The sequence below is a fragment of the Pundamilia nyererei genome, unplaced genomic scaffold (assembly GCF_000239375.1).
Source record: "Pundamilia nyererei isolate P.nyererei 1_Seehausen unplaced genomic scaffold, PunNye1.0 scaffold00010, whole genome shotgun sequence".
Taxonomy (NCBI): Eukaryota; Metazoa; Chordata; class Actinopteri; order Cichliformes; family Cichlidae; genus Pundamilia; species Pundamilia nyererei.
This window is the reverse complement of record NW_005187411.1, coordinates 4,093,197-4,162,093: the sequence shown is the minus strand read 5'-3', so window position 1 is coordinate 4,162,093 and position 68,897 is coordinate 4,093,197. Positions and strand designations below refer to the sequence as shown.

General features: G+C 40.4%; 7 protein-coding genes across 12 annotated transcripts in view; 3 read left to right on the top strand and 4 right to left on the bottom strand.

Moving 5' to 3' along the window:
* Positions 1-10,142, bottom strand: part of LOC102195736 (sorting nexin-14) — a 19,374-nt gene extending 9,232 nt beyond the window's left edge. For 2 of the 5 annotated variants that reach the window (XM_005723888.2, XM_005723889.2), the window contains exons 1-22: positions 9,714-10,142; positions 9,361-9,531; positions 9,135-9,255; positions 8,866-8,939; positions 8,416-8,494; positions 8,274-8,317; positions 8,101-8,188; positions 7,934-8,018; positions 7,697-7,853; positions 7,482-7,557; positions 7,220-7,264; positions 6,287-6,367; positions 5,946-6,060; positions 5,600-5,755; positions 5,356-5,480; positions 4,688-4,746; positions 4,235-4,261; positions 3,323-3,469; positions 2,533-2,665; positions 1,377-1,563; positions 1,160-1,243; positions 778-878 (exon numbers count right to left, since the gene is read on the bottom strand). In XM_005723888.2, the coding sequence (XP_005723945.1) occupies positions 778-878; positions 1,160-1,243; positions 1,377-1,563; positions 2,533-2,665; positions 3,323-3,469; positions 4,235-4,261; positions 4,688-4,746; positions 5,356-5,480; positions 5,600-5,755; positions 5,946-6,060; positions 6,287-6,367; positions 7,220-7,264; positions 7,482-7,557; positions 7,697-7,853; positions 7,934-8,018; positions 8,101-8,188; positions 8,274-8,317; positions 8,416-8,494; positions 8,866-8,939; positions 9,135-9,255; positions 9,361-9,497 (2,121 nt within the window). In that variant the 5' untranslated portion in view covers positions 9,498-9,531; positions 9,714-10,142. The remainder of the gene's footprint in view (positions 1-777; positions 879-1,159; positions 1,244-1,376; positions 1,564-2,532; positions 2,666-3,322; positions 3,470-4,234; positions 4,262-4,687; positions 4,747-5,355; positions 5,481-5,599; positions 5,756-5,945; positions 6,061-6,286; positions 6,368-7,219; positions 7,265-7,481; positions 7,558-7,696; positions 7,854-7,933; positions 8,019-8,100; positions 8,189-8,273; positions 8,318-8,415; positions 8,495-8,865; positions 8,940-9,134; positions 9,256-9,360; positions 9,532-9,713) is intronic. The other 3 variants (XM_005723891.2, XM_005723890.2, XM_005723892.2) reach the window with 3 other exon arrangements.
* Positions 10,143-12,631: 2,489 nt separating this feature from the next.
* Positions 12,632-19,870, bottom strand: LOC102196965 (heterogeneous nuclear ribonucleoprotein Q). 2 transcript variants are annotated; one of them, XM_005723894.1, is made up of 12 exons: positions 19,735-19,870; positions 17,799-17,955; positions 16,724-16,842; positions 16,350-16,457; positions 16,077-16,190; positions 15,619-15,795; positions 15,232-15,367; positions 14,645-14,850; positions 14,356-14,505; positions 14,132-14,253; positions 13,668-13,990; positions 12,632-13,206 (listed from the first exon to the last, which is right to left on the bottom strand). In XM_005723894.1, exons 2-12 carry the CDS (start codon positions 17,941-17,943, stop codon positions 13,178-13,180), a joined length of 1,629 nt encoding a protein of 542 aa, XP_005723951.1. In that variant the 5' UTR covers positions 17,944-17,955; positions 19,735-19,870; the 3' UTR covers positions 12,632-13,177. The 2 variants fall into 2 exon arrangements, with proteins under 2 accessions (XP_005723951.1, XP_005723952.1); XM_005723895.1 differs by having other exon boundaries at positions 12,632-13,203.
* Positions 19,871-25,752: 5,882 nt separating this feature from the next.
* cga (glycoprotein hormones, alpha polypeptide) lies at positions 25,753-26,904 on the top strand. The gene is made up of 4 exons (XM_005723886.1): positions 25,753-25,789; positions 25,879-25,990; positions 26,227-26,411; positions 26,830-26,904. Exons 1-4 carry the CDS (start codon positions 25,787-25,789, stop codon positions 26,902-26,904), a joined length of 375 nt encoding a protein of 124 aa, XP_005723943.1. The 5' UTR covers positions 25,753-25,786.
* Positions 26,905-28,664: 1,760 nt separating this feature from the next.
* znf292a (zinc finger protein 292a) lies at positions 28,665-42,222 on the top strand. The gene is made up of 8 exons (XM_005723885.1): positions 28,665-28,829; positions 30,568-30,722; positions 33,901-33,979; positions 34,305-34,440; positions 34,602-34,804; positions 35,121-35,257; positions 35,551-35,692; positions 35,798-42,222. The coding sequence occupies exons 1-8, from the start codon at positions 28,680-28,682 to the stop codon at positions 41,948-41,950; spliced, it is 7,155 nt and encodes a 2,384-aa protein (XP_005723942.1). The 5' UTR covers positions 28,665-28,679; the 3' UTR covers positions 41,951-42,222.
* A 1,236-nt stretch (positions 42,223-43,458) lies between these two features.
* Positions 43,459-49,583, top strand: orc3 (origin recognition complex, subunit 3). The gene is made up of 20 exons (XM_005723882.2): positions 43,459-43,608; positions 43,715-43,769; positions 43,862-43,959; positions 44,346-44,484; positions 44,638-44,742; positions 44,832-44,995; positions 45,091-45,230; positions 45,359-45,518; positions 45,979-46,092; positions 46,202-46,335; positions 46,524-46,587; positions 46,682-46,798; positions 46,935-47,014; positions 47,354-47,487; positions 47,988-48,079; positions 48,188-48,285; positions 48,370-48,511; positions 48,646-48,762; positions 49,004-49,083; positions 49,387-49,583. The coding sequence occupies exons 1-20, from the start codon at positions 43,585-43,587 to the stop codon at positions 49,490-49,492; spliced, it is 2,163 nt and encodes a 720-aa protein (XP_005723939.1). The 5' UTR covers positions 43,459-43,584; the 3' UTR covers positions 49,493-49,583.
* Positions 49,584-50,373: 790 nt separating this feature from the next.
* LOC102194289 (akirin-2-like) lies at positions 50,374-52,599 on the bottom strand. Its single transcript, XM_005723883.1, has 6 exons — positions 52,362-52,599; positions 51,856-52,029; positions 51,575-51,718; positions 51,336-51,485; positions 51,141-51,212; positions 50,374-50,993 (listed from the first exon to the last, which is right to left on the bottom strand). Exons 2-6 carry the CDS (start codon positions 52,025-52,027, stop codon positions 50,983-50,985), a joined length of 549 nt encoding a protein of 182 aa, XP_005723940.1. The 5' UTR covers positions 52,028-52,029; positions 52,362-52,599; the 3' UTR covers positions 50,374-50,982.
* Positions 52,600-55,071: 2,472 nt separating this feature from the next.
* Positions 55,072-58,094, bottom strand: LOC102194583 (cannabinoid receptor type 1B-like). The gene is made up of 2 exons (XM_005723884.1): positions 57,832-58,094; positions 55,072-57,307 (listed from the first exon to the last, which is right to left on the bottom strand). The coding sequence occupies exon 2, from the start codon at positions 57,237-57,239 to the stop codon at positions 55,809-55,811; it is 1,431 nt and encodes a 476-aa protein (XP_005723941.1). The 5' UTR covers positions 57,240-57,307; positions 57,832-58,094; the 3' UTR covers positions 55,072-55,808.
* Between the last annotated feature and the right edge of the window lie 10,803 nt (positions 58,095-68,897).

The following is a 68,897-nucleotide window of genomic DNA, read 5'->3' as shown; positions in this document are numbered from 1 at the left end:
TTTGAAGACGTTTTCACAGTACAAACCATGATTCAGCAACTTTTAGAATCACCTCTAGCAGCAATAAGTTGAAGTAAACATTTTCTGTTTTTTTTTTTATTTATTTGAGGTTCGTTTTAAAATTACACTTGATGCCCCCAGGTTATATTCATCAATTTTACTATAATATATTTACTCCAAGCATATTCTTTTAATTAATACTAGAAAGTCATCAGGTTCCAATATATATTTTGCAGAAAATGCATAAACTAAATGCATAGTGCTAAATGTCAGGTTTTGCTATTAAAATTAACAATAGGATGCACATTTTTGTATATTATGTTTATGATTATTAGGGTTGGGTACATGTAGACATAAATATATACGTACACTACAATCATAATAGCACGATTATATAAAGAAATTATATAGCAAAATGTTAAAAGTGTAGCTACACAGTAATTACATAAAGCATGAAACTTTTAAAAGTGATTATTGTAGCTGATCAAAACCTGTTATATTGCCTAGGTACAGTATATATTACACCTATCTAAATGCTACCTCATTAAAAAAGCATTTGCATTTCAACATCAGAGATGGTCACACTTGCATGATCCTTTCATCAAGTGCATTTGATTGGACTATTATTAGCATCATAATTTCTATGGAAGCAGTAAGGCTGTACTCAATGTTTCACAGCACTTCATGGAGTCCTTTGAAAACTTTCTTTTTCACATGACTGAGTATCGTGCCTAGTGCAATTCAGAAGAAAAGGCCAAGAGAAGCGCAGATATCTACCTGAAGATATTCCTGAAATTCCTCCCTCTTCGATGTCAGAAATTCGTAATTCTTGGGACCAATTATTCTCTTTGAGGGCAGCTGCGCATCTGGAAATGAGCCTGCAAATGGTGTAAGATTTCACAAAGACGAGTGTTAAAAATATGTGTCTCTCTTTAACTGGAACATAACAGCCGTGTAGTTTCCAAGTCCCCAAATAAGGCGACAGGCCCATTAAATGTTCTTCGCTTCTAAAATGTAAGTTTACTAGGAAGTAATAATCTGGGATTTTTCTGTGGAGTCGACGACGTCATTTTCATGGGAAAATTCCTTCCTGATGGCCTTGAATGAAAAACAGAGCAGTGCACAGGTGCTCTAAATTAGCATTATGTAGAAAACCTACCATGAAACTCGGTGAGCTTTGACTCTAGGACATAGAACTCCAAATATCTCCTGTACACAGACCAGTGCTCAGTCTCATGTCCGACTGCAGAGAGTAAAACAACAGGGTTTAATTAATGACCCCAAACCAAAACAGCTCGTCACAGTAGTTAATGGTTACCTAATAGTATTACAGATTATTTACAAGTATGTTTTAATGAAGGTCCGCACAGCCTCACCTGCCTTCCGGTCATTGCGCTCTACATCAATACAAAACACTGGGATGCGCTCCCTCTTTACGTCGTCATCGTAGAAATCAATGTACGGGATTGTGATGTTCCAGGCTGAGAGGTTTCGCGGGGTGCTCGGGGTGGAGGCCGCCTCCATAGGGGGGTCATCTTCCAGCACCATCATGGCTTCCTCCACCTTGAATAGAAGGAAGTGAGAGTGGTTGAGGTCAAGGCTTTGCAGAGTACACGATAGATGAACAACACGACCACTTTTATGCTGCAAAACACACAAAGGTAGAGGCCTAACTTTAATTTCTTGGACTTCTTTTGTTCTTTGTGTATGGTTTTTTTTTTACCTTAACCATATAATCTACTCCTATCAAAATTACTATTAAATTGAACAGCAAATGCGAAGATCAGGGACAACTAAACAAAAAAAAGGTGACTGAGACCTGACCACAAGTAAGGGAAGTGCAACGTATACACAGGATATCCCTTTACAATAAATGCCGAACAAGGAATTAACAGAGTGAAGACAGTAAAGTGCTGTAACAGACTGTGTTTGAAGTCACATCAATATAAATTTACAAAAGCTCTTAAACTAGCGGATTTTCATTCATCTGACACTCTTTTTTTTTTTATTTCTTTCATTTAAGGTGGATATTTAGTCATTTTCGCAGGTCATCTTTGTGGTTTCACAGGGAAACTCTTGCTCTTTAAAATCAACACTATCTACTGTAAAACAGGCAAATTCATGGACTCCACCTCAGAAAACGCCAGAACCCAAACGTTGGATTTAAATATTGGAAAAATAGACAGATATTTTATTATGCCTGAAGAAATCAGCAAAAAACAAGCTTTGTCAAACTCGGCAGAGTCTGCAAATTGCACTGAAAACCTTGAAGATTTGCCCATAAGGTAGAATTAATAGACTCTGTGGCTTTGTTTTCTTTACTCACCAGCGCCCCCATGTGGGAATCACTTCAGGAGACCCTCAATATGACTTGAAGACTCTGTTTGCAGTTACTTCTAATAAATTTGACACGCTGCTTTAAATTTGACATGCAGTTTAACCCTAAAAAGCAACTATCACCACGTGAGCATTATTTTATACACTATCATCATCTTATAATGAATGTTTAGGACACTTTTAGATGTGCCTTACCATATCATCCTCCCCCTCTACCAGCCCATAGGATGGCAGCATGGCTCCTTCCATCGTTGTGCTCTTGAACACTCCTTTGATCTTACTGCCAATGCGGCTAATCCCAAAGGACTCGCCCCTCTTAGACGTACTCCTGCAGTTCAAACAAGGAGGCTATTAAACACGGAGCAAAGGAGGAGATGCGCTTGGCTTCAGCAAAGCGCATGCAGCTTCAGAGAGGTGACAGAGCAGGGACTGTAGGGAAGAAGAAGCAGCTTACTGTATCTGTATCATGGGAGGTAAAAGCTAATCTAGCCAAACCAATGAGAACGTTTAACTTCACAGTCAACAATAATCAACACAATAAAATGCCTGCGTTATTGGTAAAGCGCTGCAGAGCCACAAAAAACACACACACACACACACAAAACAAAGCACTGAGCAGTGATGAACAGATGTGAAGCTTGGAGGGGATATTTTCAGGGTGTAAAAAATGCTGATGATGATCAGTTACCTGACAACCGATAAAAAGCACACAACATCACAGTTGCTCTGTGTGAGTGCCGGTTTGCTCACGTAAAATAAAAATCACCACATGACGCACAGAGATACGCCTACTACACAAGAAGCCGAGCACAGAAAAAGTGGCTGCGGTGTCAAAAACAAGACGAAACGACAAATTAAAACAGGATCCCGTGCATAGACCCCACCATGCAGGCGTCCGGCTGGGACTGGGGTCACATGGGTGTGAAACTGGATAGCATGACATCACACTGAGCGACCTGTGACAGACAGATGGACCCTGACTTACTTGGGTGATGAGTGGCGGTGGGATAGCGAGCCATATGGGAAGTTTGTGAACGTGGACTGGGCATGGAGGGAGTTACAAGATGCAGGTGAAGAGCTGCCAGAGGCGGTGAACAGTGAGGACGGGGACTCGGGGCTCCAGTCCCAGGAGCTATAAGCAGAACAGGGTCACATCCCCACGGGCAAGAGGAGGGAGCGGATCGTGGATCATACCAGGGCAGGCAGTATGGTGGTCACAAAATCAGAGTGGACATACGGTCACAGACACAGGCACGATGGTGGAAATACACAGATGGGCGTAATGGGCAGACAAACGGGCAGAGGTGGAGAAGGTTTCTTAATCGCAGGTATGGAGGGAGGTTAGCCTCGAAACTGGTCACGTGTGATTGTGGGCTGCGAAAGCAATTATATGCTATCCCAGCTATCATTTTGAGTGGCGTAATTTATGCTGCTTTGGAAACTGCCTTTATAACAAGTTTGCTTTCAGGTGTTGGAAATGAAACAGAAAATGAGTTTTCCTTCATTTTAATTCTCTCATTTTGGATATAATGCTTTTATTAGCTTTATCTGCTCATAGGCTTACTGGTGACACATGCTATGATTAGCTCATAAAGGTCAGTTTACTCAGTGTTCTCTCTTTTTGCAGCTACAGCACACTCACCAAATAAAACATGTATTTAGGGGTGAAATGAGATGAGTGCTAAAAGATTATATATCATTATCGCAGTATCAGCTAGTGCTTATGAAACTGAAGCCCTCCTTGACGGCTCGGGCCCAGGCAGGGCACAGTGATTCTGTTAAAAAAAAAAAGGCAGCACATCTTTAATCTTAAGTATGAAGTGTCTTTTGGAATCTTGCGTGCAGCACTACTCAGCCAGCCACTGTTCTGATCAGCACACTGACGACTTGTACTCACCGAATGTCATCCAAACTGACGCTATTTCTGGAACAATATGCACAAGGAGTTAGTGGCTGGGCCGCGTGGCCACGTACACACCACACCCCGCGATAGAAAACATGACAGTCGATCCATGGCTTCAGCTCAGTTACAGCTATACTGCAGTGGTCTAATATAACTTGCATTACAAGAAAATGGGTTGCTTCTATACAGCTTAGTTACAGTTATGTTTATGTGTGACGGAGCTGGCTCATAGCATATCCAGGGACAGGGATTTATGTACGTTTAATAGGGAAACCAGGAAAACTGGACGTGGAAGAAAACACAGAAATTTACTGTGTGTCTAAAATCTTAGTTAACAGTGAATTTGTGTTTGCGCTGTTTTCTGTTTCTATATTTTCTGAAAGTCCACCTGTGCATCATTATGCTAAACTTTTATGCTGTTACACACAAACATAAAGTGAAACCTACCTGCTCATTTTGGAATTTCTGGCAGGGGACTCGGCCCCTCTGAGAAGCTGCCGAAAGTACTGTGGAAAAAAGGTCACGGGAATCAAACAACACATATGGAAAATCTGGTACAGTATGCAAGCTAAACTCAAGGAACATGCCATATCTATTGACCTCTTAATGCCTAAACCATAATAACCACTGATGCCCAGTTTATTTGGGAGCAAGAACAGGGGTGGCAACTAAGTAGAAAATAACCTCGCATTGTTATCCAGAAACTATTCACACAGGGCTATGGCCTGCTCTGAACAATGGCTGAGCTCTGGTCCACCCAGCTGAATTCAATGAAATTGCTTCTGAGGGGTGAAATTCAGCTTGGCAGTTTGGCATAATGCCAGCGCCGGCTCATTGGCCGGTTGCGTGTCTGATATTGATGACAGGGCCAATAGCGGTTGGTAGCTGGGGGATGGAAAAATGGGTCTGAGTCAACAAATTCCAGTTGAGTTTGAGTTTAAGCATTTTACAGATATAGTTTTGGTACATCTGAGACAATAAAAATACTAAATTTAAGGAATGATCATTCAGTATCAACTTAAAGACCCATAATTTAGACAGGAAAATGCTTAAATCTGGAAATCAAGCTGGGTGACAATAGGCTTAGTGGTTTCTATTGAGGTGTGGGCGCTAACCTCATCGCTGTGGCAGAACATGGGGGTGAAAACATTCTCCAGAAGAGAGAGGACGTGCTCGTAGGCTTCAAACAAGCACCTCATGGTCTGCAGTTTCACCACCTCCCCATAAGGACCCTCAGCAACTAGGACGTTCAACAAAAACACACAAGCGAGTTAGCATACTACACAGCATGCATACTCATTAAGGCACACCTAGGATGTTTAAGACACTTTAACTTCAATAATGACTCCTGTCACATACTGTTGCGTATTTCTTCCACTATAAAGGGGTCAAAGCGGATTTTGTCAACACTCTCGTCCAAGCAATAGGTCTCGTAGATCTTCTTCACTTCCTTATGGAGCATCATCTTCTCTGAATCCAACAGCTCAGGGCACAGAATCCTGTCGTTGAACTCCTCTGAGAAGTTAAGAGAGTCAGACATCAATACGTCACAGTGATAGGTTAACTCTGCCACCCATGAGTGGTAATTTTTCCTGATAATTTCAGATGGGGTGATGAAAAGCTGTTGACTGACAGAACTGAGTAATTAAGGTAACAACAACGATTAACAACTACTAACAATTTAGAGAAAAAACTGAATACTTGCCAACTGCGAGACAGAATTGGAGGACATGGACAGCGCCTTCTTGCTTTAGGAAGTTCATAAAGCGAAAGAGAAGGTCTTGCTGTTCTCGAATTTCCTTCAACTCCAGCTTTAGCACCTGATACAAAGGCAGGACAAAAATGGATTAATATACTCTATAAAGCATTGCCTGCTATATTCCTCCTGCTTCTATTAGGCTTACGCTGTCCCATATACCAACTACACATTGTCACTAGGTTTTTGCTTAATGCCAGATGGCTTTTGTTTCAAAGACGGCTTGCAGTTGAATTTTTGTAGGTTTTTAATGAATTACTTCACTCTCCTAGATGAAAGCAAACACTTACTGAGGGCTTTTTGCTGCGAGTATCAGAGTACTTTTGTAGAAAAGGAACCAGTGTTGAAGTGGGCTCTGTGGCTTCTTCAGGCTGGAGTGAACAAGTCGGGAAAAATTAAATACACGTTTAAAATTCACAGAAGATACACTCACCCTTCATTCTGTTAGGTATGCCTATGCCAGTTCGGAAGAAGAATCAGAACGGAGAAGAAAGGAGATTTAAGTGGATTTCTATGTGGCATGGTTGCTAGTGCTAATACAGGCTGGGCTGAGTATTTCAGAAACTGCTGATCTACTGGGATTTACTCCACACATCCATCTCAAGAAAATGGTCTGAAAAAGAGAAAATATCCCATGAGCAGCAGTTCTCTACATGAAAATGCCTTGTGGATGTCACAGGTCAGAAGACAGTGGCCAGACTTCTGGCTGCTTTGAGCAGACAGGATAGGAGGGCGACAGTAACTCAAATAACCACTCATCATAACCAGGGTATCCAAAACAGCATCTCTGAATGCACAACATGTTGAACACTGAATCAGATGGGCTACAGCAACAGAGGACCACACAAAGATTCACCAAAATTGGACAACAGGAGATACAAAAGACATTATCTGGTCTGAGTCTGAATTTCTGCTGCGACACTTAAAGGGAAGGGTCAGAATTTAATGTAAAGAGCATGAAAGCATGGATGCATCCTGCCTTATACCAATAACTCAGACAGGTGGTGCTGGTGTAATGGTGTGGGGATATTTTCTTGACACACACTGAGTACTGCTGCTGACCATGTCCATCTTTAATAACCCAGCCAACAAATCTGCTTTATGCCACAGAAATTTGAGTTCAGAAAGCAAAAGATCGACCTGACTTGTTACTAGAAAGGTGAACCAAACAGAGTGACTGGTGAGTGTAAATGACAGCCAGTTACAGTCCAGTATATACTTACAGGTGAGTTGTCAATGAATATCAAAATTAAATGATTCGCTGTGTCCTGAATTTAAAAAAAAACACACAAAAAAGCAGTCAGTAAGTTTCAAACTCAAGTGTAGCGTTGTAAGTAATGTTTTGATTTGTCTTTTATTTGCATTCTCATAATACTGCACATTAGCACTGGTTAAAGGACTATAAAAGAAATATCCTGTTAGACTGGCAAAGACAAAGACACGTTCAAGGGAAAAAACAGCTTTGGATTTCTATTCTACACTCACAGGATCAGCCAAGTAGTCCATCGAAGGAAGGAAGACAGAACCAGCCAAAACCTCTCTTATCAGGAGTGTAAGAGATCTGAGAGAATGACGAGATACAGAAGCAGGAAGTAAGAGAATGAAGCAATAAAGAATCATGCTGTGCATTCCTGTTGTGACTTCATTGGGTAAATTTATGGTTGCAGTGCATGGGCTTTACTTCCAGAGCAGTCAGTTACCTGCAGTCTGTGGCCTTGGGTGGCAGGATGTAAGGGAACAGTATCTCAGTCAGCTTCCTGAGGTAGAGAAGTTCATCTCTGCGACTGCGAAGAGCCACGTGGAGATCAGGACCATATTCCTCCAGGGCAGCTTGTTGAAGATACTCTATGTTTTTTACTGAAAAGAAACCAAAAAAACATTTTTTATGATAAAAGAAATAAAAAACAAACTGCTCTGTGTGATTATATCTGCCATACCCTTCTGCCTTGCTTTGCTAATAATCTCAATGTGCTTCATGGAAACTTTAAGGAGCTTTTTTGTGATGAGAGATGCCACATCCACCTAAGAGAGAGAGACAAGTTTATTTAAAAATGATGAAGACCAGTTTAAAAAGTTTTTTGTCTTTATAGAGTCTAAGTTTCACCTTCTGAGTCCGACGAACCAGCACGGCTGCAAAGAAACGCAAGGTCACTCTCAGCTCGTCAACAAACGCCTCGTCGTCTGTGATGTCTCTGAAAGGAAAAAGAAATCTGTCCCCTCACTTCACAGGACACAACACAGTTTGAACCTCGAAGGAAGGATACAAGAAACTCTTACCTATACCAAGGATATACAAAATTTTCCAGAACAAGCTCTAGAATCTAAAATAAAAACAATAGATTTTATTGTGCCATAATTTGATCGATTAATTTAATGTTTATTTAAGAATAATGACGTGTTTAACGAATATGTCTATTACCTCTGAGAGTGAGGCATCCACTTTAGAAGGAATTTTCAGGTCAAGCCATGGCTGATAGTTTTCCAGTAACAGAGTCGGTCTATAAATATGAACGAAATTTTTTTTTAAAAAGGAATGAAATAGAAAAAATTCAGTATCATCAGCAGAGGAAGACAGAAGAATCCAGTCTGGCCACTAGATGGCATTGCTAAATCTCCCATGACCTAATAAGTAGGTAACTTATTGTTGTCAACCCAGTAATGAGGTTATATATATATATATGTATATCATACGTAGTAACACAGTGATATGGACTTGGTCACAGATAATCTGTAAACAACATCATGCATTAAGCATTTATTATGCTAAATATATAACTGCTGCTGAAATAGTTATAAGGTTTCAATAAAACACAAGTCAGCTTCTGTCCAGTCTACGACCGTTGCACAACAGCATAACCACGTCACTCACCTGTGCCTTTTGCACTTGATTTTTCCACAAACAGCACAGCTGTGGCCCAGCGGAAACAGCTCCTGCTGGTATGACTACAAGATAAAGTCAACAGCAAAGATTATGAACTGCTGCTGCTTTTGTGCCTTTTTATTCATCATCATCAATGTATAAGTAAGCAATGGCATGCTTCCAACAAGTGATAGACATTACATATATTTCTATCAGTTGCGGCACTCAGAGTGTGGAGGCTGTATCCTCCTAATTTGTTCAGTTAAATTCTAACAGACCTTGATTCTTGGTTTAATGGAGACTAAGATGTTAGGCAGCAGAGACTCAGGCCCCAGGGAGCAGTAGAAAGTGACGACTCCAGCCAGGAACGACCAAAACACCATTATAATGTGAATATATCTGTAGTAAAAAGGAAGTGTGAGGTATAAATGAATAAAAACATGGTAAGCTATGAAGTGAAATTGAGTGGGCTGCAGGTTTGCCTATGTAGAGTGAACTAGTTACCTGTTCAAAAGCACAGTGGAGAGAAGCAGGACCAGCAGAAGGAAGCAGAACACTGGATATTGTCGACCAAGCTCCCTGAGCCGGTCCACCTTTACCCTGCGTCTTAATTTCTGCAGATAAGCCCGGATGCATCCCATCTTTGTCTGTCAACATCCAGCCTACTGCATATTACTGTAAATAAATAAAGGTCGCATTACGAAGTGGCTGCAGGCTACAAATAAATAAGGGCGTGTAGCAGGAAGCAAGAGCTCCTTACTCAAAGTCACAGTATTTTATTTTATTTAAATCTATCTATTCCGCTTAACATACGTATCAGGTTGCACTGATTTTAACATATCGACTCAAGCACTTACTGTAAGTGTACGGCGGACGATATGGGCCATTTTTCACTGTAGTTCAGGCGCGACACCATAATGAATTTGCAAAAACAAAATAAATACATAAGCAGGTTGCCTGTGTGCAGGATGAGCGCAGAGCCGCGCACAGCTGTGAGCCACAGCAGGATTAGTGGCAGTTACACAGCATCATTCGTGCGTGGACCGTCCTAAAACTCTGATAGGTTGCCGTTTTGGTTAATGGCCGCGGTCCTGTCACGGGCATAGCTGTCCATTGAGGAGCAGCAGCAGCGGCGGTGGTTGGTGCCTCGGTTGTCAGCGCTGGAGACGTGTGATGTCACCTCCGCTGCGCTCCCAGCAGCAGTAGCTGCTACTGGCTCCTGTAGTTTAGCTCTGAGGTAACGGACGTGTCCGCCACATATTCCCCTTGAAATGAAACCCACGCCAAGGTGCCCGGATCAAGGAGACGAGTCCCGGAGCGGAGTAGTGCTCACTGGAGCGGCCATTATTTATATTATTGTCACATTTAACGGACTCGAAGCAAAGCACCATTGATTTGTGTGTGTGGTAAACAGCTTACAGACGTACTTTGATCGAAGAAACTGCACAAGGAAAGATGGGAAAATTGCGTTTTTTAACGTGGACTTAAATTGGGTTAACCGGCAAATAGCCCTCCTACAGTAGCTCCATCACTCGCGATGACCTACTTTCAGTTAACTGACACAAAGGCGCTTAGAGCTTTTAACATCAGGCTGTAGATTACTGTAATAGTAACTATACTAACGCAGTATTGTTACATTTGATGACTCAATGCAATAAATACTGTTTAATTTATTCAAAGGCACCAATACTGTGCATGTATGCCTGTCATATGAATCTAATAATATAAGCCTTATAAATCATATACACTATTATACACACAAAACATACATATATAAAGATGAAAAAAGATACATAAACTGCAGCATATTAGATCTTGTCTATTACACACCCCCACTGCGCTCGTCAACCCGTTTAGGAAAATATTTATTCGAAATCTTGCATTTTAACATGAAACTTTAATGCAAATCTTTTTACATGAAATTTAAAATACCAAAATCATCGACTGCCTCCAGTTAATAAAGTCCTTGCACCTCATGAAGGCTTTTGTTTTAATCAAAAGAGTAAGACACAGATAAAAATCAAAAACTTTATTACAAAAATAAGTTACACTCACCTCCATTTTACAGTATAAAACAATTTATTTGCAGGAATGCAAAAAACGTTGTTGGCCACCAACAATAGTTTAAAACTGCTAACATTTTTTTTTCTCAAAAGGTGGTTGTTATGATTTTACTGAGGGAGTTAACTGTATAGAAAACTGGGATTGAAGAGCAGTTTCCTTTATGCTATACCTGGAAGTAGAAATCGTTCACTGCAGTATCCCTTCTACCACTGTGAGACCATGATCCCTCACCAAATCATAGCAGCTAATGTTAGGCACACATGCTCACTGGCTGGGCAATATGGCAAGTCAGTCATCCAATAAGATTAACTCCAGAGATCTTCTACATAGTTGCTGTACTGGGGAGGGATCATTCGAGATTAACACGATCTTATAAGAGGAAGGATTGGATTAGGCTCTTACATTATTCCGATGCTGTCTGAAAATGTGTTGTATTGATATAAAAACAAACCCACTGGAAGAATACAGTGGCACAAAAGGGACACTGCAGGGCTTTATTTTTGTTTGTTTTTTTTTTATTGTTTTTTTAATCAAAGGCAGTTGGATGCCCGTGATCTTGAAGCCTTTACAAAAGTAACATTTTCCGAAAAACTATACAACCAGTAACTACATACTCTGAATAAGCAAGGCAGCTAATTCAGTTCAAAATAAGATAAAAGCAGGGCTTGTTCAGACTCATCATATGAGATTGTTTTGCATGCCCGGTGTGACTGTTTGCAGTCTGCAGAGCTGCAGCTAAAATGACTATATTACATTAAGTACATCGTTTTTGCGCTGCAGCTCTTGTGCATATTTTGTATGAAAACAAGCCCTGCTTTCATCGATATAGTTTCCCTATTTACAGTACAGGCCGGGTAGTTTAGTCCTCTGTACTGAGGTAGTCAACCAACCCTTTAAAGACAAGTTCTGAAAAGAACCACTTTCCTGGAATGCCTGACTTATCCATGCCAGGTGGGTACACCCTAAAACCCTGCAAATGTTCTCTTTCAAACATCCAGATCAAACAATTAAGATTAACATGGATATTCCGACAATAAAAATTCCGATTAGCACAAAAATATACAATAGCATCAAGCTCCTTTGAGCCACTTCAAACCTAAGAACTTAAAAAGTGCAATTTCGTCATTAATTAAAAAAAAAAAATAATTAAAATGGCATGTTCAGGGACAGGGAAGGGGTAGATTGTAAGGGCAATTCATAGGTCCCCGTCTAGGAACAGGGACTCAGCAAAGAGGCTGTGGCAAGTATTCAGACTCCTCCAGTCATTTTATAAGGTGGCAGCTTCAAAACAAAAACAAAAAATGAGCCCTTTTCAGACATGCACTACTCTCCAATAATCTGAACATGGTGGCTTCATTTGCATGAGCACCCAGGTCACTTTTCCATGAAAGTTGCATTGGTAAGCTTACTAGGTTGGACCTAGTAACACGTCTTTAAACACAGCATAAGGTTGAACTGTACACAGTAACATTAACGGATGGGCACACCCAAGATAGACAGTTCATGTTGACGCTCTAAACCAGGGCTGCCCAATCCCAGTCCTCGAGAGCTACTATCCTGCAGCTTTTAGATGCATCCCTACTCCAACACAGCTGAATCAAATGGTTTGATTACCTCTTCAGCACGCCATCGTGTTTGGCAAAGTCCTGATAACAAGCCATTCATTTGATTCGGGTGTGTGGGAACAAGGATGCATCTAAAAGCTGCAGGACGGTAGCTCTCGAGGACCGGGATTGGGCACCCCTGCTCTAAACTGCTCGGCTCACAAAAGAAAGTGTTCAAGAGCAAAACTTGCCCTATGCCCTCTTATCTCTGTTTGGTTTCCAAATATTAAGACATTTCTTCACGATCCATAAGAGATGCATCTCCTACTCTGCATGGAAAACCTTAACAGCGCAGAGAGCGCAAGCGTTCAAAAACGTGGTTACATTTTGAGTTGATGCTGACAGAATTTGTTGCCATAAAGTAACAATTCTTTTGCATGCATTATCGTAGGCATATCTGAATGATGCCATGATGAATATTAATGTAAAAGTGACCCATGTCTGATTGGCAGAATGACACTACTAAAGAGATTATAGTTATGCATTAACCCATGTCTGAAAAGGGCTAAAGTGAGTTAAAATATAGAGGAGGGGAGATGCTTCTTCTGTAAGGCTGGAATATCATTGGACCTTTTTCTCATGCTTGTTGTTTCGACATCCATTGCAGCTTACGGTGTAACCCCACATATCAAGTCAGTATCCACTGTGACAGGTCAGGACCGCCCTCGGCCCCGTTTCCCTGCTGGACCAATAAGAAAGAAAGATGAAATTAGCACAGGAAACCAATGTTGCACACATTTGCCATAAATCAGACAATTAGAGCAGACATCCGACATTCACACCAGTGGTCTTGCCACTTATGTGGGCATCAGCTGGCCTTAAAAATGCTATGAATGACCCTCTCTGCTGGCAAACAAGCTGACTCAAAGATCCCACCAGAAAACTGGAGCCTTAGAATATGGCCAAGTTCATTTGAAGATAATCGCCCTTAACTTTTCACAACTATAGCTGCTTTCATTTTCTATCCATCAGTCGTTTCATTCACGCCACTGCTCTTAACTTTGTGCTTTAATTTCTGACCCAATGTCAGAATACTTGCTTACAGCAAACCGAGCTTAAATGTATTTTTACATTTGAAAATAAAAAGCACAAAGTAAAAATGTGGAGGTGGGGTGGGTGGTCACACAGGAAAAAGTCATTAACCTCTGATTGTTCCAAGGCCTCCTCGTTGAGAGAAGCCCACTCGACCCCTTGGGGTGATAGCACCACGGCCCCTGGTCTGATTGGCACCACCACGGACTCCTCTTGCTCCTCTTCCTCTCCCAGATGCTTGGAAGTCCTCATAGCCATAGTACGGGTCATCGTAGCCGCCCCGGTAGTTGTGGTAATTATATCCATAGTAATCGTAATAGTCTTCATATCCATAATAATCAGGCGGATAAGAATAACCTCCTCTACCGCCTCGTCCTCTGCCTCTTGTTGGTGGTGGCATGTGGGGGGGACCGTAATAATAGTAATCATCATACCTGAGAGGGGATACAGAGTTCTCATCAGGAAGCCATCATGCCATATAACATAACTTTAAATTTGACAGTTTTGGCTAAAAAGGTTGTTGGATTAATTACACACAACACAAACCTAGTTGCAATTACAAAGTTCTTGCTTACATTTGTGTTTTAGCGGCTTGTCTCTGGGCTTTACGCTCTTTCCTCTTCTGGTCAGGTGGCTTGGCAAAGACAATTTCAATGTGCTCTCCTTCGAGGTCTTTGCCATTAAGATCAGTCAAAGCCTATGACGTGAAATCGAGACAATAGTGAAATATCATTTATACACAAAAATCCCAACGGGTTAAGTACAAACAGTCTGATTCTGAGACAGTTTCCCCTCATACCTTCACAGCACTTTCTCGTTCCTCAAAGTGTATGAAGGCGTAGTCTTTCAACTTCTTCACTCGCTCCAGCTTGCCGTGTTGGCTAAAGGTCTTTTCAAGTATCTCCTCTGTAACAGTGCTCGCCAAGTTTCTCACAAACAGCACCTTGACCTGGGTAGAGAAGCATGTTTTGTTTATTCCGCATGCAGAAATGCAGTGCAAATCCAAACAAATGCACAAGTCGAAAGAGGTTGTGCGTGCAAATACACTCAAGGTTACATTGCTGAGGACTTTTCGTCCTGTGCCTTACCTTGGCCATGACCTCTGGGTCTGGGTCCTCAATGGGATCAGCCCACTCCACTGTGACCAAATTTCCCCAAACTTTGACCTTGCCACTCATTAGTCGGCGCCGGGCCTGAGCTGCCGTCTTGTGATCTTCATACTCAAGGAAGCAAAAACCTCGATTCTTTTTCTTGTCATCTGGCTGGTGGTACAATATGACATCATTTAGACCCTCTGTAGAGAGAAGAAACAGGAGAGAGAAGTGTAGACAAAGAAGCAGTTAAGTCAAATGTTCTATGGAAAGCATAAACCTAAAGCCATAAATGCTTGATTCAAAACATGAAATGATCAAAATTAGAGAAATAAAATTTGAAAAACGTCGTTTTCTGCAGTTTGTGTCCAGTCAGATCTTAGCAGTAAACCATCAGAGTAATGTGAATCACTCAAGTACAGTCATAAGATCATCATTTGGACCAAAAAAAAGTTTTAAAAATACCTACTGGACAAGCTACACCTGCAAATGTGCAAGGTGTATCCAATCAAATATACAAGCAAAGCGAAACCCATTCCAAGATGGTTAATGGATGGGAAAGGTTAAAAAACAGTTTGACTCACCTGTTACTTTCGCAAATTCTTCAACAATCTGCTCTTTCGTTTTACTCTTGGGGATGGAGCCAACAAACAGTCTATTATTGGCCACAGAGATGCACACTCCAATGTGTTTTCCTGGTCGAATTTCATTGTTGTTGCACTGCAAAAAGACGCAGGAGTATAAGAGGAAAAAATATATAAATAAAAGGAGACAGTCAAGTCTAGTTAGGAGAGCTTATTGCAACTGGTGGTGATGCTTTAAGATAATTATTCGCCATTGACAAACATGAGGCACATGCATGCTGCATAAATATATTCCTTTATTCTTCATTTGAAAAGTCCCCTTTGTTAAAACAAAGCCATAGAATAACTCATTTTCTGGTCATAATTAGAGTATTACAGTAGACCTACCAATTTGACAGCCTGCTGTGCAGCTTCTTTAGTGCAGAAAGTGACAAAGGCATAGCCTCTGTTCAGGCCACTTAGGGGATCCATCATCAGGCGCAAGTCCCATATGGGCCCAGCTTTCTCAAACAGTGGAACCAGTTCATCCTCAAAAAGATCTCTGGGGATTTTTCCTACAAAAATCTGCCAGGTTGACAGGAAAAGGAGGTGTAGCGCGTGAGATCAAAGTACTCATTTAAGATGCGTGGTACAAAGGGTACTAACATTGTGGTAAATGGTATCCAGTCAGGTCTTAGCGGTAAACTATCAGTGTAACCAAAGTTACTACAGCAGTGAATAGTTTCATCATTTGGACACCATAAAATAAATTACTGCACCTCATACAATTAATCTCAGAACACACTAATATATAAAGGTGCAGCATATTAAATGGCTAAATAAAGGGATAAGTGATTGTTTCATACCTCTGTACCAATGGTGGGTTGTGCCCCTGAATGGGCAGACTCTGGTGGGGGACCACCGTACTTCCTCTGTCCTGTTGTCACATCAAGTGTGTAGCCAGTCCTCTCCAGCAAAGCCTAACAATTAAAAAAAAATAAGGGAAAAAAGAAAAAGAGGTGGAGCAGAGACAGAATTATTGCATTTTTTGGGCCCAAAAAACATTCATTATTCAATAGTGTTGAACGAAGCATGAAATCAGTTTTAGAGTGATTTTTAAATGAACCATCAGTTCTCACTTTGATTTTGGCTTCATCTGGTCCTTTGTTGGTGTCTGACACTTTGGTCCCTTGTTTCTCTCTCTGTCTGTACGTCTTCATCACGCCACAAAGAAAGGCACTTTTGTTCTGAAAGACAAACAATTTAAATGGGATCAAACAGTAACTAAAAAAATTATCAATTTCACTGTCAAATATTAATATATGAAATTTACCCTTCAATATATATGAGCAGGCAGAAGGAACAGGAAGCTTAATGACAATTAAGACCTATAGTGTAGTTGCACATTTCAACATAATACTGTTATTTCATTACACTAGCACTCTGATTGTGGCTTTGCATTGAGGTATTCAAAATTATGTAAATAGCACCAGCAGCAGCACCGCATGCATACCTGAACATGTGAGAGGTCGCTGTCCTTGAATTGCAAAAGGACTTGGAGAGCACCTTCCTCGTTGAATTCTTTCAGAGCCTCAATCGCTCGATCATCTAAATCACTGTGTGACACCAAACCTGCAGGTTGAACGACACACACACACACACACACACACACAAATAGTGAGCTACTAATAAGGGGGGAAAAAAATTACAAAAATGATAATTGACAAAAGTGCAAGGACCTAAATGAAGTATTTAAACGGGGATTATTTTGTGAAACCAATATAATGAATGAATAATGACTTGTACAATTAGGAGTGAGGAGTGGGACGAGCATAATCTAATAGAGCCGTATTCAGTAGTCGGGCTGTACTTTACTCCTCAACCAGCAAATTTTTGCAGAACTAATCACAACAGATGTGACAGTGCAACTCGATATGCTCATGCCCCTCTATACTGTGGCTGGGAGTTTCTAATGAGCCAGTCTACATTCTCCTTTATGGAGAGGCCGTCACCTGTCCCAGGCAGCCATATACCAGACAGCTGCTGCCATTGTTTCTGCCTCAGTTCCATCTGGCTGAAAAGGCCAGACCAGTACTTTTTCTAGATGTGGCCAACCAAACAAGTCCTAAAATGACCCCCCCCCCAAAATTTGTCATTACAGTTCATCCCCATTTGATCTTCTACTAAAAATCAACAGTTATTTAAGCTGTAGCTAGTGTCCCATTTAGTCACTGCTCTGCTATAATTTTATGGGATGCAGAGAAACCTCACAGAAATTAATAGCAATACTGAATAGGCTCATCAAAAGACTCCCAGAGAGAGAGAGGGAGAGAATTCATTCGCCCTGACACCAGTGATCATGCAACCATGTTGGGAATGCAAATGCTGCAATCATTTACACACTCTGGTAATGTGTAATTTAAAATTCTGTAGCACTGCAGTACCCATTTTGGTAGGAAACCACAAAAAGTTGCTTCGGGATCCCAATTCCCCCATTCAAAAATGTGATAAAATGACAATACATGCAAGAAATTGCTAAACATAAAAATTTGCATACTGAATATGCAAGAGTATTCATGGTGCCTTACCTGCTAGGTAAATTTCATCTAGTTTTTCAGCAACTTTCTGTGGTAAACCAGCTTCTAATAAAGTCTGGAAGTGCTCAGAATGGGTAACTGCAGAGGTGTCCATTGGTTCTTCTGGACCATTTCCATTAATATGTTCTGTGGCCATGTCTCCAGAAATCTGTGTAAATGCAATGAGCCAAATTAATCCTGGGTCAAGGGCAACAATTGTGATGTGCTCAAAAGAGTGTGAAGTCTCAGACTTGTCAGGAAAATCATTTGGGGGAAAAATCACTTCACCAATTGTAATGTTTGCTGGAGTGCAACTTTCATACTAATAAAATCCAATTTTAACAAAGGAGATGCTGACATGTGCCGAACCGATTATCATGGTCATGTGCTCCTTCCCAGTCTGGAGACTTTTCACTATCTTGACTTAGCACTCAGCTTGAACTAGAAGCTCAAAAGCCTGATATAGGCAGTGTGACACTGTGTGCAATACATTGGGTTCAGGACAAGCACATACCAAAGACTTCACCAAAGAATTCACCTCAGCTGCATATTACATATGTATAATAAAAAAAAGAAGGGGGAAAAGGTTTAACTACGAGGTTCGTGGCCATGTGGCAGTATTTTCATTCTGGTTTGTTCTGAGCTAAAAAAAAAAAAAGTTGAGCAAACGGAGCCAAGTTTACGCGCTAACGCCCGAATCTCAGTCTTCTCCTGCCTGCTACGGTCTCTAAATTACATGTTAGCTTACCTTGTCACTACTGACTTCAGCACAGGACAGATAGCTGATACACGTGTTCCATCAGAGAGAGTGAACCCCGGTTTCCGGTGACTGACCAATGAACAACTATGCATACTTTAGCATTTTGTTTATACCTTCAACTATTGTTACACTGAACACAAACACTCTAATAATCGTGTTAATGACCAACCCAAACACTGCCTCTCATTCCTTTGTGTGGATAGATTTTGGGGTACTAACAGCAGCAATCTACCTGCTCACTGGTCACAATGTCTATCCGGCAACGGCAGACTCAGCGAAAACGTGGACGGCAATCTTATGTTTTGGCCTAACATTAACAGAAGCTCGTATTGTCCAGTCGATGTGCTATACTGACTGCTAATCAATCTCGTATCGGTAGGCACGTGCTTTCTCCGTGGCAAAAACCTTTCTACTACGCCAAATGCACGAGTGAAACCCATTTACAAATAGATCTTAAATTTTTAACCTATTCACGTTATCGGTTTTATGGAAATGAATTACCCCCGCAGTCTCCCCTCAAACTTCTACCATAATGTTAGGTTTGGGTTAGGTTTAGCGGGGAGGGACCGACTCGCACACGTTGAAGCTAACTAGCGAGCGGGCTAGTTTGCATGGCTAATGTTTCAGCAATCAAGCTAGGGGCATTAATCGGGACAATAACATGAGGCGCTTGTGTGCATTTACTATGAACACAGCTATAGTTATTCTTTAAGTATGCAATACACACATGTGTTAGTAAAGTACTAAGGGATGATCGCCACTTCTTACCAATATAACCGGCCTTTGCCAGCTAAGTGCTGTTAGCATACAATGACAATGAGCATGTCATTTTCGTGATCTGTCAAAATGGGTTAGCCTATGCTAGCATGCTAATTCGAACGGAATTTCAGTGAGGCCATTGTTACAACGTCATTTGTCGATGAGGACTTAGCCAATTGACAAAGCATAGCTTTTTAAATACAATTAGATCCAACGTGGCCTTGGAAGCTAGAGGATTAGCCTGCTAAATGCGTGGTCTGTCAACGTGCCGCCACATAGGAAGAGTCCATTTTCAAAAAGCCGGTCTGGAGAACTCGTTCCCAACCACCACCAGTTTCCACATTGTTTGAAACAGCACCGCACGATTCACACTTTTTTAGCACTCAATTAAGCAACAATAACGTTATCAATTACAAGCATTCGCCCTACCTGCCGCTGGCACACCAACGTGTATGGTGCTGATTATTTAGGAAGATAAATGTGATACTGAAAAAGAGAGAAAAGTGTAAAACTCCCGGCACTGGTCCGGCTTCAGTCATTCACTCTTGATGATGTAAAATGGCTGCCACGTTCACGCCTCGAGTTTTGTCTCGTCGATGGGGTTTCTTGGACATCCCTGCACGGGCTTGCCTTGTATGCATTTTACAGTAGAGCAGCAGGTCATCTGCAGCATCCGTCATAACTCCAAAAGAGCAGTCGTTTCACCGCGTCGGAATCGTTTATTGATGGTGCAAGTGAACAAAAAAACAAAAGGGTGGCACAAACAGACATCAAATTTAAACACGAAAGTAAATCACGAAACAAGGAATTACACAAATTAAACATATGTGTTGTTTTTAGACTACTTAACTAATAATGTACTGTCAACCCAGTGATAATAGCATTAATAATGAGTGTAAAATGACGGTGAAATCTGGTAAGTATGTCCCACTTTTCACCACACTGTGTCAGTCTTCTCGTAGATATAGCACTTGCCCATTTCGTAAACACAATAAAGAGACTGTGTAGGCTAGTTGAGATCCAACGTATATATACCGAAACAATATGACTATATGTTGCAAAAAAACAAAACAAAACTGTGAGTTATGAGGCTGCACTCTTCTTTATCCATGCAAAGTTGCATCGTAATATTTACTGAGCAGTAATGCGCATAAAAGTGACAAACGACATATGTAAAAAGAGGAAAAGTCACAGATCAAAGTTGATAGCCTATATAAACTCGTACTAAAGCCTTTACTAATAAAGCACTACTCTTGCGTGCATTGGTGTTGCAGAAAAATCAAGTTCGGCACTGTTTTACTTATAAATTTAGGATTCTGCTAACACATAATTTACCATTATGATCCGAAAGGCTTCAGTGTTGAGCTTTAATATAACTTAAGTAATTAACTTCTGACGCACAGAGCGTTTATGAGGCTGGAACACTTCAAGGTTGAAGAAATAAAAGTTTGTGGCTGCACAAAAAAAAAAGCATTTTCTGTCATGGGTTGTGAGGTGAAGGACCCAAATACAGAAATTAAGCCCAAAAATGTGTTTATTAGGTTGTAAGTCAAGGCAAAGTCCACATTGGAAAAAAGCGCAGAACTCAAAATCCATGAGAACTTACACGGATAATATAACAAAGTCTTGGACTATCTGTTCAGTACACCTTGGGGAAACACCTCAGGGAATCAGACACAGTTAGGCAATTAAGACAAAGCAAGACACGCAAAAAAACATACCGCCGATAATTACTAAGCACATCTCTGTTCAGAAAAGCGCAGTCTCAGGAACGGCAAAGATACTGCGCAAGACCCTCAAGCTCCCAGGCCTCCGGTAGGACCCGAGGTTGAAGGATACAGACCGCCCGCAGGGGCGAGAGAGGGGATACAGTCCTAAAAACCTATAGATAGGCTACCTTAGCATTTTTGCAATATGCGCAGTTTTTATTTCGCATACTGCAATCGATGTACCCCAGAGAAGTCAACAGGTTAGGTTTATGTCCACTTTGAATTTTTGGAATAGTAAAAAGCTCACTACTAATGCCCAAAACAGGTCACAAATGTAGTTTAAAGCATAATTCAAAAACTGTTGTTTCAAGAGCTACACACACAAAGAGCTCATCAATAAGTCAGACAAACAAAACTTTTTCTCTTGAATTTCTCCTTGAGCTATAAATTTTTTTTATTTTTGGCATTAAAAAATGTGTAGCTGTCTAAAGCCAGCTGTAACATCCACCCCAAAACCAGTCATGGGAGAACTGGAGACTATTGCCTATGACAAAAGTTTAAAGGTGGAGTACAACCAGAATAGGTCACAGATCCACAGGCCGAACTATAACAGCAACATAACATTTCTCTATAAAGATAAATATCTTAATGACTCCAAGCACTCTGATCACTAGTAATTAATATGTAATTGATGTAGTGATAAGGTTTATATTTGTTAATATTTTTTTAGTAATACACATGCTCAGGCATATTCAAATAGACACAGGCACTAGGGATATTTCTCATGCTGCCATGTGTCTCTTTTAATCTCCCTTCTGAGGAACTCAGCAAAATTTCTGTTCCTTGCAGTTTTGTGAATCTCCTGTTCTAACACATCCCTAACCGACTGACGTGAGTAGATGCACAGTAGCATCAAAAGGGATCTTTGTACCTAAAAGTGTAACTGAAAGTCCCCTACGAACATCAATTAACAGCACACAGAAAGAGGAATGTAATTTTTTGGCCCCCCATCATTCTCACTCACAGGGGATCAGAAACACATTTCTGTGTTAGATGCTATTGATGGATGCTCAATCATCCAGGTAAGGAAATCCCAGAAAGTTGATTCTGGAGTCCGAGGAATGAGAAATAATATTTGATCTGATATTTCTTGCATGCTGGAGCTCATTTTTATGTTCTCATATATAAAATAAAGGAAAAACTTGAACTATTGAGTGGATCTAGTGGCTCTGTTATGCTGTGGTGGACATTTTTGCTGTAATGGTTTGTATCCACTTGTCCCCACAGTGGAAAGGTTCCCTAGAAATGATTCCAAACTTGATTTGAGTGATCACTTCTATCCTGTTACAAAGCATTTAAATTCTAATCAGAGTAATCTTTTCCAGGATGTCAATATCCCCGTTCGAAAAAGCTAAATGATGTAAATGGTCTTAACCCAATGAATTGAAAATGTAAGATTGTGCTACGACCACTGTGTCCAATCAGCTTTACTTCATGTTATACAACACATTTTCCAGTCTGCTTGGTTTGTTCAAGATTTAATAGAAATTTGTTATCACTAAATATTGCAGTTACCTTGGTAACTAAGAATACATCGTATCTCTTCTACATCCTTATCAACAGTTGTTCTTTTGCCTCTCTTCACTACCACAGCAGATTTTAAATCAAACAACAATGTTATAGCAGACTTCTGAACAAGGGGTTTTTGTTTGTTAAATTTAGCTTTAAATATATAGAAATGGCAGCCATTTTTATCCATCTTCTTCAATTTTTTTTAAATTAACTGACAAGTTGTTTCATAGGCAAATCGATTCCCCTATTATTTCATGACAAACAAAGCAGACATAATAACTGTAGTTTATTCAAAGTGTTGAATTTGTACTTTATAGCTTACATGTGAGATTTAAAAAAAAAAGAAGAAAAAAAATGATTTACATAGAAGAAATGCACTGGCCAGTTTCACAACAACAAAGTCCTGAAAGACCATATGTCCTGAAAAACACAAGTGATGATGACAGTTATTTCAATGGTTGAGAAAAGCCGCTTCTTCTACATCATCAACATCTAACCAACTAAAGAGTATTCTCATGGCACGTAACTATGTATACTACAACTTTTGATCCTTGTCCTCATTTTGACAGTGGAATGAGATGATTGTGGACAAGGTAGTAGTTTGAGGCTTTCAAGTGAATCTGCAGAAATGTAACATAATACTTGAGTATAAAAAGCAGAAGACTGTGAAACAGATTAGTGAGAAAGATGAGTGTTTCTATCACTGACTGTTGTTTTCAGTGAACTTTCAGTTAAATCCCTTTTATATGCAGCACCCCTCCTCTGAACTGTCAGTTACTGTAAACATCTCATAACATCTCCACTTCCTTTGACATACTTATTCAGCTCGGCTTCATTACACGAACTCACTCATCAGTGATGATTTGAAGCAGTTATTTTAGACACTGCTGCAAATAGCCAAATATGGTGTTACGTAAGTAACCCAGAAAAAAGCATGAAAGGGTAAAAAATAAATAAATAAATGAATAAAAGCAGTCAAAGAGATGTAGTATTATTCTTTTTTTTATGGTTAAAATTAACAGTTTCAATGAAAGGCCTTCTCAGATAGCAGCGCTAATGTGGCCATTATATTTTGATTTGATTGAAATTGGATTTGCCTTCCAGCTATGCAAAGCAACAGCATACAGTCAAATACTTTTTAGCATAATTACTTTATTATGAATGTTAGATTTATAACGCAGTTACATTTCATGCTACAACGACTGATCTGGCATATGGCAAAAAAAATAATCTCTTAACATTTCGGGCCACTGAACATCTTGTCTTCTACACTTAAGCCAAGGATTTATCACCAGCACAACCAAGGACACGAGGGATGGGTTCTTATGTAAACACACAAGCAAAATCCAAAATACATTCATATTCATCCTTGACATTTTAGATGTTAGAGGTGGAGACATGGATCCCCCCTAACAACCATCAAACACCAGCTCATTAATTATTAGCTTCTTTTATCTAAATTAATTCTAATCCTTTCTTTTTTTTAAAAAATGTTTCTCTACTGAGAAACAGATGAAATCTTTTTAGGTTTATTTCTGTAATGCCTGTTTAAAAGTTCACAATAGGAAGTGAGTGAGTTTTACAGAGGAAGACATGCATTATTTTTAGAAGTGCTGAAAATGTACATGAAAATTGATGTCTGCCCGTGAAATAAGATGTATTGGAGTTAGTTTAACACAGCATAAGGTGAAAAGAGGAAGACAAAAATGCTCGACTGAACTATTTCACATCTTACATCTCAGTTTTTATAGAAAGCCACAGTGTTAAAATGAGTCAAAGTGCTGTGAAAAAAGTATTTCCTGCTTTCTTTTTTTTCTTTGTATATTTCTCACGCTTACATGTTTCTGAACATCGGATACATTTTTACAAATCTGAATATTAGTCAAAGATAACCTAAATACAAAATGCAGTCTTTAAAACATAATATCGTGTATTAGGGTAAATGAATGGTCTTTGTCTAATGTCAACATTTCTTTGATGATCTTGTGAGTGTGAGGGGACAACGAGTTTTTAACAGCTCTATATATGCTCTAAAAAAAGGTATATACAGTATTGATGTAATGTTATAAGCTAACCAGATGCTTTCTTGTCAGTAATACAGAATCCAGTATGAATTTTTCATGTGAGATCATACTTGAAGAGATGGAATAAGTTCTAACTAGTGCCAAAGTATTAAATTAATGGCATAAAATAGGACTGATTTCTGCTAATAACACCCACTGTATGGACTGATAACATCTGACGCGGGTCTTAGTGATGACTGTTTGTGCAACCATTTTTGACTTAGTATTTTGGAGTTACATTTAGTGAGTCAAATGACTTTAAACTCTGGCAGTAAACAAGTACCCATAATGAGAGCACTTGATGCAAAATGCATGGCTAACACTGAGCAGTGCTGATTTTCTAACACTGGAATATTTCTAACATTTTGAGTTATTTTCCAGTGTTAGAAAATCAGCACTGCTCAGTGTTAGTCTTTGTTAATCTTCAAAACTGACTAGGTTACTTTTAAACATATAACACTGTCAAAAGTGTTAATTTAACACTCAACAGTGTTGTATTTAACACTCAGAGTTGTGGACCCATATAGACACTCTCTAGTGTTAATTTAACACTGGAGATTTTGCAAAATCGTGACTCAAAGAAAGTTAAATCAGAGACCACCGGAGCAGGTCTTTTGTTGTTCTCAGCTGCTGTTCTTAGACGTTTGCATCTATTCGTGTTAGTCCCCGTGGAACCGAGAGCGGTTAAGAAAAGGCAGCAACATTTAGTTTGATGACATCACTTTAACAAATTGTGTATTTCAGCATCGGCCCTTTTTACGCACCTCAGAATTCTAAAAAGTCACGAAAACAGTTTTATGCACATTAGCCTTAAAAATGACCTTTGTCCACTAAACCGAAATGCCTAAGATAAATCTCTAATTAATTTCCCCCTTTTTGCTCACCCCTCAGTTACCTAGTAACAAAAATCCGGGGATTAAATGTAACCACCGTCGTCAGAATGGAGGGATGATAATGAAGTATGTTTTGAGTTTCCACTGGGTCACAGAGATCATTGATAAGGTTGGTAAGCTTCACTTAATCCAGGAAATTGCTAGGAAAATGTGTGGGCTATATAATGGGATGGATTAGACTAGAAGTTCTCACTGCAAGTAAGTTCTGTACAGAGGCACAGTGAAGGGGACACTTTCTCTCAACATGGTAATACTCTGTCTCTATACTTATGCTTTAACTTTATAGTTCTTTATTTGCATTTACCACTTTCTCTGTATTTGTTTCTATATTTTTAGATAATTGCTACAACCGCCATGGGCTCACTGAAGTCCCCTGGACTGTCCCTTCTGCTGCTGTCTTTTCTTCTTTACATAGCTGATTCCTATCCCAACATTGACTTATCAAACAGTAAGAATTGTTTATGATGTAAATACTATTTTAAGTTCATCCAGTGTTTTATAATTGGATTTGAAATTAAATGTAAATGATCTGAGTCTTATGAAAGTCACAATGTTCTGTTCTAAATTTCTTATCACAGAGATTGTGTTTTTAATCTCAGTGTTCAAATGCTGGCACAATATTGCAAACTGTGCAGTTTGGGTTTTTTTTAGCAATGGTTCCCTTTTCTAAACCACCCTCTCTAGTGGGCTGTGAAGAATGCACGTTGAGAAAGAACAATCTTTTCTCAAGGGAACGTCCGGTTTACCAGTGCATGGGCTGCTGCTTCTCCAGAGCGTACCCGACACCTCTCAGAGCCATGAAGACAATGAATATCCCAAAAAACATCACCTCAGAGGCGACGTGCTGCGTCGCAAGGCACAGCCACGAGGTAGAGGCACAAACACATGACAATGTCAGGCAGCTATTTAACTTTTCTATGAATTTGTGACTTTTTAGCTAATTTATGTTGGTGTCAGTAAGATTTTAGCAAAACAAATCTTGGAGTTGGATGCTATCGAATAGTTAGGATGTGTATTACATGTAAGCACTTTTTCTGAGTGATGAATGATTGTGTTATTCATTTCTTTTTATTTTAGGGGATCTTATATAACTTTTAAAGGGTTATTATTATTATTATTATTATTGGAAAAAATGCACATAAGCTTCTTATATGGTTTTTATTTCAGTTTAAAACACTACTACAGACTATAGAGCAAAATACCATGACAGAACGGTTTAGTGTTATGCCATTTTTGTGTTAATGTTCACCCTTTTCCCCCCTCCTTAATCATCTGTTCCTTTTGCAGATCCTGATAGCTGGCATTTCGGTGAGAAACCACACAGACTGCCATTGCAGCACCTGTTACTTTCATAAGATATGACAGATGGGGACTGGGGACCACTCTGCATCCTTCGGCTTGGCAAACATGTTGTGTTTCTTTTAATACACACACGCTTTACTCTGTTTTAAAATGCATGTGTTTGTGTTTCCAGAATATATTTCACAGTAATTCTGTGGCTGTGATGTTTCTTTAACCTACTTTTTTTTTTTTTTTTGCCTTATTTGTATTTGAAAAATTGTGGATTTGAAAAACGATTAAAATGTGCAACAAGAGCTTGGATTAAGGAATGAGTCTTATTTTTAAATCCATGCAGAATGATTTGTTACAAGGAGGTTTTCATGAGTGTTTCTTTGGAGAAAGGTGCATTCTTACACAAACTGCACCTCACTAAAAAGTGAGAACTGACTTTCTGGCTGAGACACTCTAATGTCAGTAAGGCGACAGAATAGAACATTTTCAGGAACTAACAGCCAAAATGTGCTTTAATGGCAAATAAATTATAGAAATATAGCTGAATTTTAAGTCAGCGTAGGAAAGATAGAAGTCATTAGAGTGATGATTTAACCACTTCAGTTTGATGACACTTGGATGAGCTCAGACACCTAATAAAGATGTCATTTTTAATACTAAACGTTCATTTAAAGAGAGCTATTAGGATGGGTGGTGATGTACCGTAACTTCATCTTTAACGTTTGTTGAGAGAAATGAAAAACCTTTAATGTGAAGGGTTTTCTAACATATCAACCTATCTGATATATTTTTTCAAATGTTTTATGGCATTATGATAAAACACAAACATAATGAAAACACTTCATTCTTTGCTTAGGTTAACATGTTACAGTTACATCAGTGGTTTTTGTATTTTTCTTTTCTGGCTTGCCCCTCATTCAAAGCCCCTCATCCCACACCCAACACCTTTTCACCAATAAAAAAAGAATTCATGCTGAATTTCCCAGAGATAAAGGTGTGTATCATCTGCTCAGTAGCATCAGAAATCTCTTTCTTCTTTATTTATTATAAAAGAAAAAAACATACGCATCCACTTTAGCTTCTCTTCATCTTGCTCTCCTAGTTGGCTGAACTGGCTCCAGCTTGATAACCACTGAGTAACATGTTTCCTGCTGGTCCAGGTAACAAACTAGAGCACCGAGTCTGTTCGTTAATCTTAGAAAGGTTTATTCTGATGTGCTGCTCTGAGCACGGGTGCAGGTAGAAGAGTTCAATTTGAATTCAAATGCTCATTTGGTGTAACATGAATTGTAGATTTATGAAATATACCCTGGTATCCTTTTTTCCCTCGGGCTGCACAGATGTACCTCGAGTATTAATCTGATTTACCTCTAACATCTGGCCTGCTGGAGTGACTCTGAGCATGACACTGAATCAGGCCTTTTTCTGCAGCAGACCCAGGGGCACATTCTCAGGATTCATACCTGGAAGATACATAAGGTTTGCGTGGGGACACTGGGAGTAGACTAAAATCATTTTGCACACAGATTTGTGTTATTTTAGGAGATGGCTGGTTCACGCCTCGATGTCACAGCCTGCCTGCGGTATCTTTTTATGTCTTGTACCCTACTATGCAGTGTTGATGGTAACCCACATCAATCACTCTGAGGTTACCGCGTCAGCATATATGTGACCCACAGCTCGTGTGCACAGTGTGATTTTATGCGTAAGGTTGTGGATGCTTTGTTGACATCGGGGTTATGTTGAGCTTATAACAGTACACGCTCCCCTCCCCCTGCGTGCGCGTGCGTGTGCAAGTCTGTCAGCGTAACATCTGTGCGTACGCGGTCGTGATTGTTGTGAAGATGGCGGAGGGGGAGACAGAGAAGGAATATGATACACGGAAAGCTATCGAGGAGCTCAGAGAGCGGTTCCAAGCGTTGACCACAGCTTTGAAAGAAAGTTCTCAGCCCCCGTTGGAAGCCTCCTTGCATTTCTGCCAGGAGTTTTGCCAGGTTAGCTCGTTATCCTGCTGCTCATCCCGGGCTGCCTGCAGCCCCTCTGGTTTCCTGGCCGAGGATGCGCGTCTACGTTTGCTATAACAATGTAGCTAAGGGGTTAGCAGCCTAGCTAGCTCCCTGGCATTTCAAGATGGGGAAAAAACCTCCTCAGTGTTTTCCCCCAGGTTTACCAGTGATGTTCGTATGCGGCATGCACTTATTTGCAAAGTCTGACCATCCACGCGGCGAGAAGCCACGCCATCGCGTGCCCGCGCTGCATTAATTACACGTATTTTCCAGGCCAGATAGCTAATAGCAAATGAATGTTGCTAGCTGGTATGCAGGGTCCCCCTGTCTGTGCAGTGGTCATGCTGTGCAAAAACGGATAGCTGTGTTAGCGAGATTTTCCTGAGCGGTTGCATTCATGTGCACCGCTATTTATACTTGTTAAAGGTAATTAAAAAAACACAGTGTAAGCGCTGCAAGACTGCACCCGTGCTTGTGGGGATTTTAGCTTGGTGTGTATTTAGGTTACTTTTTGTGAAGCTGTTTTTTTTTTTTTTTTGTACGGAAAGGGCAGTGATTTTTCCCCCAGTGTGCTAGCCCGGGCCTTTTGCACTAATTAATCCAGCTAACCACATCAGCGCATATGTTTATTACAACGCTTTTATCTATGCCAGCACGAGATGTTCAACTGATGTCATTGTAAAAGCAACCGATTAGCCTGCAGCTGGCTGAGCAGTGATTTGAAGGAGAAAGTGTTCTAGTGGTCACCGACTCCAGTATCCGTCTCATTAATTAGCCATGACCACATAGATGCACATTATGCGATTTCTCCATTTTCCTGCGACACAACGTAGATTATTTTCATGGCACCAAATTGGTGTGAGATTTTAAATTTGACCCAGTGCATCTCTAACCGGCTCTGAAGAATTCATTCAACTTAAAAGTTATGTGAGAGGGAAAAAAAGGGAGAGTCTGGGACTGAATGCACTTTTAGTCGGGGCAGGAATGTATTTAAAAGCGTGTAGCTGCAGGGATAATACACTCACTGAGCATGATAAGCGTTTTTATGCGAGCAGTGTGTTAAAGAAATAAAGTTTTATGGATTAAATTTAGGTTTTAGATTTGCTGAGTTGTATAAAAAAGAATTAAAAAAATACTTTTTTTTTGCACACACTAGATTATTTTTAATGGCTTAGGATACTACTCCTTAACTTAAATGTGTAATAAGTATGTCATGGTATTAAACATAACATTTAATATTGATTGTCCTGATGGCATGGCTTTTTGGCTTATTAAAGGTAGCTGTCTCTTAAATGTAAGCGATAATCAGAAATCTGTAGCTTAATTTACACTGATAGCAGCAAGTTTTACATCATTGAAAGCGGTTCCCGTAAAGAGGAATGAGCAAATTTTGTCTCAACGTTCTTACTGGGTTCCCAACATATTTCTTTACCAGTAAAGCCACATTTCTCTGGCTTTTTCATCTTTATTAGATAGTCTTTCAGTGAAGAGGAGTCACAAAAGCAGGAAGTTAAAAATTGATACTGTGGTTATTATATCCATCACCCCGAGAGTTTCAGATTGACATAAAAATGTAGAAAAGCAGAAAATCTTTAAAGTCGAGAAGCCTAAAACATAATATTCCGCACAACTTTTTGACTATTTGTGCACAGAAGCTAAAATGTAACACTTGTAAGTTGTCATTCAGTGTCCTATTTTAACTGGAGTCTTTGTTTTCTTTTCTAAGGTCTTGGTGGAACATGCCAGTCGTTGGAAAACGGATGAAGATCCACTGCCCTTGCTGGAGGTTTACACCGTGGCCATCCTCTGCTTTGCTAAGGCTGCCTCCTGTCTCTCCTCCGAATGTGAAAATGTGCCACTCCTACTTGAAAAGTTGTCACTGTGAGTAGAAAATGAATTCAGTGTCAGTGCAAATGTGTGATAGATATTAATAACATAAACACAAGAGTGCATTAAGTCCAAAGATTAAAGTGGTGATGAGTAGTTCTAGTTCTACTGGTTTGTTTTAAGAGAGAATTTAATCCCTTTGGGCATTTGGAAAGAGGAATAATATGTGACAGTAAAAATAAACAAAACACACCCAAATCTCAGAGGAAACTTACATGAAAAGTTTTCAAATACTCTATAAACAGTCTACAGGAGCCACTTAGCTATTTGCAGGGTGTGCTCTTATGAAAACAAAGTCCTTGAGGCTGTAATGCAGAGTGGAAGTGGAGGGGATCTCTCAGGGAGCCACAGATTTGGGATGATTTACAGAGGAGGATGCAACGTGTACGCAAAATGAAGTCAGAGACAATAGTTATCAACACCAAGAATGTACATTAGTTCTTAGTCATAAGATGTATTTGAATAATCCAGAACACATCATTATGCCTCTGGAGTGAACAGACGTACCGATGTGTCGAAATCACGCTACCGATTTACGATGATCAAGCAGCAAGACAAAGCCTCCCTTTCAACTTGTGTCTAAAGTTTGGATTTCAAACTATACACCAGTTTTTAATCCTAACAGTACAGCTTTACAGGATTTTATTGACAGTCTGATTTTTATGGTCCCACACCATAAAAATAGATTGAAGCCAGCAAAATAACCATGCCTATGTCGTCTATGTTGTGAACACATCTTACTATGAGTAGGACAGAAGCTTTTTAGATATTCTATGATGTGGTAATGATACCATTAAAGTACGTAAAATAATAAATATAAAAGAAAAGATATTCTGAATCACATTTAGTGTTATATTTTCATCATCTCAATAGCTATTTGGGATATAGGCCTGCAATGGCTGTTGCAGGCAAGCAGCAAAGGGTTGAGGTTAGGACATATCGTGACTTAGACCTCGATTTTGCTCACAGCTAAACTCAACTGCACTGATGAATTTGCACAGGGATCAGGACATTCAGCAGTATACTATAAAGGCCTATTACCACCTTTATTGTAATTGTAAATGCTTTTTGACCACAAAGTGGGCGGCCACTAACTCACTTGACAGTGACCCGATTAGTCATGTTTCTCAAGTAATGATCAGTGCCTAATTATTGGTAATAGGCAGTTGTGGGATATGCATTTTACCTGTGTGGAAAGGTGCAGAAAAAGTATTCCATTCACAGGATGGTTGGATATACTGATGTTTTATCATGCATTCACTGAATCTGTCTTGGTCCTACCTTATTTTAGGTGAATTAGTATATAATTCACCCTAAAGTGATCTCCAACTATTCTCACAATAAGAGATAATACATTTTGGTTTCTCTAAACAACAATGATTTCACAATTACCCTTCCAACAAACCCAAAAGTGACTAGACACCAGTGTTTACAAGTGGCATCTCAAATAAGATGGGATAATACTGTATGACAGCAGGAAACATCTAGATAACTGAAATGTTAGCAAATAAAAACAAACACTGGTATCAGAATGGAAATATATCAAAATTGGACCATATATTATGCCCATAAAGGACATTACAAAAATGCAATTCACTACTGTCTCTAATAATGAAAGAAATAGTTTGAGTTGATGATATGGAGCTAAACAAAAAAATGAACTGCAGCAAATGTTTTAAAACTCAATATATACACCCGTGAGTCAAATGAGTTTATATAAATTGTACCGCAATTTAACTCTTTAAGACCTACCATAGAACCAAGTCCGCCAGAGCTTATCTTTACACGTTTACATGTTGTAGTGCCATTTTTGGGAGCATTTCAAGTTGCTATACATCAATACAACCGTTATAGCCCAAATTGTAATAATATGTATGCATTAAGTGCATAGTAACTACATAAATTTCAAAAAAGTGCAATAAACTACAACAAAAATGTTTTGTTTGTTTTTTTTTTACATATATTTCTAGTTAGAGAAATTTCACAGGTTTATCCCTCAAAACTGTAAATACAAAAAAGTTCCAGAAAATAGTTTCCAACAACAGGAAATTTATTTTGAGTGTCTTCATAGTTTTATTTTTGAGATACACCAATTTCTATATACTGCAGCAAAAATAAATATTATAATCCAAATTTGCAAAAACAAACCAGCATGTGCATCAAAAAAAACTATTTCCAGCAGTGCAATTTGAGTTCTAAGCATCTCAGAAACGATTCAGAAAAGCATAAAGTCAAACATAACTTTTAAAAACACCAGTATAGGCTTATACGGCCCCGAAGGTAAAAAAAACCCCAAAAAACCTCTACATTTTCCATGAAAATGACGTCACTTACAGTTTCGGGCAAGTAATGGTGGACATGCGATAGTTCGTGCTGAGAGTCTATTCCAATGTAGGAAGTGTTTTGAACAGGTAATCGGATCGGCAAAGCGTGTTTCTGGAATATTATGTTTTTGATGCTGCAAGTGCTTTTTATGCAATTTTTGCAAAGCTATATGTGGAAGGAAACCATGACCTAGGGCAAGCTGGTGGCATAAGATGTAAGTACAACGCCTCCGGTTTGATATGCAAAAAAAATTATTGGGCTAGCTTACGTGGTTCCAGTTCTACAGGGATTTAAAAATAGTTACGCAAAACGGAGCGTGCCTGCTCCGACCAGTTTTAAAAGGTTAAGAGAGAGGAGAAATCAGCCAGATTAATTTGCATTCTGTCGCTGATTTTGTATCACGCATGATGCAGTAGGGAAGTAAAATAACAAAAATAGCACCACGCGTGCACACACAAATATATATATTCTAGATGTTAAGCAGAGCAATGCACTCTCTCTACCCATCTTATATGCTCTTTCCAGAGCTACTTCTCATCTGGTCACCGTCTTTGCACTCCAAGGTTTAAATACAACTACCACAGGAACTCCTTTGTTCCTTTAGTTGCAACATTTTGTTAATATGAACAACATGAGTGTATGAATGGTATTAATATGTTTCTTTGGACAAGCAGCTGCGCAGTAAAATTAAAAATGTTCCTCAGCTTTATATTTGCAAAATGCCAAACTGACTTTACAGTCACACCCTGCAAAAAGCTATTCTTGTATGGTTATCCCCATTTTACGGATTGTGTGCACATCCTTGACCTACATCTGGCTTTAACAAATTGCTGTGTTGGATTCACAGGAGCTGTGCAGAGCTGCTGCTCTTATTGCCCCAGCATGTCCCTGGTGCCTTATGGGAGGAGTTCCAGTCCTCCATGAAGGTCAGTATCTGCAGAGCTACTTGTAGATACTTTTCTTATCATTTTTTCTTATCGTTTCAGTGATAAGCAATGAGAAGTTACTTAGTTATTAGAAAACATTTGGTTTAGCTTACTTAAAGGATATGTAAAATGATATGTGGTAAAATACTGCACTGAGGATTTATTATGTGTAAAGAATACATATATCACTTCAATAATTGACTATCGTAATATCGCCATAGCAAATATTTCAGGCGTGAGTGAAATGAAAAATGAAATTTTAAAGCACGACTGACTGAAGTTTTAGCAATGTAATCATTACATAGTTGTGCGTCTTCTGTTACAGTTGGCACACGGCCTTTTGCAAGAAAGTGGGAGCACACAGCTCTGCCTGCTCTCAGTACTGGCACAGCAGGACGGCGTCTGGGCCAACACCACATTAAGCAGCATCCTGTCCAATCAAATTCCTCAAACTGAGCAAGGTTAGTCTTCTTTTTTTTATACGTCTAGGCTTGCCAACGCACCGCACTGACTTTTACAGCTGTAATTCTAGGAAATAACTCTCGCTGTGTATAATAGTAAACTTTCTGACTGAATTCTCTCTCATGACCAGTTTCTCAACTTTCTTCTTTCTCCTCCTCAGTCCATGAATTTCTTGAGCTCGAAGGTCCCACGCTTCTCAACATGCGGATAAAACATCTTATCAAAGTGGACAGTATTAATAAAGCAGCTGTCCTTGCAAAGATGTGCTCAGAGTATCCGGGATATGAAGGAAAAGGGAACTTCAAACAGACCTATTTGCTTTGCATTTGTATGACAAAAAGTCAGGAACAGCTAATGGAAGAGGTATGAAAACATTATTTTAAACATTATTTTAAAATAAACTATTTTACTTGATTAAAAATAATATTTCAGCAGGGTTTGTGGCCACTTAAATGTTTTAGAGCCCTCGTAATATGGTATTGTTATTAAAACCACATTTGTTGTTAGATGCTTTTTTGAAACGGACAAACGGACTGTGCTTTTCTTAAACTGTACTGAAGTTGAATCAATCAAATTGACCCTTTGTTTGTTTAGAAGTTTCCTGATATCTGAAATTGACTGATACTGCAACTGGATTTCATTTGAACTGATTTTTTATTTGATCTGTTTTCTCTAATAGATTGCATCAATAGACTGTAAGGATGCCCTTGAAATGATCTGCAACCTGGAGTCTGAGGGAGATGAGAAAGGAGCTCTCTGCATGTGTACTTCCTTTCTCAAAAGACAGCTTCTCCAAGGAGATGTTTACTGTGCCTGGTAAGAGTTGCTATATGTTTCAGACATTTGCAAAGAACAAAAGAGTTGCACAGTCATGGAACAGCAGTAGGCTAAACATGCATGCTTTATATCGTAAGTGCAATTCTTTTTATCGTTAATCATTATTATAGATGCAGCTTATAGATTGGCCAAATGTGAATAAATGAAGGATGCTACAAAGTATAAATTCAACATATTGGTTCCATCAGTGCAGACACAGCCTAATTTGTGTAAAAGTTTACGCACTCTTTCAGTTCAAAACCTTGAACAGTTCCGTTTGTGAACTTTTTCAGGGAACTGACTTTGTTCTGGAGTAAACTGCTCATGCGATTAGAGTCGTCTGCTGATTCCTTTCTGAGCCGCAGCAAAGAGATGGCTCTTCTCTGCAGAAGTGTCTGTCACATTCTGTTTCTCATCAAAGTAATCCAAAACGAGGTAAGGAAAATAGTCTTATGCGTTTACCGTTAATGCAAGAACAGACATAGCCATATAAGGCTTTAAAATAAAATCGTTGGCCTTTATGTTTTTCTATTTTCATAGGTTGGGGAGGTGGGGCTTCCAGTGTGCGTAGAAATGTGCATTCAAGCTCTGAAAATGACCTCCAGTGACCATAAAGATAGCAAGTCTACCATCTGCAAGACTATTTCCTGCCTCTTGCCAACTGATCTAGAAGTTAAGCGTGCATGCCAGCTCACAGAGTTCCTACTCCAGCCTACGGTTGACTCATATTATGCTGTGGAATCACTGTACAATGAACCTGACCAAAAACCTGAGGAGGACGGGAGTCTACCAGTGCCCAATTCTTTACGCTGCGAGTTACTGCTGGCCTTGAAGACACAGTGGCCTTTTGATCCGGAGTTCTGGGACTGGAAAACATTGAAACGCAACTGCTTGGCACTGATGGGCGAGGAGGCAGCTATTGTCTCTTCTATTGACACACTCAATGACACAGATGAACAAGAGGTGGAAAGTGCACTTGGCAAACTCCCTGAATACAAAGACCTGGAGGATTTCCTGCTAACCACTACAAATGAACTCAATGAAATCACAGATGAAAGAGAAAAAAATAGAGAGGCTAAAAAACTGCGGGAGCAGGGTTTTGTGTCTGCCCGATTCAGAAATTGGCGAGCTTACATGCAGTATTGTGTTTTGTGTGACAAGGAGTTCTTAGGTCACAGAATTGTTCGTCACGCTCAGAAGCATTTCAAAGACGGAATGTATCTTTGTCCAATATGCGCTGACAGTTTTGAAACTAGGGAGATTTTAGAACCACACGTAGCAACACATGTAAAGCAGTCTTGCAAAGAGAGATTAGCTGCAATGAAAGCTGCAAGAAAAGTAACCAAACCACCTCAGTCCCCTAAAAGTCCATCAAAAATTTCAAAAGTTGCTGCCAAGACAAACACTAGTCCTGTTAAAATTGAATCTCAAATTGGACAACAGCTGGGACCCCCTGTTAAGATAGAACAAACTACATCTGACACACAGATAAGCCAAGACTGTTTCTGCCCTGTGAAAAACTGCACTAAAGCTTTCAAGTTTTTCCGTAACCTCATGGCTCATGTCAGATCTCACAAGAATGACGAAGAGGCCATGAGGTTTTTAGAAATACAAAAGCAGAAAGTGGTTTGCCAGTACTGCAGGAGGCAGTTTGTTAATGTCAGACACCTCAATGATCACCTGCAGATGCACTGTGGCACCCGACCATATATATGCATACAGCTGAATTGCAAGGCCAGCTTTAATTCGAATTCGGAGCTCCTCATGCATAGAAAAATACACCCAGAATTTAAGGCCCAGTGCATGTTTCCTAACTGTGGCGAAGTTTTCAGCGAGGCCTACCTGCTGTATGATCATGAGGCTCAGCATTACCTTACCTACACCTGCCAAACGGACAACTGTGGAAAAATCTTCTACTCACAGTCTCAGTTCTTGTCCCACCAAGAGAATCACAACAATGATGCAGCGAACAGTTTTAACATCGCAAATCAGCTCCCCCCATCCGATGCAAAAGTGCAGCCACCACCACCACAAGAGAGCACCCCAACCCAACAAGACACATGTTCTGCTGCTGTATGCTTTGAAGGGATTAATACAGATATACATATGAAGGAAGCATCAGATGCCAGTGCATCACCATGCACATCGCCAGCCCCCGGTCCCCTGAAAGTGAAACACTCAGTCGAAAATATGCTGAATCCAATTGAACATCCTGAGATAAAAGAACCAGAGAAATGCTACACTCCACTGACCAATCCCACTCCAGCACCAGTTGATGCCACTCAACCACCACAAGCTCCACATGCCCACCAAAATGTGGCTGTGCAAGGTACTGTTCCTCCAGTGTATCCTGTCCCAAGTAATACAGATCCTTTGCCAGGTCAACAGGAAGTAACTGTCAGTGGGACTAATAATGTACCAGGCAATGAGTTTCAGAAAGCAACTCCACAAATAATTTCTCCTGCTCAAATCAAGACAGAAATTCCTTCTTCGCTTCAAGGATATCCTACTAGCACACCTGCAGCTACTGCTGGAAGTGAAGAGAACCTGCATTGCTGCCCATTTAATGATTGCACAAGGGCATACAGTACAAACAAAAGTTTGTCTAGGCATGTGAAGAAGCAACACCCTGAGATATTCGAAGATTGGAAATTGGCGAAAAAATATAACAAAGTGGCCAAAATTACTGCAAAAAAGACACCCAGTGGACCAGCGTCACAAAGTCAACCTCAGAACCCAGGTGCCAAGCCTCCAAACCAGCCAGGAATACTATGCAACAAACCTGGGATGCAGCAGATGGATTACCTAATGGGATGCTCAAGCTCTCCCGCCCAGTGTTACCCTGGATCGATGGAGCCTGTGCCTATCACTCCAATGATAAACCCCACGGTGTACTCATCCTGGGGAAGCCCAAACAATTCCAGCGGAATGATGCAGTCAGACATGTCTCAGTCTTGGTCTTCACCTCCTATGAATAACTGCTATCCAGATGCCTTTAACATGAACGAGTACCCACCCCGCAACTATCCTCACTGGCAGGCAGACCCCTATCAAGCCACATCGTCTCTCCCATCTGATAGAGATCACTCAGTAGCAGCTATGCACGCTCCCACTATGTCAAACGCTCCTTCAGATTCAAGTTTAATGTCTCAGTATGTGTCCAGTTCTCTGATGCTTGACAATGGAGGCCAAATGCATAACGGAGGACATCAGTATGGACTCATGCATCCTGAGGGTGCAGGAGACAATGTAGATGTGAGAAAAAGCAGTGCAAGTATGACAGGACAGCTGGATAATGGAAACAGTATCTCAACTATTGACAGCCTCCCTGACGGAAGCTACCACACACCATATGCTCAGAGTGAAAACTCTTGTCTCACTCAATGCTCATCAGTTGATATTCCAATGAAATGTTTAACCCCAGAGGCTCCAGCGCCAATAAAATCTACAAGTGAAATAACTGAACCGGAGAGTATGGCACCTCACGGTTATGATCAGATAGACAACTCTGTGGATGGCATGCTCAGCCCACACAACATGATTCACACTAATTTCCCTTACGATGAGGACTGTGCCAATGCCGACTGTGAGACAAACCCCTCAGATGAAAAGGCAAGTGACCCAGATGTGCAGAAAGGAAAACGCAGCAGGCTGAGCAAGCGTACCAAATGGCCCGCAATCATCAAGGATGGCAAGGTCATCTGCAGGAGATGTTTTAGAGAGTTTACAAGCACCAAATCTCTTGGTGGTCACCTGTCTAAACGCTCACAGTGCAGACCTTTAGATGAAATCGACCTGACAGCTGATCTCCCAACATCATTTCTTGATTTCCTCAATGATCCTCATGTCCCTGACACTAATGGAGCAATATATAACATGCCAAATGGTGACTTCTCACAGGAATCTTGTAGCTTGACCACTTTGACCTCGTCCGTGGTGTTGAAACAGGAGCCCCAGAATACAAATATCATGGACTATCCAAACTCCTTCTCAGTTTCCACTGAAATCCAGCAAGAGAAGGCAGTAGATTTGGCTAATCCAGCTCTTGATGTACCTTATCAGGAGGATCACCTGATGGAAATGTCACATGCCTTTCAAAGGTTGGATTTGATCGAGGCTGCTCAACAGAAGATGCGGAGTGCAATGTCCACAGAGCAAAGTGTTAGTCATTGTGATCCAGCCCCTGTTATTGAAAAGAACAAAACACTGAGTAAAAGTGACGACAAGCCCACTGAAAAGCTACCTAAACCTTTCAAATGTGACCAGGAGGATTGTGAGTACTCGTTCATGACAAAGGAAGCATTATTCAAACACTTGAGTAAAATGCACGATTATACTAATGAGATGATAGATGAACTAAAAAGAACGCCATCCAAACTGTCACCATATCCTTGTCAGATCTGTCCAAAAACATTTACAAGAACGACAGGGTTGAGAATTCACTATGAAAAAGTCCATCGCTTGTCAAAGGCAGAAATGCAGAAGCTTAGAATTAGTGCTAGAAATAGACGTGCATTTAGACTTAACAAAGCTGATGCAGTTATTAAACGTCCAAACACCGATTTCAGTAGCGGCCAGATAGCAAAGTCTGCACCTGTAACTCCTGCTATAAAACAGGAACCACTTGATGTTGCAATTGCACCTCAACAAGACGCTGACAACAATCTAGACGTTCCTCAGGTCACTCCAGAAGACGTGTCAAAGCAAAGCGTGACCTCTGAGGTATTGACTGTTACACGACTACCATCACCTCAAAACTACTTGACTGACAGGCCATTTGAGGAAGTGGCACAACCTGCTCCTGAAAAAGCTCCAGAGGAACCTAAAGTGGCTGTTATTAACAACAGTCCAGAAATGACACTGAAATCCAGTTTGAAAGAGAAGCTCAGTCCCGTTGGCAAAGCAAAAATGCCACAAGGAAAATTAGCCGTGAGCCCGAGCAAAGTGAAACAGCTAAAGTCTCCGCCTTCATCTCCTTCATCGTCTCCAGAAAAACCCAGCAGCTCCAAAAGCACACCAACAAAGGAGGAGAAAAAGGAGAAACTTCAGAAGAGGTTAAGCCTCAAAATGTTTGACGCAGACAATGCCTACAGTCCGTACAGACCTTATCGCTGTGTTCATGAGGGATGCACTGCAGCATTCACCATCCAGCACAATTTGATACTCCATTACAAGGCCATGCATCAGGCATCCCTGCCCCCTAACAAAACTGAAGGTGAAACTGAAGCTGAAAAGACTGGTGTTAACACCGGACAGGAGAGCGATCAGACCATAGAAAAAGATAATGAAGTCAGGTGTCAAGTGAAAAATTGCTCAAGGGTGTTCATGGGAATCACACGGCTGGTGCAACATTACCTCTTACTACACAAGTTCACCCGTGACAAAGCCACCGCCATGATGGCCAGTATGAGCATAGGAACTTTTAACTGTGACCGGCCAGAGTGTGCTCTCCCCTTCAGCTCTGTGGAAAAGTACATTGAGCACATTAAGAATTACCACAAGGAAATTGCCATTTCTGAGAGCGGCTCGGTTGATCCAACTTTCCGGTGCGAGTACGATGGATGTGACCGAGTGTACACTACAAAGTCAAACCTGCTCCGTCACCTCATCAAAAAGCACGCCTATGTTTATGACCCCAAAATAAGTGATGGAAGAAGGACTAAATCGGTAGGGCTCTTCCCAGGGGTTAGCAATGGGAAAGAGAACGTAGAAAGTAAATTCAGAGTGAAAAAGAAAAACACTAAAAAGAAAGATGGAAAGTCCATTGAACACTGGACTAGTTTTGGAAAGCCTACACTAAAATCTCATGAAGAAGCATCTGCCATGTGCACCAAGAAGTCCTCGCTGCAGTACCCATGCATGATCATAGGTTGCGATGCAGTGGAGTCTGCTGAAAGAAATATATTTAAGCATTACACCACACATGGCCTCACAGAGAGATACATTGAAGATCAGAGGAGCCAGTTCATTTTCTGCAAAAAATACTCACGCGCCAGATGCAAAGATGCAAACAAAGCAGAGGGCACGTCAGCTTCATCTTCTGAGGACATGGAGCCAGAAGAAGTTGAAAAGCCCAGTGACCAGAAAATAGATGAATCGGTAGAAAAAATAGTCCAAGAGGACAGCAAGCTGTCCAACGACGATAGTGCAGAATCTCAAGCTTCCACTGGGACAGAAGGAGGAATTAAAAGAGGCCGTCCCAGAAAACCTGCACATCCCACACCAGCTTGTCCGGAGAGGATACAAACCCTTAGGAACCGCACAACTGTTAACAGTTCAAGAGAGAACTCAAATCCTGGTACCCCTGCAGCCCAAGAACAACGTGATGATGGGGTTATGTCAGCGTCTTTCAAGCCGTTAGGACTTGAGGACTCCTTTCTTAAGTTCTTGGAAACCTCAGAGTCGACCAACTCTTCCAAACGCAAATTAAATGATAAATCTAGTGCTGAACTGCCTTCCAAAAGACAACACACTAACAAACAGAAATCTGCAACCAAAAGTAAAGCAGCTGATGAATTGAAAGGTTGTGAGAGTCTTGTAGACTTCAGAAACCCCCTCAATCTCCAATCAGTGAGTAATGTTAAGATAGTCATGGATAAAACATTATCAGATGGCGCTGATCTTTTGCTAAAGCAGCTACAAGACATGCGGCCCATAGTCATAATAAAAAAATGGATTTATAGCGGATCATAACCCGATATTTTTTGTTTTCAGCTCAGTCTTACTCAGGATTTGAGAAGTTATGCTGCAGAATGGTTTGTTAATGCATCAAATTTCCAACTGTTAACAGTCATGGTCACACTTAATGAAAAAAAGGCCTATTTTGTACCTAATGAAATAACGTCTCGGATGATTTTAAGTATGTATGTTAGTTATAATAACCAGGTAATCTATAGGGCATAGATTTTAGAAACATGTTTGTATTTATGCTTAGTACTGAAGATGTTTTTTTTTTCTTTTGCTAAATGGAGACTTTTAAAGAAAACTGTTTTTATATATCCCTATGGGATTTCAAGTTCTGTTTGTATTTATTTCATCCTTTTACAACACTAGTAGACCTATCTGTAATATTTACATGTCTTCCACAAAGTGTTCAATAAAATGTTACTGGTTCTTTTTATAACATACTGACTGCACACTTTCTATTGTTCTAACTTATATAGTTTACAGTAGCTTCGTTTACGCGCAATCCCAGCTGTGAAATGATGCACATGATTTGGTTTTAAATGAGCTATGGAAACTTGGGATATGGTGGGACAAGGTTGTTGTTAGCAACTGAATAGATGTGGAAACTTTTCGGACGGAAAGCTTCCCAAAGGAGCCTAGAAAATGTACAGTTTTTAAAACTTTTTCCATGAAGGGAATGCCAGCAATCTAATGTCAGTTTAAAACACCTTAAATTGGGCATACTGACATGAAAAATACCAATAGTATAAATAAATCAGTGCATTAAAACACATTTACATATTAAACATATTATGGAAGCTTGTTTCTTTCTCTCAGTGTTTCCCCCATTCGGACTTCAAAATTCCAACTTGCTCAGAAACTCCAAATTTTGAAACGATACGATGAAAATTAACTTAGCCTGCTTTTTTTCTCCTTTTTTAATTGCAGAAATAAGCCTCCATAGTTCATGGAAAAGTACTTTTAACATCAACAAAAATATATATTGAGCTTATTTCTACAATTAAACATACTGTTCACTTTTTTTTGTGCATACATTTTTGCCTTGTTTTTACATATTTTATCTTAAGGTTATGTAAAACTTTAATTTATTGCAACATATTTCCTCCACACAATACACAATGGGAATTAACTCGGCTAAAGAAAAACTATATATATGAAGAAGTAGGTGTATATATGCACTGATTTGAGACTTTAATGGCTTTTATAGAGCTTTATGATGGTTATTGCGTCATTATTTTAAGAGTTGCCAGCTGTAACGCAAAATGGACCTGAAGGACTAACGGGACACCGGAGATGCTTTTGGGGAACGTTCAAGATCAGCAATGTTAGAAAGCGTTCACAGCAGTGATCTAACGGGAAAAAAAACTTTAGTTCCTTCTTTTAAATTATTTATCTGGTGTATTTTATGTTAGTTTAGAAAAATGGGTTGTGGTTGGATAACTTAAAACAACTTGACAAAAGTATGAACGCACTCACGCTTGAAGCTGTTTATCAGCTGAACACAACCTTTTCCGTATACGTCACTTTGGCGGGAAGTAGATACCCAGCAAGGCTACAGGCATCCGTCATTTTAAATGCACATAGAACCTCCAGCTCAGGGTACAGGCCGGGCTGTTCACTGCGGACCCGTGTAGCGAAAGATGGCTACTTCATCCGTGTCAAAGGTAAAGTCTTATATATGTTGCGCTTCATGCATATTTGATTAAAACTTATTAATTTACTGGCAGTCGTCATACAATGTGAAATGAGACTATTTGTCAACGTTTTTAGGGCTGCTTTGTTTTCAAGCCCAGCGCTAAGAAAAAGAAGAAGACGCTCAGTCTGGGTGAGATACGCGAGTGTTTATACAACATTTGTCTTCCCGAGCTGTCGGTGGATTTAGTGGTATTAAGTTGCTGATGTCATTTTTCGCCACAGAGAGTTACTTCGTTCAGGGCTGCGAGGATGCTGAGAGCAGTGAAACACGATTCAGGTTATGTCAGGAACTGTGGGACAAAATCAAAACAGACACAGAGGTGAGGACAGATGTTCAGCAGGAAGACCAGACAGTAGACTGTAGAAAATATGTGCTCATAGTTGATTTAACTGAGAAAACAGTTAATTGCCTCTAATTTGTAATGTATGCAAGCATATACATGCATACATTAAAAATATACCATACATGGCTTTATTGTTGTATATGCAAGCATGCTTTTATTGTGTTTTAAATTTGAATATATAGTGACAAAAACAGGAGATGCTTCAGGAGTACTGTATTAATGTGATTTTTTTTAAGTCGTTAATTTAGCCACGTTAGTTTGATTTTTACTGAGCAGACCCCTTTTTTTTTCCTTGTACATAATACAATACAATACAATAATACAAATACATTTTACATACATATGTACTTTTTGCTTCTTAGGTTTTACAAGATGAACTCAACAGGAAAATCTTGGACAGTTTGCTGGACTTTACGAGGAAATGCTCCTCCACACGTCAAAACATCGACTGGGCATCACAGATGAGGGCCAGTGAAATCCCCACAGCAGCTCTAATGCTCGGTATGTTGGTTATAAGGCAGTAATATCTGATGTTTGAGTTAAAAAAAAACATATGTGGCTCTCACAGCTATGTATATTCTAGTAGAAATAATCAATTTACATTACATACTGTCATCTCTACCTAATCTCAACTTCCTTTGATGCCCTCTCTAGGTGTGAACATCCCAGATCACGACATGACCTTTCAGAGTCTGTCTGACATGCTAAAGCAGTCTGTCAGCCCTCACGTGGCCTCTGTGCAGGCCAAAGAGTGTGGAGGTAAGGGGTTAAGACATCAGTCAGAAATCCTTTTGTGTTCCCCTCATAGGCTTTGCTTTAAATGGTATGTGTTTCGTTTATGATTTCAGCACTGAAGCATTTGATGAAAAAGGTGCTCGAGCGGTTGATGGATACAGTTGTGGTTGTGGATGATGAAGATGAGGAGGAGAATGTGGAGACGAGCCCTCGGGTCCACAGGAGCGTGCACTGCTCTCTCGGGATACTTTGTGATTGGTACGCTGCAAGAACAAAGGTGGGAGCACAAACCACTGTTGGCGTGCACACAGAGACTTGGATTGTAAGTGATATGTATCATATATGTTTTTATTTTGTTTTTGTGTTTTTCAGAAATCTGCCACTGGTACTCCAGGGAAAAAACGTAGCTCCCAAGTCAGAGATGAGCAGCAGCAGCCTCCTGTTGTAATCATTTTCAAAGATTTGGAGGCTTTTAACCCAAGAGTCCTTCAGGACTTCATCCTCATCTGCAGGTAAATGAAGACTCTTGAGTTGAATCGCTTTCTTATTTTTACGGCTGCACATAATACACAAATAATTGCTAATGCATTTTGGATTTGCAAGCTGGGCAAGTCTCTGCTAAACAAACTCTGCTCCACAGTCAGTACATTGACCGCCTTCCACTGACATTCATCTTTGGGATCGCTACATCACCCAGTACCATCCAGCACATGCTTCCCCACTCTGTGTCCTCCCTGCTCTGCATCGAGCTCTTCCAGTCGCTGTCATGCACGCAACACCTGGCTACAGTCATTGACAAGGTAAGTTCAACCTGACCAAAGAATAAAAAAAACATAAAAACACTGATCTGTGCAAGCCTCCAGATGGGAAAACCTTCCTGATATCTATGAGTCCATGTGTACATTTAGCTTTCCAATCTGAAGACTGTTGCATACTTAAACATATCTAACATCTTCTTTTTGAAAGCGATTTCCTGAGTGTAAGTTACATTTTAAACCTCCTGACACCACCAGGTTGCAGACGAGCAGGCTCTGGTTAAAGAGGCACGTTTTCCAGGAATTAGATGGTACATTTATTATAAATTGTCCTACATTTATAACATTAGTTTCTGTTTTGCATTTCAGTGCCTCAAAAAGGATGCATTTGTTTTTGAGCGAGCCATAGCTGTCACACTAACCCTAACTGCAGATGATCAGTGGCCTGGAGGATGTAAAGAAATTAAATAAAAGTAGTTAAATGTTCTTTCTTTTATTATTTCAGTTGATCCTGACATCACACATTGCTTTTAAACTCAACGGGAAAGTGATGCAGGTCCTCATCGGCGTCTTCCTCTACCATGATTTCTCAGTGAGAAACTTCATTAAGGGACTGCAGGTATGGAGCATCCTCTAACAGTCTCCTCAAGTCTGTCATCCTCCTCTTTTCTGTGTAATTCAAATACAGAAATATGTGAGTTTAAAGTTTCTGTTTGGTCTTTGTGCAGCTGGCTCTGCTCGAGCACTTTCACTCTCAGCCTCTCAGTGTTCTGTGTTGCAAGAAAAAGAAGGCTCTGTTCAACGTCACACAGCTCAGCAAACCCAACTTGGACAGGATAAGACAGCTGCCGTCGTTCAAAAGGTACTCAAACTTGTTTCTTTCTCCAATCATCCCACCCGTGTGAGTCAAAAGTGCAAATGCAGCACTTATTTAGCTGCAAAAAGTGATGGTAGGTGACTTAGCATGTTATTAATTTGTGTATTTGTGTTTACCTTTTTTCAAATGTGAAAGCAAGACTTTGAATTGTTTTAATGTGTGTGTTTCGCTAGATATGTAGAGAAGCAGGAAGCACAGGAACAGGTCAATCTGATGACCGATGACTCTCACTTAAAGGTACATTCTCATCATCTGAAATGCTGAACGCGCACGTTTTCAGATCCTGTAATGTCTGAGGTTTTTGAACAAGACCTGCTTGGTCGGTTTTTAGGAGGTGTGTCAACAACTGATAAAGGATCTCCACAAATACCACAAGAACTATTATCCCATCCTGAGGTGTCTCCACACTCTGACCTCATCGTTACCTCGATATCCTCTCGGAAAACAGGCAAGAGTTCACAGTTTTAATGCCTAAGCATCCCACTATTTCTGACCTCCTGTAGGTCTAAGCTATATCTTCTTTATTACCAAAGTACTGCTGCTTAATCTGCCATGACATAACAGTGGATTAATTTGCATTACAGATCAGGGAGCTCCATTTAATATGTCTGGCGAACAATGTATGGGAGAATGAGGACTACCAGTCAGCCATGAAGCTTGTAAAGTAAGTGTGATTTGCTGGCACATAGTAAAAAGTTGGTAACATGACCAGTCTGCTAAAAACTGACTTAAATTTTAGGCACACCTAGTATTTTAAGATGGATTATTTGTACTAATCGACAGTAAATAATTTAAAAAAACTACTTGAGCAGATGAGATTGGAATATTTCACCACCAGATGGCAGCATATTCATGGTTGATCAGAAGGTTATTGTGCCTCCTGGTGGCCAAATTACTATTCATAGACAACAAACGAATGCTGTGCCTTTGTTGGATGTCTTTTGTTGTTTTTCTCTTTGACCCTAAAATAACCACTTGAGGTGCTAACGTGTTTTCCTTTTAGGATGCTGGCAAAAGGCGAGTTGGTTTCTTTGCTACAGAAGTGTGTGGAGATACTGCAGCTCAGCAAGTCAAAGAAGATGAAGAATGCTCTCGTCCAGCTGGAGGAACTACTTGCCAGATTCAAGCAGCTGGACAGTAAGTTGAAGATATGATTTTGTGTGATCTCGATTCAAGAAGCGATCGCTAGGAGATGGTATAACAGAGAAGGCGGTGGAGTTTTAAACCAGACTGTTTAACATAATCTCGGCGATTGAGAGGGAGCCTCAGGAATGGAGGAGAAATGTACTGGTAGCAACTTTCAATAACAAGGGTGATGAGCAGAGGGATAAACTTGATGAGTCATTCCGTGAAGCTAGAGGAAAGAGTTTTTGAAACTAGGCTAGGGTTAGAGGTGATCAGCAGAGCAGCAGTGTGGCTGGATGCCAAGAAAGAGCACTACAGATGGAATTGAGTGTTGATGGAAAAGTATTGAGAAAAGGAGGTTCGTGAATGCAGTGAAGGCGGACAAGCAGAGGGCTGGTGTGACAGAGGAGGATGCTAGGCTCATGATCCACTGTGGTGACCCCATAAAAGGAGCAAGAAAATGAGTCCAGTCCCTTCTTTCCAAATGTACAAGTTTTTATCTTGTATTTCAGCTGCTACTGAAATGACTCCAACTGTGGAAGCCTCTATCGCCTCTCCAATAAAAAATCTTCGGAAGAAAACAGATCTGTTCCAGCTGCAGAAGGTAACTGACCACTTAAATTGTAGTTTTTGTCTTTTGTTTCTCCAGAGGGGTTCTCCGCCTCTTTAAAACTGCTGTTTTGCTGTTGCTTAAACTCTATCGTTTTCACAGACGCTGCTGGAGATGAACGAGTCTCGGAGAGCCAAGCGACTGAGTCCATTTGAAAACCTCAGGAACGAAGCGCTCGAGTTTATCGACAATTTAGTAAAGTAAGACAAATGAGACTCTGGTTCCCCCAAATACAACTCGCATCACTGCAAACACTCTGCAGCTAATGATTTTATTCCACCCAGGAGCCATCTGTCCCCCCCAGAGTCACAGCCTCTTTATGAGGTCTGCTACTACAGTTCATCTACCACAGTGAGACGCCACCTCAATGCCACACCTCGTACCTCCATTCAGGCTGCGCTCAGCAATCCTTACCACTATCTTCAGGTACACCTGCTTCAGCTTGTTACCTCCCTTATAAGCAGGAGGAAGTGAAAGTGAAGAAAGTTCTTCTTTTGGTGTACAACCACTAATGTGCAGCGACGTTCTAAAAACACGTGACAACTTCGACTTTCTTTTAGAACGACAGCCTGAAGAGCGAGGATGGGACGGTGTCCAACGCTGCTCCCGACATCTGTATCGCTTACAAGCTCCACTTGGAGTGCGGAAGGCTGATCAACCTCTACGACTGGCTGGAAGTGAGTTTATAAACTAAGAAATTTAATAGTGAACTCATTACCTGTAATGGACCAAGGTTAAACTTCCACAGCTTCCCACTTTGCTTCATAAACTTTCTTTAGCTGGAAGCTTTTGTTTTTCTCAGTGTAAGAGAGGCTTTATTGATCCCGAGGGGCCCACGTGTCACATTATCAGTCTGAGGATTAATTATTGGCCCAGAATGACTCGGACGGTGACATGAATGAAAACATTTATTTTCAGGCGTACTCCACCGTGGTTTTGGCTGCTGAGGGTAACGATCCGGATTCTGAACATTTTGGGAAAGTGGATGAAGTCAAACAGTATCCTTCCAGGAAAAAAAAGTGTTTCTCACAGATCATTTTGTGCTGCTGCTGTTTGTGTTTTGCTCAGTGAGTGAAAATGAGTAATGAGACAACAGTAAAGCAGCTACTCCTCAGTTATGTCTTTGTTTGAGTGTCATGATTGGATAAGACAGTTGAGGTAATTCTAGTTTTGTAAGCAACCCAAATACTTGGGGAGTTATAATGAAAGTTAAGAGCTGAAGAACACAAACAAGACTGCTGAAATATGCCATTTACTTTTAACTTGAGTAAAGACTTTTTGTTCCTTAACTCGTCCTTTAGCGCTCGTTTCATCCGCGCTGTATCAGAGCTCGAATTTCTGGGCTTCATCAAGTCTACCAAGCAGAAGACCGACCATGTGGCTCGACTCACCTGGGGAGGCTGCTAACCACAATTGTGATGAGAAACATTTTTTTTAACATCTGTAGAAATTAATTTCAGATTTGTATTTTTCACTCTAATAAAAGACGTGCAAATTACACCTGCTTCTTTAAATAATAGACCGATGTCAGGTGCTGTAGGTCCTTTCTGCAATGACTGGTACACCTGGGCCAATATGCCGTTACACTGAAGCACAACTCAAACTAATTAAGACATTATAATATACTGAGGTTTCTCACACATTACTTGAAATTTGACCACGATGTCAGACATGATACAACAGCTTGTTGCTAGGGAAAAATATGCATTGTCCATTTAGTTGGAAGTGGTTCATGGAGGATGCTGACTCTCGCTGAGAGAAATGTCTTGTAAAGAAGTTGTACCAAAAACCTCCAAGTGATTTTTTTTTTCTTTTCAAACAGTTACGGTTGCCTGTGGAGGTTTTGTTTGTCTGCAAACACCTGCTAACGAGCAGCGGTAAAAAAATAAAACTTACGGTGGAGAAGGCAGGCTAGCCCTGAAAATCATCCTTTATCTTCATGTTTAACTCTGATCTGGACCATTTTCATTCAAATGAAAATGATGTACTAAATAAAGTCTTGAAAGCAGCATTATAGTTTTACAGATAGAGTGAGCTGAGGGATGCTATTCCTATGCAGTTCTATATAATCCAACTTACTACTGTAATCAAAGCAGTCACCCCTTACTGGACGTGAGAAAGATTGCAGGTTTAAGGCACTTCGATATTCCATCTTTCACTTACAGTTTGAGAGTAATTTAAGCACTAAATTGACAGCAGTCCCAATGCTGTTTATCACAGCACTCGATCACATAAGTTTACTTGTATTTATTAAGCTATTCCTGATATAGTTTGATGCATCAAACCAGTTTTCAACTCTTAAAAGATGTTTATTGTTTTTAATAAGTACATTGGTTTCAAAGTGATACCAGCAGAACAAAACTCAATAAATAAAACACTGGTGGTGGGAGGGGGTGGGAGCAAATTAGCCCACTTTATGCTCAGTTTAAAAAGCAGTGAACAAACAGCAAACATACTCTTTCTGTTCAAACTTGCGTTTCTTCCACATTCTTTCAGACCGACCTGCCAACCTTGTGTAAAACTCAATGCCTGCTTTATTGTATTTACATGTAACAAAACAGAAACAAGTGACAAAGCCTGGAATGCTGGGAATCAATACAAAAGTGAGATAACTGTAGATGCATGTACAGCTGGAGGAACGTAGGCCACTGGTAGAAATAGGGTCCATTTACATGAGGAAGCACCTAGTTGCTTACAACAGAGTGGTAACAACTGACAACAGCTTCATATAAACCTTTGCCCAAAGACAGATATATGGCACAGTAAGAAAAGTTTCCTTTAAACTAGCTAAACTTAATCTCTTACAATGATGAGTTTTTTTTCGCTTCTCTTCCTCGAGATATCACGTGATAGCTTGCAGCGTGGGAAGGCCGTCTTGCAAAAATTCCGTGCCACACTCAGGAAACATCTGGAGAGAAGGGAGTTGAAATATAAATAAAGTAACCCGAAGTGCCAGTTTAAATTTAAAATCGTAGAGTTCGAAGTGAAAGCCGAGGCTTTGTCCTTTACATCGAATGTGGCAATAAGGTGGGATTAAAAATAAAAAGGAACTCACAGCTTGCAGGTTGCTCCCCAAATCGTCGCATTAACTGATCGTGTGTGAACTTCACAAAGGTGTCATATTGTTCTGAAATCAAAATCAACCAGTTAAAACCTTTTACTTCACAACTATTGTTTGCTACTTGGGGAAAATATGTGGCTAACATTTGCTGGTTCAGTTTTTTTAAACACATTAGCATTGGGTACCAACCGGCCAACTTCGAAGTCATGGTCTCCTCGTATTCCTCCCGAACCTTCTCTTCCCTTTCTTTCAGCAGGCGTTCGCAGATCATTCCAACTTGTCTGAGGGTGAATAATGGCTGTTCTTTTCTAGACGGAGAGACGCCTCCAGAGGATGTTCCTGTATAAATAAATAACAATCAAACCTTAAAACCGCACTGTAGAATGGGCTTTATGATTATTTGAGCTTAACCTTGCGCTTTTACCCACCTGCCATGCTGGAAGCATTCATAGTAGACGACTGGGATGGGGATTCTGGCGAATAGCAGCACTCTGACTGTTGGTAGCCTCCATCTAGATGCTTTCTCTTTTGAATACGTTTGTACTCCTGTTTGATGCTGTTGAGGATTTGTTCTAGTGGGGTAAACAGACAAGCAGGGCGTCCATTAGTAACAGCTGTCATGTTTTCACCTTTGACACAGAGTGACTCAACATGTTGTTGTTGCCCCCCTCCAGATAGTAAACAAGCAGGCCAACTTAGCCAGCATTACCTGCACTAAGTCTTGATGAAGACTCCCCGAATGGCGAAGGCTCCATGCTGAGATATTTCCTAGGGGATGAGGATGACGGGGACACGGGGATGCATCTTCGTCTTTTGGGGGATGTAGGACTCATGAGCGGATCGAAATCCATGGTCCTCTTCAAAGTGGCTCCACACGCCATGACTTCAGTTTGTTAAAAGGGAGAGATTGCACGTAAAAACACCGAAACAAGGCAATAACGAGGAGATGACATCAACTATTTTGGACAGCTGCTAACCGAGCCTAATTTTTTACACAACTAGCTAATTGTTAGGTTCAAATCCGCTTCCTTTGTCGATGGATAAAACTACGAGCATACTGCGCAGCTCCGGCTTTAAATGCCTGCTAGCGAACTAGCGTTAGCTACTCCTGCTAGCCAATAATAAAAAAAAAAACAAAGCTAACGTTAGCTGTGGCTGCCGCTGGCGTGAGCGTGTGTCCTGGTGAACGTTTGTATAAAGCTGTTTTTATGTTACCTTCTGGGGATGGGGGAAGTTGGCCTGCAGCACCGCGCTCACCAGCTCGTGTTGTTGTTAAAGTTGTTTCTCAAAAGTTGAAGTGACGATCAGCCAGCTGCAGGCCAACTGTCTGCTGTTAGATAGGGGGGCTAGCTAGCACAACTTAGCTGCCTGTTTTTGATGCGATGTTGTCGCTGTCGGCTTCTCTGGTTAGTTACGTCACGTCTAAAAAAAAACCCCAACAATCTCAAAACGCGTTGAATTCTGGATTATGTAGTGAACCATGAAGCGTAAACCAATGACAAAACATGACAGCGCTGCAAAAGTCAAAAAGTATGGGTCATAAACCCCGTTTAATTTAATTGATAATTGATTTGATTTAATTTTAGCTTTGAGGAATAAACTTCACATTTGACAGTTTGTTGTGATTCTTTTCTCTCCGCATCCTGTATTTCTACTCTTAATACACTCGTTTGTTTTAATATTGGAGTAAATATTGGAGTAACTGATGAAAACAGTGCAGAGGCTCAGCTATTATAGCCTATTATGAAACCTGCAGCTGTTTTAGTGACAACGCTGAAGGCAAAATGTCAAACCATTACATACAGAGCCTCTGTGCTTTGCCCGAGGATGATGGACATTCCTTCTAACATCATATTACTAATTTCCGTGTGGAGTTTTTCACGTTCTCCTCGTGTCTGCGTGCGTTCTCACCGGATTTCTCCCACAGTCCGAAGACTTACTGTTAGTGGGGTTAGGTTAGCTGGTGATTCTAAATTGGCCATCAGTGTGAATGTGAATACGAATGAGTCTCTCTGTGTCTGTCTGATTCTCTCTGTGTTAGCCCTGCGACAGACTGGTGATCTGTTCAGCATGCACCCTGTCTCTTGCCCGGAGGTAGGTGGGACAGGCTTCAGCCCCCCGCAAGCAGAAGAGAATGGATGGAACATTTTTTTTTAGCTTAAAAAAGGAATAAAATACAGCAGGTATTATTACAAAGCAATAAAAGGCCCTTTTAAAAAAAAAAATGGGATAAAAACATGAAGGATATTACAGGGGGACATGAGTGCCTAAATGAATTAAAGAAATACATAATTAAATAATTAATTACATTTGTCATTAATAAATTAAAATGAGAAAGAATTAATAATCAAACATATAAATAATTAATTACACAAGTTCATTTCATTAAATTATTTAATCAATTATTTATTTGAAATTTCAATTAAAATCACATCTAAACGATTATTTAATGATCTTATTATTGAATTTTTTTCAATTCATTTTGGCCCTTGTGGCGCTCCGCACAAAGCTTTCTTCTTCAGCGTGTAGAGATGGCTTCACTCAGCTGATGTGTACAGCTCTAAGCATGCCTCTAAAGGCAACAGATATTAGTAATTCCATTCTTAAAATGCTGATACAGATATCTATAATTGGATTTCAGCATGTTGACTTGGGATTATCAGTAGTGGAAATGTCATTTCCCAATTCAGCTATCAACTAATGCATTTCACACTTCTCAGCAAATCATTTTGGGACATGTTTGCCTAATTAGCTAATTTTTAGATTACGTGATTACGTGTTTATGTGTTGCTTAAATGATTGACAATGTCTGACTAATGTGCATTTGTTTTTTATTGCCATATGTAATTGCAACAGATACCATTATCCGATGATCTAAAAATCTGATATTCCATAGCTTATTTTTTTACTCTTTCAAACACACACAAAATCAGATTTACCAACCATGTGTTTGTGAGGTTCCAAACACTTGTTCCCAACAGGGAAGTTGCAGAGTACCATCTGGTGGGCAAACTATGCAACGTCAGCACTTAAGAATTTGTTGGTTGCTGTTTCTCAACTTTTTAAAATTTACAAGTTGCATCTGTAATATGGGATTGCTACTAGTGAGAATTTAACTGTTGATGTCAGCAAATTCTGATGAACTGAGCTGTAAATATCATTATTTACAACTGGAACTTGTCAGCATTGCATCATGAATGTGGCGACTTGGAATTAGAAAAAGTCTAAGTTGAACTGACATTTTTCTATCAGTATTTTTTGTTTGACTAGGTGTCAAACAGCAAAAGTTGAAAAAGTAGTAATTTAAGTTACTGACATCAATGGACATTTCAACTAGTGATAAATAAATACGAATGTTAAAAGGAAGAACAGTCAAAAAGCATCAAATATAGTTCAAATGTGAAGATAATTATCACCACATGAGGGCAGTGTTACACAAAAAGACACATAGGAGTTTATTCTTCTACTAACTCCTAAAAAGTACCAAGAGGTCGCAAGGCGAAAGGTTAAAGAAAGGAAAGATGACACTTTCATGACTCTGAAATATTTACATTAATAGCTTTTGTCTTGTTTCTGAAAAAGTAAAATATCTCACTTTAAGGCCAATCACACTCAAAACTCACCTTTACTTGTAGAACATGTGACACTCCAATACCCCAGATAGTGACATACATTTTTGACTTTGAAAAGGAAAGAAAAAAAACCCGTATTGTGCGTGTGTGCGCAGTAAGTTTAGGTACCGATAAGCTGATTTTCACCATTTTATTGAAAAAGATACCAGGCATGTTGACAAAGTTATGATAAAAATAGACAAATTTCACATTTTCGAGCACATTCTTCCATTTACACACAGGAATGAGACACAGTGGCACAAAGTATGCTTCACAGGAATATGACAGTGTAGATTTGTACAAAAGATGCTCTTTTTTTTGTAAGCTGGTGTGAAAAAAAGCAGCTAAGCAACACTCCCAAAACACCACAGGCTATAGTTTTGATCTGATCAAAAGGCCATTCATAGTTCAACACTTTGCTTTTCAAAATAAATAAATAAGGTACTGACAAACTTCACAATATCATGGACTTACAAAATCATCAATAGTCACTTGAAAATTATTAATGAAATGCTTTTACTTACAGCAATGTTCTGTTATTCCAAACTGCTATTTTGTATGAGGATGGACATATTTTCACCTTGCATGACTGCCACAATGTTGCCGTATAATGTAATGTGAAAATCTTCAAACGCAGTTTGTCTTTACTGCTAAATCTGTAAAAAAAAAATCAGACAACAGCAAAGATAACAAAGCATAGCATTTGCTTTGTAACAATGGAGAGAAATGCCCTTTTTTCTTATACACCTATAATATTTATTGAATTATTCTTCATAAAATTGCCATTGTCAGTCAGACAACTCATTTTTCGCAAAAATGAGAACATAATGAAATAAGTACAGCCCTCATTAGACTAATCACACTCCACTCTACAGGGATCCAGTTTTATAACATTACAGATTAAAAAACAACAACAAAAACTTGCTTTCAGTTCTGTTTGTCAGTCATTTTGGCACATTTCACAGTCACAGAAGAGTGCACTAGGAGGATGGGGGCTATTCTACACTATCCTGACTTCACAGTTGTCTTGAGCAGATTGGACCATCTTTTATTAGACCGGCTCTGCAGCAGAAGTGTCAGTCCCTCCAGAAACTGTAACCTGGGCTACTTTAATTCGAGTCTTTGCACAGTTTCCTCCATCTATCCCCGCCCTGCCTGCTGTGGCTCTCACGCTCTTGATGTTCCAGTCACTCTCAGCGCTGCTGTCCAGAGTCTGCGTTGCTCCCCGGCACATATGGCAAATGTTGAGGAAGGCCCTGCGCAGGTCCTTGCTCCTCATGGCGTAGATCACAGGGTTCACGGTGGAGTTGAGCAGGCAGAGCATGCTGCAAAAGGCAAAAATGGTCTTGATGAAGTCGTTCACCTTCCCAAAGAGGTCGTAAACCATGATGGCTAGGAGTGGACCCCAGCAGATGATGAGGGCCACCAGGATCAAGACCAGGGTTTTAGCCAGACGGAGGTCCATACGGGCTTGGTCAGGCCTCACCGTCTGCACTTTAGCCCCCTCTGCGGTGTAGACAATCACGCTTCTCTGAGAGGTGCGGCTTAGCATGCGGACTGCGTGGTGATGAGACTTCCAGAGGATGAACATATAGGCGTAAATGATGAATAAGAGCAAAATGCTCGTCATCCCAATCCAAAACATCAGGTACTTTTGGTCAATTAGAGGGAAAATGTCAGAGCAGACTGACCCGAGACGCTTGCAGTTCCAGCCCAGCAGCGGCAGCAGTGAGATGATGATGGAGATGGTCCACATCATGCTGAATGCAATGACAGCTTTAGTCTTTGTGATGATTCGCTTGTACGCCATAGGCCTGTGGATGGAGACGTAGCGGTCTATTGCAGTGAGAAACAAGCTGCCCACAGAGGCAGTGAAGGAGGCAATAACCCCAGCCAGCTTGAAGAGGAAAATATTAGGGCTGTCCTTTCGGTGGAGGACATGGAAGTCTAAGAAGCTGTAAACAAAGATGATGCTTCCTATTAGATCAGCCACAGCCAAGCTGCCAATGAAGTGGTATGAAGGGCGGGATCGAAGGGTCTGGGAGTGCAGGATCACGCACAGCACCACGAGGTTCTCCAGCACAGTAAATGTACCCAGAGTGAGTGCCAAGATGGCAACCGCGAGCTGCTGGCCGGGAGTGAGGATCATAAAACACTCCATATTGTCTGCTAAGTTCTCGGCGCACTGTGGCGCTCCTCCGCTCTCCACAGCGGTGGCATTGCCCAGCAGCAAGTCTGAGACATTGGTGGGAAAAATGGGAGAGAGGGCGCTGAAAATGACCTCCTTGCTTCCAGAGACAATCCCGGGAAAGGAGCTGCTGATGGGAGCAGAGTGAGTTTTCTCATAGTGGAATCCATTCTTGATCAGCCTCAAGTCTGCTGAGGGGTCGTCGTAGATGGCATCATTGGAGCCGAAATACTGGACACCTGTTGTTAAGGTGCTCACCGTGGTGCCTGCTATCCTGTGCAAAGCCAGCTTCATGGTTTTTGAGGCTGTAGAGATGCTCAGTGGAGAGGTATGTGAGGTATTAGGAGTGTAGAAGAGCACATCTATGAAGAAAAATGCAATTATTTATTAGAACACAAGAAAGTACCTCTTGTTACATCACATTAAAACATATTCAATACAGGAGATAGTGCCAGCTCTTATTTAAAGATTAATATAGTGGAAGATTTGTTACTGGGAGTTATTCTGTGTATCGACCAGCTGACTCCACAACAGATGCATCCCAGACAATAGTGGGAAACTGAACAGTTGATGACAAACCTGTGCAGCCTCGGGGGAAATCACTGCATTAAGAATGTAGGACATAGAGGGATTTCTTATTAATTAAAGAAGGTCATTAAGCATTACGATATTTTGCAGCAATCACTGGACTAATTAGACATCAAGGGAGGGACACGATGAAGAGCGACTGTATCTGTCCGATGGATCATTTACATTGTAATGTCGGTAATGATGGTATTAATTATTAACAGTTTTTCAAAAGGCGAGAGCGCGATAGTAGTATGGAAGCTACCAGCAGCACTCACAAGAACAAATAAAGAAAAACAAAACTGCGAAAAACGCTTACCTTGATTTTCTCGCTACAAATACCCAGCACGGATCCGAAAAAAAAAGAAATTAAAAAATAGAAATAAAAACAATTCAGTTACACTGGGAGTAAACCGGTCTGCTGTTTCTGCCTTCACTCCTGACCAACATTTAAAGTAACTGAAAACCCAAAAACTGGAAGCGAGAATAAAAATCTGTTGGTTGTTGTTCTTGCTTTGGTGGTTTAATAATCACGAGCTGACTCCTCGGATACTGCTAGTGTCAAACATACAGTAAAGCCAAGCAGGCAGCCGGTGGGGTGTGTGGGTTTGCCGGAGCAGGCGGTTATAAAGGCTGCGCTTTGTGCGCCTGCTAGTCACGTGATCTGAGGTGTTGGAGCGCAGTGGGAAGCGCATCATCCACGACCAGCATCATCCAATACCTTGGTTATTTACACAGCGATGGAACCCAGCTGTGTTACTGTTGAGTTATTTCATCACATAGCAAGGAATTTCAACTACACACCAAAAACAACTAAAAAAATGCGCAGTTTTAGCTCTTTTATTGTCACTTTTTCATGTTTCAGATCAAATTTTAGTATTGGATAAAATATTACAAACAAAAAGACGCAGTTCTTAAATGATGATGTCATTTATTAAGAGAAAAGGGTTCGCCGAACCTAAAAAACTTTTTCTCATCTCTGGAGAAATTTTTGCCCACTGTTCTTTTAAGGATTGTTTTAAATCAGTCACATTGGAGGGTTTTTGAGCATGAATGGCAAAATCAAAGTCCAGACTTGAGGAGGGCAGACTCTTTTTCTTTTCCATTCATAGATAGACTTGTTGGTTTGTTTTGGATCATTGTCCTGCTGCATAACCCCAAGTGTTCTTGAGTTTCGGGGCAGGACGTGATGGGTGGATATTCTCCTTCAGGATTTTCTGGTAGAGAGCAGAATTCATTGCTCAGTCGATACAGCAAGTCGTCCAGGTCCCGACGCAGCAAAGCAGCCCGAAGCCATCACAAGCTGTTACCTTGTACCCCAGTGTAGAACAAACAGATACTTCATACCATCATTACTTTGGCTGTATTCACTTTGTTTTCTTCCTTGAACTTATTTCTTGTTATTCTGTGCCTTGACATGCAACACTGATTGTGATTCTTGTTTAAAAGCTGTAGGTTGTGTCAGTTTGTGAGTAGCATGTGTGGTTAAGCTGCAAACAGTTTGCCATTTTGGGGGATTAATAAAGTAACCTGAACCAGAATCTAAAATGTGAGATGGGCCTCTGTGTTCTTTTAGGTCAGCAGTGATTTTTCCTCATGGATGCCTCTTTAATCATGAGACAAGTGAGGACTGCAGTTCTTTAGATGTTGTTCTGGGTTCTTTTGTGACCCCCTGGATGAGCCATTCATGCGCTTTTGGAGTATTTTTGATAGACTGCTCCTGGGAAGGTTCACCGCTGCTTTCCCAGTATGTGTCCCAAAAGCTCATAAAATACATTTTTTGCAACCCTTTTCAGAGGATCTCTCGGCTGTTTCTTTAGATCATGACGCAATATGTTGCTTTCTGACGTCTCTTAGCCAAGCAAATGTGTCAAATACATCAAGAGAGAAGTCCGGAGGACATTCTAGGAAGTTCTCTTCATCCATGAGCATGAGCATTTCCCCTCTCCTTTTCTTATGAAAAGGAAAGCTGTGAAGACAACACTTCTCATCTTACAATTGGAAATCAATTACAGTGTTGCATGTGATTTTAATGGTGTGTAAGTGAGGGCATTTATGGGATTTATGGCCTGCAGTAGAAGTATTTGTGGTTCTTTTTAAACTTTAATGCTTTTCTTTATGTACTTGTTGCTGATATGTGTGAAATGTAGTTTCACGACCCTCTCATTGTTGTGTTTTAGCTGAAGTTTTTATGCTGACGTTCACTTTCATGTGAACATTTTTTTTCTTTGTGGTGGCTTGTGATTACAATCATCTCAAGCTAATTTTAAAAAATGGACCATGATGTGTATTTTTAGTGCAGTGTTCAAGCTACTAAATCTATTCTGAACACTATTCATCTATTTATTTACTGTAGACGGGAGTCACATTCACACCATTAGGAGTCCTTTTCCTGTCCTGCACAGCTGCGCAATTATTTCCACTATGCACTCCCAGTAGAGCCATCTCCCAAATTACATGTATCTTGTTGTGGAAAATACATGACATTTGGCGATTCAACATTATGGGAGAACAATAAAAGACACTGCGCGCGATGCCAGTGCCTCCAGATTTGGCAGAACAAAAGAGGCTGAGGAGTCATCCAAGTAATTGCTCAACGCTTGCTAAGCTGAGATTGATTCAGATTCTAGCAGCCGCTGATCACTCGCGGCGGGACAGTATATCCAAGACAGACAGTGTAAGCGAAACATCAATGAGTAATCAATGGCGTTTGTGGAATTCATCTGTAGTTGTGACTTCCATTCAGACTGCTTGTTCGTTCATGTTTGGAACAAAGTTTTAACGTGGCGTCAATCCACTCCCAAAGCAGTGGGCAGACACTTGCGACACACATCAATCATAATAATTATCATGGTTATTTCAGTCACCGAGGGCGGGATTTTAAAGACAGACTTGTCTGTGAAGACAAAAGGCCTCTTTATGACTCTATCATCAACTTGTAGAAGCTCATTTTTTTCTAAATCCTCTGCACTGGGAGGCTGCTGCCATTGTCACATCCATCTGGCTTCGTGGATGAACATTGCAAAGTGATTTAGAGCGATTGATTTTATAAGGAGTCCGTGTTAAAGCATCATAATGCACCCCCCCCCTCAGCCAATATTGATCCTTCTCCAGTTACAGCCAATTGTCATCTGAGCAGTTGCCTACATTCCGGAGTCATTGTTTTCAGTCCATGCCGAGCAAAAGTCTCTCAAAACAGACGCAGGATAACATGCGAAGTAAGATTTGTTTCATTTATTGCACATCAAGAGACTCGTTCCCATTTTTGTGAAATCAGAGAGAGCAAGACGGATTTGGAGACTGAAAATATAGTGATTACACACACAGCATGTTAGCAGACGAGTCTCCAAAGCAGGCTGTCTGTCTCTGATGTGTTTGTTTCGATGGGAGCGTGCGAGGAGGCACGAGAAAGCAGGGAGGAAGGGCGGGGGAGCAGGAAAAGATGCATAAATAGAGACCCGCTCAGCACTAACGGTTCTTAACTGTTTCCTAATCTGCCACTTCTATACTCTGTTCCTCCCCAGCTGGAGACACTTCATGCCATAGTCGACGCAGCGCTGCAAAATAAATTGAATTTACATCAAATTAGTTCAACTGGCAGAAGAAGTAAAAAAAAAAAAATCCCAAATTTAATGTTTACTAAATCGACTCGAGGAGTTCTTTACTTGTTTTTCCAGCTCAGCGTCAGGCGCATCCTCATTATTCACTTCATCAAGCAATTACACGTAGCAACCTGACTTCATTAGGCAAATCAAAGGTGCTTGTTGATCAGTTTCCCAAAGACTTGTGATTGAACAGCCAGCTCCACACTCTGAAAGTAATATCAGAGAAATAAACAGGCAGGATCAAAGTCTGCGAGCTCACTCTCGCAGGGAACAACACAGCACAACAGAAAGTCTCCAAAAGTTGTGAGTTTATGCCTTCTGTGAGTCAGTTTCCTCTTCTTGGATAGAGACCAGGACACAAAAATAAGAGGACGTGTGATGCATGTGTTTAATAAAGAATAAATACATAAAATTAGAGATATTATTTTCTTTCATTTATCTGAAGAAGTTTAAGTCAGTCACTGTTAACACTGCATCACATACCACTGCAGAGATGGGAGGTTTTTTTGGTGCAGTGGAGAGGCAAGCAGCGTATGGTCAGTGGGTAGAATCTCCTTCATGCACCATTTAGTCATGTAAAGACCTTTTTTTCCTAATCTCTGCAGAGCAGAGTGGTAATCAGAAGACTTAGCAGGTGGTTCAGTGAATGCTCACTTGCGCAAACACTATGCAAATGAATGCTACAGGCACAGATGAATTACACAGTCAGCAGTGCGAAGCTCCAACTCACAGCCCAGTCAAGCTCTTGGTGTTATCCTTCATGGATTTGAAAAACAACAGCGATACAAGATTGTCCTTCTTCTGCAACAAAAGAGGTTTTTGGAGCGAGACTCGCTCACCCAACAATCTTTTGAACTCTATAACAGAACCTCATCTGGAGCATCCTCATAGTGCAACTGGGTAATTCGCAGCCAGATAATCATTTATTTTCCATGGGCCCAGCTGCAGAGCTTCACCCAAAGACGAAAAACACCCCCACACAAATGGGCCTGACTGCCATGACACCAGCAGTCAGTTTACCTACAATCACACGACCCTTTTCTGTCAAGAAGAAGAGGAGTTGTGAAATTGGATTTTTATTTTTAACTCGTCACCAGTCCCCATTTCTGATCCAGATTTTTGAGTCATTTTGTGCAAGGAGAAAAAAAAAAGATATTTAAAGCTCATTTTGTGGATGTGTGGGGGCTTCGAACACAAGTCACAAATACAAGTTAAGTTTAGGAAGCAGCTTTAGAAATCATCATGCTTGTGGGATGGAGTCCAATTTTCACTTTATTTTTAGATCTAATTTATGGTTCCTTAAGCTGCTAAATAAAATAACATGTTTATGTTATTTTAAATTTATACCACGTTAACTACCTGAATTCTGTATAGCTGATTTAAGCACTTCGTTTATTGCCAATGCTGGAAAAATGCAATATTATGATAAGGCGTATAGACATAAACAATAAATTAGCACTAAGTGCTGCACTTCAGGGAATATATGTTGTCCTTAAAGGAATCGCACTGCGAGCTCGATTCCAGCTGTTCCATGAAAACATTTCTAACCCACCGCACTACTTATCTATTCTCATTCTGCTCACTCCATCTTGTTTATTCACCCATTACTGGCAAACGCATCCAGCGAGCAATTTCAGAGTGCTCTCACATCCCGGAAGAGCTCTTTCATCACACACAGACTTTGTGTAATGGCTTTTAGCGTCATCACAAAAGACAAGACAACAGCACAAGTGAATAAGCTGACATTAAAGAACAAGCAGTTTAAATTTGGTTCAGGATCTGTTTTTATTTGGTTCCTGGACAGCGCTGTGGGAGAGGCAGGACTTCTGGAACAAGTCCATATAAGAGATTATTTAACTTTTTTGAAATTCCACACTGCAGTCTTGACATCAAGGCTGGTTTACAGCACAAAGGGTTAAAATGTGGATTAAAACATGCTCGTGCATCTGCTTGAATATGTATGGAAAAATGGAAACCTTCAAGTCTAAACCACACCATCAATACAAATGCATTTGCGGTAAGCAGTAAAAAGTCATGTGACATCAGTTGTACATGAAGCATTAGTACTGACAGTTGGTGAAAAGTAATTTTCATGTGAAATCAAAACAAAATGTTCAACGAAAGGAGAATTCAAACCTCAGCTTCACACTGATAGAACACTTTCTATTACTTTGTTTCCATTTGTATCCTTGAACCTGAGTCTGGAAAGCAATTTGAGATTCTTACGTACAATCATTTGTGAGACAATAAATATATTTCACTCGAGCACAGTCCTATAGGCAGTATAGCAAGCCACAGGAGAGTTTGTGGCACTGCTGTGATGTTATTGAAGCTCAGAGTTTTTTTTTATTGTGACCTTAGTCACAGTTTGTCTGTATTCTTCAGTGGAGTGTTTCTTACTCCATAGATTAGGCCAGGCGAGTGGGCTGACCAGTCAAGCACAATAATAACATGGTCAGCAAACCATTTGATAGCAATTCTGGCAATATGAGCTTGTCAGCAGATGGAAGAATGAAGTGCTCTGAAATCTCCTCTAGACGACTGTGTTGACTTTGGACTTGATAAAAACACAGTGGCTCAACTGCCACCAACACCCGCAGATGACATGGCACCCCAAATCATCACAGACTGAGGAAAATTCAGACTGGATTTCAAACACCTTGGATTTACTGCCTCTCCGCCCTTCCTCCAGAGTCCAGGACCCTGATTTTCAAATAAAATGCAAAACTTACTTTCATTTAAAAAGACTACGTTGGACCACTACTTCTTCTCCTTATCCTAGGTAAGATGCTCCTGATGATTTCTCAGGTTCAGGAGGGCTTGATAGTAAGAACGCAACAGCTGTAGCCTCAATTTCATGAAAACTTATGCCTGCGGCTGCGGATCCGCTGATACCAGACTTAAAGTGGACATGAAACACTTCCTCACTCCCCTGCTCTTAGAAACAGACATAGATTTAACACTCTCTGTGACGCTAAATATAAGAAATAAGCTCTTAAAGCTAAAGTTAGAACATGTTCAGCGCCATCTTGTGCCAGTACAGAATGTGATGTCACCAGGTTGGTTGGTTGGCTGATAAGGCTAACAGACTAGCAACACTGATAACTCACTGGAAAACAAGGGGACTAAAACTATACACAAGTCTAAGGGGGTCACTTTTGTACAGCCCCTGCCTGCAATAATGAGAAACCAAGGATATGCTGTCCACTTCCACTCTGTGTCTCTTAAGCAGTAAGTGGTTCTTCATTGTTTGGCTAGCTGCACTGAAATGAGAAAACCCACCTGTTAGCTGTGATGTTCAGGTTTGTTAAGCGCTTTATAAATGATGACTGTGTGGACTTGAAAATGCAGTCATCCCCGGCTGGGTTGCTGTTTATTATAACAGTTTTATTTATTATAACACTAAAAGGAAATGTATTAAATCTGACAGATTATATTGACCAAATAATGCATGAGCAAAATGTAAGTGGAGGAGCACGTTATGAAACACGATGGCGCATAAAGACAGATTTCATTGTAATCCTTGTCAGGTAGCTCATATCTCTCTCTCCTAAAGCAATCACAGCCATCTGGGCTGTAAAATAGATCGACTGCTACAGAGAATAAACAACCGTGCTGGCAGACAGCCACCAGCCAAACACAGATGATTCCTTCACATCACCCGAGCCCCCCCACCCATCCACCCCCGACTACTTTTATAACACTTCACAGCTTGTGGCCTAATTGACTTCAGGCTTACACGTATGTGGACCAAACTTTGAATCATCTGTGAGTTATCACACTGCGACAGCAGTGTATTATAGAGTCAGTAGCAGTACATGAAGGAAAGGAAATGATCACTGATGAGTTTTCCTATTTTAGCACCTTTTGGCTTTTTCATGTTTATAGTTCTGATAATGAATATTCAGCTCAGTTTGCTCTCCGTTTATACCTGTTTTTCCTCATTCATCGCCGCAGCTATTCATTTCTTATTAAATTCAGGAGTAATACCAGCCGAGGACCACAGGAAATTTGTTTTGTGTTTAGTCAAAGACAATTATCTGACAGAAAAGATTTTAAAAGCTGCACTGTACCTTTGTGAGATTTTCAGGTGCATCACCATGGAGACTCTGCTTCACCACAACTGCTCAAGGTCACCTGGCCTGCGGCAATGTTGTATTGTGTGTGTGTGTGTTTTTGTGCTGTCTGTGCAAGGGCGATTCTTTGGTATGAACGTTTGTATCTCTGCAGTGATGCAACCAGAGCGATTCATTTTAAAAAACTGCAGATAACCAAGTTCTGCTCCCTTATTACTTGGGGACTTTAATCAGATCCAGATTTTGGGATTTGTTTTCAAGTGATTTGTTGTATTCCTTTTGTAATGCACTGTCACATGCTTACCAGTTAGCTACGTAAACCTTAGGATACACTCTCACACACTGAAACATGTCCCTAACCTGATGAAGACACAAATACATCTTTCTTTTGGTATTTAAGTATGAAAACTCAACCAAAGGAGAATTCAAAGAAGTCACATGTACAGGTAGAAATGCAAGCCGCAGTGCTGCAAGCCTGGCTGCCCATCGCTGCCTTTGTTACATGCTGAAGGTCAGGCTGTGGCTGCTGTGCAGGGGTTGGGATACACACAGCTTTAGCATCGCTATTGTTAAAGCTGTGTGTATTAGCACAAGGTCTGTGCAGATGCTTGCAAAGAGGAGATGTTAGCAGTGTAGTGCAATAATTCCTGTCCTGTCCTGGACACAGTTTGTGCTATATAAAGTAATGTTCATATCTCCACCCAACACTGATTTGCAGCATTACTAATGAAATTACCTTACATGCCTGGCTTTACATTTTTCTGTGAATTTTGACAAGCTCACACTTTTCATTGTATCACTCGTGTGTAATATGTTGTAGTATTTCAGTCAGCGGCTCATCTTTGGAGCTCGTGTGGCTTTAAACCATCTCCAGGAGATTCTGAAAGATACATAAAAGTGGGATATTCATGCTTGTCATTTCATGAGACACTATGGGTTCTTCAAATGGTCTTTACCCAAGGTCACAGCGACTCGTTGCTTTAATAATTCACAAAAAAATGTTCAAATACTGCAAATTCTTTGTTTCTGTGAGTGTTATGCACTGAGAGCTGGAAAAAAAAGCAAATTAATTGCCCACATGCTGTGATTATTGCATTTATTGGCTTGGATGTGCAAACTCATCCCCAAGCTTTTATTTTTTGCCAATAATCTTAATATTAGACATAAATAAAAAGACATAAATACGCACTGCTTACACCACACGTTCACCGTGTAAAGCTTGCACACATACAACGATGATATGCCAGTGTTTTTTATTTGTATCTTATTTCTTTGGACTCAGCATGCCGATAAATCTGTCAATGTAGGTTTGAAGAAGGATAAATAATTTTCTAAAAATAAGCCCTGTAGCTTCTGGTGACAGATGCTGGAGTAAACAGTCCAATTAGCCGGGCTGGAGATTTAAGGAAGCTGACTGGTGTAGAGCCATGTTCATTATGACAAAGGAATAAATCAATGAGGGAGCAGAATATGGATCAGACTGTGGATGAACAGACACTAGTTAGTTGGATTTATTGTTTTCATGCTGGTTTTAACTGAATTTGTCGCATAAATATAATAAAAAACATGTAAAGCGTCGCCCATTTGCTTGCCCTTTCGTCATTTGAGCAATGTGTCTCATTGGAGAAACATCATATCAGTTTTGGCTCATTGGTTTAACCCATTTTCGGCTAAACGCAGGTTCGACCCTCATAAATCATTCTAAAAATACATGTTCGTGGCTGAGGTCAAAGGTCATGACCAGCAGTGCTGGGAGATCATTGTTAAGTTCTGATTGATTGATGATGTGTCACGCAGCGGCACCTGTTTCCACAATGAAATCAACATATTATCTGCTCCGTTCCCTGATCATTTTCATTTCAGATACGCTGAGTACGAGGTGTCACCATTACCCCTGACTACACCACGAAAATCTCAGTTTGCTTTGCCAAGAGTGAGAGTGTTTGTTAATGTGTTAATGCGTAAGAGAGTCAGCGTGTGAAGGTCTCTGGCATCAGAGAAGGTGTCGAAATTATTTCTTTGATGTATGAGCTCTGGGAGCTTGAGGCAGACAGCCTGATATTACATTATCAAAGCCAGTTCTTGACCACAGCCATTAGAAAATGGAATTTATGTGAAATCGTACGTGTGCTTTAAACATATTAGCAACGATTTGTTTTCCATTTCATCTTCTGAGCCATCTGCTTCTTTTATTTGCGTAAAATATCAAAGGCATGATCCTTTAATCTGTAAAATAGGCTTCATTTTCAGCTGGAGCCAATGGAAATAATTTTTTATTGTTTTTTTAAGGATACTGCCACTGAGGTATACATCTGCTTTCTGGTGCGTGGGGTTGGACTGAGATAGGACTGTGCAGTCAGCCCCACGATCACAGCCGTGATCAAACAAGAATGATATATTTCTTTGTAATAAATAAATAACAATAGTTGCTGCTGTATGTGCTGAAACCACACACGCACGCACACAGATACAACCCAATCAGGCACAGTGTTGAAAAAAGATAAATATGCGGGAGTATGGGCTGGATGAAAGGCAGAATTTGAAAGCTTCACATTTTTCTTTTTCTTGTCTCTTTTATTTTTTAAATTATTTTACCTTGAGGTTGAAGAAATAAAGGAGGACTGCAGGCTGTAACAAATGAGGCTAGACTGTTGCATCATCTAGCCATTCATTTTTTTAACTGCTTATCTAACTTGGCAGCTGACATAAATACAGGGTGCACTCTGGACAGGTTGCATGTCCATCACAGGGCTAACACAGAGAGACAGACAGTCACACACTCTCACAGTGACACCTACAGCCTATTTTGAATCACCAATTAACCTAACAAGCATGTCTTTGCACTGTGGGAGGAAACTACACCACCCGGAGGAAACACATGCAGGGCGAGGGAGAAGATGTGAGGCAACGGTGCTTATCACTGCATCATTAAGATCAAAAGAATTACTCTCCTCCTTTGTGAGGTTGAGGTTAATGTAAAGCAAATAGCACATGTAATAATAATAATTTAAAAAGAAATGTTGATTCAGTGGAAGGTGTTTGATAAATGGGAATCTTCTTATTCTACACTTACCATTCACTTTGTTAAGAATGCCTGAATTCTTCACAGATTCATCAACGTGCTCATGTTCCTGTTTTTAGGATGAGTGGCACTCTGTGTGGTCTTCTGCTGCTGTGGCCAATCTGTTTTCAAGGTTCTTAGTACTAGGCATTCAGAGATGCTCTTCTGCATATCTTGGTCGCGATCAACAGCTTCTGAAATACTCAGACCCATACCATTTAAATCAGGTTTCTTTCTCATTCTGATTGAGTTTCTGCCATGTACCTGGCTGATTAGATTTTTTTTTTTTTGCATTAAAAAGCAGCTGGAAAGGATATGCCAAATAAAGTGTGTATGTGGTATATCCTTTGTGGTAAAAATGGAAACATTTTCCCCGATGACTGCACTAGAATAGAAGTTTTGTAACCAAAATTATGACTCAAAGTTACATTTTGAAGCCTCAACTATATTTGCCGGGGACCTGGGGGAGTAGTCAGCTAATGCTAGTCCTAGCGAGCTAGCTCATTTAGCAATGCACATCTATATTTTAACATTCACTAGCAAAAACCCAAACCTACAACAACAGGTACTAGAAAATTTAAGACCCAACTGCTTAGGGGGAGATTACTAGGTTGTGGATGCAGATACAGGATGAGTATAAGGT

Coding starts and splice junctions, on each gene's coding strand:
- znf292a (XM_005723885.1), top strand. CDS start 28,680: ATGGCGGAGGGGGAGACAGAGAAGGAATATGATACACGGAAAGCTATC. Junction 30,723..33,900: donor CTACTTGAAAAGTTGTCACT/GTGAGTAGAAAA, acceptor TTGGATTCACAG/GAGCTGTGCAGAGCTGCTGC. Junction 35,693..35,797: donor TCAAAGTAATCCAAAACGAG/GTAAGGAAAATA, acceptor CTATTTTCATAG/GTTGGGGAGGTGGGGCTTCC.
- LOC102194289 (XM_005723883.1), bottom strand. CDS start 52,027: ATGGCGTGTGGAGCCACTTTGAAGAGGACCATGGATTTCGATCCGCTC. Junction 51,719..51,855: donor TTCATCAAGACTTAGTGCAG/GTAATGCTGGCT, acceptor TTACCCCACTAG/AACAAATCCTCAACAGCATC. Junction 51,213..51,335: donor CATGACTTCGAAGTTGGCCG/GTTGGTACCCAA, acceptor TTTTGATTTCAG/AACAATATGACACCTTTGTG.
- cga (XM_005723886.1), top strand. Junction 25,991..26,226: donor CAACATTGACTTATCAAACA/GTAAGAATTGTT, acceptor CACCCTCTCTAG/TGGGCTGTGAAGAATGCACG. Junction 26,412..26,829: donor TCGCAAGGCACAGCCACGAG/GTAGAGGCACAA, acceptor TTCCTTTTGCAG/ATCCTGATAGCTGGCATTTC.
- orc3 (XM_005723882.2), top strand. CDS start 43,585: ATGGCTACTTCATCCGTGTCAAAG. Junction 45,231..45,358: donor GACTTCATCCTCATCTGCAG/GTAAATGAAGAC, acceptor TCTGCTCCACAG/TCAGTACATTGACCGCCTTC. Junction 48,512..48,645: donor ATCCTTACCACTATCTTCAG/GTACACCTGCTT, acceptor ACTTTCTTTTAG/AACGACAGCCTGAAGAGCGA.
- LOC102196965 (XM_005723894.1), bottom strand. CDS start 17,943: ATGGCCACAGAACATATTAATGGAAATGGTCCAGAAGAACCAATGGAC. Junction 16,458..16,723: donor GCGACCTCTCACATGTTCAG/GTATGCATGCGG, acceptor TTTGTCTTTCAG/AACAAAAGTGCCTTTCTTTG. Junction 14,506..14,644: donor ACCCAGAGGTCATGGCCAAG/GTAAGGCACAGG, acceptor TTCTCTACCCAG/GTCAAGGTGCTGTTTGTGAG.
- LOC102194583 (XM_005723884.1), bottom strand. CDS start 57,239: ATGAAGCTGGCTTTGCACAGGATAGCAGGCACCACGGTGAGCACCTTA.